At 37.4% G+C, this 72089-nt stretch overlaps 2 protein-coding genes across 5 annotated transcripts; one reads left to right on the top strand and one right to left on the bottom strand.

The window, feature by feature from the left end:
- The first annotated feature begins 15181 nt into the window (after positions 1-15181).
- On the top strand, positions 15182-27064 carry LOC127430601 (SWI/SNF-related matrix-associated actin-dependent regulator of chromatin subfamily B member 1-A-like). 3 transcript variants are annotated; one of them, XR_007895460.1, is made up of 9 exons: positions 15182-15289; positions 15710-15821; positions 16023-16131; positions 16674-16811; positions 18825-18952; positions 20983-21149; positions 21888-22078; positions 23802-24519; positions 26268-26284. XR_007895460.1 is itself a non-coding variant. In XM_051680481.1 (9 exons), the coding sequence occupies exons 1-9, from the start codon at positions 15182-15184 to the stop codon at positions 26305-26307; spliced, it is 1125 nt and encodes a 374-aa protein (XP_051536441.1). In that variant the 3' UTR covers positions 26308-27064. The 3 variants fall into 3 exon arrangements, 2 of the variants coding, with proteins under 2 accessions (XP_051536441.1, XP_051536442.1); XM_051680481.1 differs by having other exon boundaries at positions 24388-24519; positions 26268-27064; XM_051680482.1 differs by having other exon boundaries at positions 15710-15825; positions 15976-16131; positions 24388-24519; positions 26268-27064.
- Positions 27065-30790: 3726 nt separating this feature from the next.
- On the bottom strand, positions 30791-68202 carry LOC127430596 (stromelysin-3-like). Of its 2 annotated transcripts, none has more exons than XM_051680473.1 (8): positions 67927-68202; positions 48516-48814; positions 42602-42745; positions 38598-38731; positions 37521-37756; positions 37163-37367; positions 33646-33906; positions 30791-32633 (listed from the first exon to the last, which is right to left on the bottom strand). In XM_051680473.1, exons 1-8 carry the CDS (start codon positions 68032-68034, stop codon positions 32509-32511), a joined length of 1512 nt encoding a protein of 503 aa, XP_051536433.1. In that variant the 5' UTR covers positions 68035-68202; the 3' UTR covers positions 30791-32508. The 2 variants fall into 2 exon arrangements, with proteins under 2 accessions (XP_051536433.1, XP_051536434.1); XM_051680474.1 differs by having other exon boundaries at positions 67943-68202.
- Between the last annotated feature and the right edge of the window lie 3887 nt (positions 68203-72089).

Below are 72089 nucleotides of genomic sequence, written 5' to 3'. Positions count from 1 at the left end.
TCATTTACTCTAATGTTATCAGGTGTGTAATCACTATTAAATTACACTTTTCTCTTTTCAATGACTGATAATCATTTGCCTTTATTCTTATTCACAATTTTCAATCAAATTACTGTGTAATTTAACAATTTATTTTACAAAAAGGTCGGCTAAATATGCATTACAGTGTTACTCTCATTCCAGCCCACTTAAGAATATTATCCATTCTGTTAAAGAGAATATTTTGTCAAAAAATGCACCATTGATGGCAATCTCCCATATATTCCTATGGAAAGTTCTGCAGAGATTGTCAGAGCGAGTGACCATAAGCAAGGGGGACAGAGCTTAGGGAAGGGTCAATTGCAATAAATGGGAATGCAGTTTGTAAGCTTAAGAAATACAAAAGCACCATTAAAGTATAAAAGTAATACATACAATTTCAACTACATACCGACATACATATAACATATGAAATTAGACTGATCAGGCTCTTCAAAAATGCCTTTCAGTGAATTACATAATATGTAATATTAAAAAATTCTGGCTAGTTATCTTTATATAATCAATAGTCATAAGGGTTTGGAGTGACATTAGAGAGAAATGTTGTAAAGCAGATGGTCATGTATCATGGAATATTATTTATAATTTATGTTTAAGGTTCATTGTGAGGATCAATCCAGACAACAGCAAGTGTTCCAGAAGTGGCAAGATGGTGCAAACGAAGAAACTCTAGCCTGAATCCTCGTGTTGCCTCCTCCGACCATCAGGGAGTTTGTTCGTTTGAGTTTGCAAAATGATTAGTCTACCACAGGAGAGTATGTTGTGCTCAGGAGAGTTTATGTAAGAAAGTTTTTTAAGTGAATGATTGCATTTAATCGGGAGTGTTAAAAATGAAACAATTTTGCACAAGGTTGAAATGTTATTGCAAGAATAAAAATGCTTACATACCTGTGAATGAGGTTCATTAGTACGGACATGCAGAAGTGTTACAATAATTTAAAGCTCTAACTGAAACTGAAAGGAGTGGGAATGTAGTTAATTATGAAACATTGAAATAACTGATGATTTTACTTTGTTTTGAAGACTCATTGCACAATAAAAGTTACTGAAGTTACATTTTATTGTCATTTTTCTTTATTCATAGCCAATTACTGTAAATTTTACAGTGTTACAGTATCTATTAAATTTATTACAGTACAATACTGGTGCTAGAAACCAGTAAAATACTGTATATATTACACTGTAACAGTATATTGCTGTAACTACATTTTACGGTAAGATGGAGGGGACTGTGAATGGTTTTACAGTACAATTACAGTAATGCAATTACAGTAAGTTACTGGCTAAGTACTGCCAGTAAGTTACTGTAATTTATAGAGGAATATGTATTTGAATGCACTGTACTTTGGATAAAAGCATCAACCAAAGCATAAATGTAGCATAAATACCTGGGACCCTTCACAATGGACGGACAGACGGACGGATGGACGGACAGATAGACAGACAGACAGACAGACAGACAAACAGACATATAGATAGATAGATTTCATCTGCCAAGAAACCACATCTGAAGAAGTGGTAAAATAAACACAATTTAGTAACACAGATGACTTATGAATAGCCATGCACCTATGCCACTTCACATGAGCCTTCTAGTATCTTTTGTTCATTGTTGTGTGCGCCATAGAATTTGAGTTTTATGCCACTTGGCATTGAGGCTTTGGGGAAATGAAATGATTTTTCCAATGCAATCACGCTAATGGTCTCCAAGTGGAGTCAGTGTGAACTCTGGCATGGCTTCATGTTTTTAGACGCGGCAGGCTGACGAGAACTGCCTAGATTAACATTTCATTTCCACAGTGCCAATCAACTTGGGTAAATAGAGCAAGTCACTGTTTTAACCCCAGGCAGATCTGTCTGGCCAGGGTGTGAACCACAGGAAGGCTAGGGTATCAGTTAACAGTATAAATGGAGTCAACCTTGGATCCAGCTAGTTCTGACAACTGATAGATAGTTCCCAGAGCACAGGAGAACAGCATTGTTTCCAATGAAATGAAAAGAAGATGGGCAGTTACAGAGCCCATGAAATTCAAATAGCACTTAAGTGGGTTGAATCCATGTCTGTTTGAGGCTGTCTATACCATACCCCTACAGGTTGACAAAAATAGATTTTTAGCAGATATTCACAAATTAAAATTATAGTCTTTCTCTTCCAGGAAAATGGACCAAAATATTGATGACTCATCTTGCCATCAGGGGCATATCCAACCTTTTTTCCAATGAAATGCTCTTTAGCATGAAAAGTCCCTCTTCTAATATAAATTATTAATGACAAGCAATCGCATGCAAGTAGCAAATCATGGTTTGCCTCTTTGATGTAAATCAGTGGTTCTCAACCAGGGGGCCAGGCCCACAAGGGGACCTCAAGATAATTTAAAATAATTCAAAATAAATTACTGAGCTATAATATAATAATCTAACTTGATATAACAAATCTAAAAATTAAGCTGTACATCATGTAAACAGACATAGTTTTATTTTAATTTAATTGTTTTTATTGAAGAATAGACTCTCTTCTCACATCGCAAAATTAATCCTGATTAATAATTTTAATATAGTTTTATATAGTATATATTTAATTATTTTATATTATATTTAATTATTTTATATAGATGTAGCATTCTAAATTTGTACTTGCGGTAGGGTAAGGAACTAAAGAAACTAATTTTTAACTTGTCTTTGCCATCTCTGGTTGGTATTACACTAAATATATCACATAGCTTATATTAACATATATTAATGAGATCAGGTTGAAATGTCTTATGGCGAAAACTCTGTGTATTCTTTATACTAGTTTTTCATTCTAAAATGTCAACGATAGGCTACCACTAAGAACAAGAGCAAACATAATAGGTTAGCCATTTTGCCCAATGCCTGATTGTTTTGTTGAGTGTGTTGATCCTCAGCTGCACTCCCAGAGGAGGAGCAATGCTTTCAACTTCCTTTTTTCACTCACCGGGATATCTATCTGAAATTGAATTGAAGTGTTTAAAGGTGTGATTTGACATTGAGCACACTCTTGTCTATTTAATTTAGTCAGAAATGTCTGATGAAAATCCCTTCCTCATCCTGCGGATTGTGCTCAGTAATGCAGTTGAAAGAGAGAATTGTCAGGAGCATGACAACAGCGCAAGTAGATTTGGCAGCTGAAACATGCACAAGGGTACTGGGTGCATGTGCTTATCAAAATCTACTAAAAGTAGAAAGATTTATTATGTATTTAAGATACATAAACAAAGTAAGTTTAATTCCCTGTCTTATAGGTATAATGTGTAATGTTTTCCAATGTTACCCCATAGCCCAACATAGCAACATTAGATCAATGAATGAACAATGAAATTAGTTTGGGGCAGGATCTGTTTGGTGAGTAGTGGCAGAAAGGGAAGTGTTTGGGAAACCTTTTGAAAACAGTCATTATTTTTGCAATTCCATCTGGTGGCGCTTGTGGCACTGACATGCTTCACCTTTAAGTGTTTGTCAGGGCATGTATTTGTGTAATGTGTGTTTGTTTGTGTGCTAATTTGAGGACAAAAATATTTCAAATATTAATGTAATATCTGTGAGATGAAGCAAAATTAAAGGAATGTTCTGGGTATGTTCAACTGACAGCATTTGTGGCATAATGTTGATTTCCACAAAATATTCTTTCTTGTCCCTTGTTTTGTTTTCTTAAAAAAAGCTAAATTCAGGTTACAGTTAAGTACTTACAATGGAAGTGAAAGTGAGTGGGACCAGTCCAAAAATGTTAAAATACACCCTGTTTCAAAAGTATAGCCACAAGATGTAAACATTATAAGTGTTAACATGATATTAGTGTGACAAATTCACTTACTTACAAATGTATATATATATATATATATATATATATATATATATATGTTTATAATGTACAGTATGTCCAAATAAATATGTTTATTTGTATTGCATGTAGTTCTTTTGGTACAGTACAGTTTATTGTGTGACTGCTAAGACATTATTTCCTACACAAAAACAATAAATTCAGTCTATCAACAGGATCAGTTGTTCAGTCAACACTAAAACATTTAATGTAAGTTATAGCATTTAGATACGGATATTATGTATGTAAACTAACAATTATAAAGCTAGATTGATCTTACTACACATTCATCTCCCGCAAAATAATTTTATTTTATCTGAAAAACGGCAGCATGACAGTCTTATCATCTGAGTCCTGTAATACACGAACATCCTGCTGTCTGGACCTCCCCTGTATCTGCAGTAAGTACATAATCTTGGTACAAAAAACTCTTCAGGTTCTGACTACACTCAATATATGCTTTAAAATAAACATAATTATCTACAGTTCTCAAAACATGTCCGACTTTACAGCTGTGAAGGCTGCTCAGGTTCTTCCATTGATGGATAAAGACTCAACAAAATAACTAAAATGCTTCTATTTGCGATATTTGGCCATCATCCTGATCCATAATCATTAACAGATAGGTGAGGAAGAACAATATCGCCTTGCTATAATTCTGTGATCATTTGTTCAGAAGTTTCTGTCATTTTTAACGCTGCGTTAGTGCATAACATAATGATTATTTACGCTTAACCCGAAGTTCTGCCCACATCGCCCGCAAAGTGTCATGGGACTCATGGTGTCATATTGTGGATAGAAACTGTAATCTCCTCCACCATTTTGAACAGAATGCCCTCTCCAATGTGAAAACTCCGGTAAGAGGTAAGCGCCTTTATGTTGGTGTAATTAATCAGTCTGTTGTGTCTCTCAGCTGTGATGAGCCTTAATGATGAAGTTGTTTGTTTAAGGCCGTTTAAAGCTATTTCCTAGCTTTAGTATTGTAGTAGTAATCCGAGTGATCACGTAGTGCTGATGAATGAAAACACTGACTGACGCTGACTCACTGCATGCCACCTGAAATGGCTAATATTACACACAAAAATTATTTTGCCGCCACCTGCTGGCTAAAATCTGTAATGTCACAAAAATAAATGTAATGAGACACATCTATCTCTTAACATGCTGTGTCTGCACTGCTCTTACACTTTAGTTTAGAGCACCACGAACACAAGCGGAGTGATACACACAGTAAAGCGTCCAAGTGCTGATGTTCTGATACTTATGGAACATCTCTTGTCCAATCAGATTTGAGGGCAAGAACTAACTGTTGTGTGTGTGTGTATATATCTATATATATATACAGCTTTGGAAAAAATTAAGAGACCACTGCAAAATTATCAGTTTCTCTGGATTTACTATTTATAGGTATGTGTTTGAGTAAAATTAACATTTTTGTCTCTGTAAAGTAGTGACAACATTTCTCCCAAATTCCAAATAAAAATATTGTGATTTAGAGCATTTACTTGCAGAAAATGACAACTGGTGAAAATAACAAAAAATATGCCGTGTTCAGACCTCGTATAAAGAAAACAATTCAAATACATTTTTAAACAACACCTAGGAAGAATTCAGAAATAAATATTTGGTGGAATAACACTGATTTTCAATCACAGCATTCATGCATCTTGGCATGGTCTCTACCAGTCTTTCACATTGCTGTTGGGTGACTTTATGCCAATCCTGGGGCAAAAATTCCAGCAGCTCGGCTTTGTTTGATGGCTTGTGGCCATTCATCTTCCTCTTGATCTCACATTCCAGAGGTTTTCAATGGGGTTTAGGTCTGGAGATTTGGCTGGCCATGACAGGGTCTTGATCCAGTGGTCCTCCATCCACACCTTGATTGACTTTGCTGTGTGGCATGGAGCATTGTCCTGCTGGAAAAACCAATCCTCAGAATTGGGGAACATTGTCAGAGCAGAAGGAAGCAAGTTTTCTTCCAGGATAACCTTGTGGCTTGATTAATGCGTCCTTCACAAAGACGAATCTGCCCGATTCCAGCGTTGCTGAAGCACCCCCAGATCATCACCGATCCTCCACCAAATTTCACAGTGGATGTGAGACCAGGTGGAGGATCTGTGATGATCTGGGGGTGCTTCAGCAAGGCTGGGAGCAGGCAGATTAATCTTCGATGGATGGTCACAATCCATCAAACAAAGCCGAGCTGCTTGAATTTTTGCACCAGGAGTGGCATAAAGTCACCCAACAGTAATGTGAAAGACTGGTCGAGAGCATGCCAAAATGCATGAAAACTCTGATTGGAAATCAGGTTTTTTACACCAAATATTGATTTCGGAACTCTTTCTAAGTTAGAACATTAGTATTGTGTTGTTTAAAAATGAATATGAACTTGTTTTCTTTGCATTATTTCAAAGTCTTAAAACAAGGTAGATTTTTTGTTATTTTGAATAGTTATATGTTCAATAAATGCTCTAAATTAAATATTTTTATTTGGAATTTGAGAGAAATGTTGTCAGTACTTTAAAGAATAAAATAAAATTTTTAATTTTACTCAAACACATGCCTATAAATAGTAAATCCAGCAGTGGTCTCTTAATTTTTGCCAGAGCTGTATTTTCCAAACATGTTTGTGATAAGTAGGCCAAGTAATTAGCTTAGGAGAGCATAGAGTTTATAGAGAATTGTTTACTTAAGTGTGTTAACTGAATTTCCATTGCCATGGCCAGATAGCCTTCTTGTGATGGTTTATTGCTTCTGTTGTGCTTTTCACATCGGTAATTATTTTTAGGAACAGAATGGAAGACACTTTAAAACATACATGCTTTCTCCATGCTTAATATTTTAGATTAAAAGCAGAATGTGTGCTGTCAAAGTGTATCAACTAATTTCTTAAATTTACATTTACTGTATGTATTTGACATACTGTTTTATCCAAATAGATTGTTTTCAATCCATTTGATCAATACTGTATGTGTGCTCCTGGGATTCAAACCCATAATCTGTTGCTTGGTAGCATCAAGAGAAATTTTAACACATCTTGACTGTATTTACACTGAGATTTACTGTATGTGAGAGTCCACAGCGGCATCATCAGGAAAGGGCAGAGAATAGCCCGATTGTTACCACTGAAGAGTCAGTCACTTACACTGGAAAGTGGGCCATCCGAAATTACAAATTAAAGAGTCTCCCTTCCCTCTCTCTTTCTTCTTTTTATCGCTCTCTCTCCATCTCCAACTCTCTTTAAATTCATGCTCTGCATACTCAGTTGCACTCATGAAAACAAGGCATCAATCACCAGCAGCCGTAATTAAAAACACATCTTATGAACAGGATCCAGATTCTGCTGCTGTATGTAAATCAGACTCAAACATTCCAATGTTAAGGTACAATAAAAAAACTACCAGTTTTGTAGTAGCCATGGCACATCATTGCTCACGACATAGAGCTGTTGTGCTCTCACAGGAACATGGATTTGGCTGTCCCCCCTCTTTTGTGTCTTTCTACTTCTATATCATTTCGCCACCTTACAATCTAATAAAAGTGAATAAAATAAATTTATTTTACTGATTTACAGGTAAATATGAGAATCTTAATTTTTAATAGAAAATAATATTCCACACTTCACGCTGCAGGCTTGAAATGCACTTGGAAAGAAGCATGCCAACTGTAGTGCAGAAAATCGATTACAGAGATTCAGCAGTGAAAAGGATAGCAGTGCACAGCTGTCTTAAATGTTAAAGAGTTGAACAGAGCAGTGAACAGAATACCAGAATAACAGAAGAGGCCAGAAAAGTGGCAAAATTGAACTAGAAAAGAAAGGAACAGAGGAAAGAGGAGTAAAGAGCTCTGGCGCCTTTCCAGAGCCATCGTTAGTATCAGCAAGATCAGAGATTGGACCATATTCACAGATGCTCTCATGGGAAGGGGGTGCAGAGAACTTATTGATTTCTCTCTTTATGGAAGATTATTAAATTTCTTAGACTAAAAATACATTTAACTTGTAATCCCATCTGATTCACATACAACAGCTCCTGAAGTTTCAGGGGGAAAACAGCAAACAAAAAAACAAAACAAAAAAAAACTTGTGTGCACATATTTAGCTTTAATAACCACATATACATGCATAAAACAACAACATTGTCATTGCTATAATTGATCTTGACATAAACATAGAATCCAGGTATTTAATGAGTGAAACGTGAGCCACAATTGAAATGATGAATGGAACTGACCACTAATTAGTGCACGTATGAAGTTGGTTTCCAGGCAGTTCCACCAATCAAATTCACAGATGCACAAAGCATGAATGTAAAGATTTGAAGAGAGGCAAATAAATAAATATTGTAGAATAAATACAAGTGCTGAAAACAAAATTTTTTATGAATGCTCTCTTTTAGCACAGTGCAACTTTTCATTTAAAATAAGCATTATTTCTATACGAGTTGACCCTTGCCTTAATGTAGGCTATGACAGTGAGCAAGACTGTATTGTGTTCACTTGTTTACCTGAAAGCTAATACAATAATATTATCTTATTGAATTATTAGTTTATAATATGGAATTCACAAAATATGTTATAATTTAATACTGTTTCAAACTATGCTTTAAACCCATATACAATATATATATATATATATATATATATATATATATATATATATATATATATATATATATATTTAATTTTTTTTTTTTTTAGAAAATAAGCTTTAGTGTAATGGAACTTTTAGCCCTGAAAAAGCCCATTCTCCCCTATATTAATAGATATAGAAGGTTCCTGGTCCTATCATTTCTAAAATGAAAGTACTAGCCAACACTCATAATAGCCAGCACTAATACACCTCTCTAATAAAGAATAAAAGCTTTCTGTATAGTCAGAAACAATCACGCCAGCGTGCACTAAATGATTATGTCAGGAATACATCATGATAATTCTTTCCCAGAAGACCGGTTTTTATGCCAGCAATATTGAATGAATTGGAAGTCCTGCTTGCACTGTAAAGTTTATGACTGGTGTGAGTGCTGGATTCTGATCAGACCATATTGAAAAAAAAAACATTTATTTTCAATGTTCTTTTCATTCAGATGAAAATACACTTACACATACACTTACACATGCTCACAGACACACACACATATACAAACACACACACAAGCATATAACATTTTTCAGACTAGAAGATACAGGACATAAGAACATCAATATCAAGAACACAATCGCACACAATAATAACAATAGGTCGCCTGTATGTGAGAAAAAAAAATACTTTTGCAAACATGTACCTGGATTTGATTTCATTGCTTAATTGGCTTTTTTTACCCACTGCCATGAAGACTTTGTCAGGCATTAAATGTTTTTATTTCCATGCTGAATTATGCACAGTTTGCACACAAAGCAAATCATTCAAGCTGAGCACAAGACAAACTCTTTAATCATACAGTTTAACAATTTGAACAGTGGCTGAGAGCTGACAGAAACTGGTAAAAAAAAAACATTTACAGTATGGTCTCACAATTAGAGAGCATGAGTTACAGGTTGAGGAACATTTATACAAGATTGCCATCTTGTGATGAAATCAGAAACAGCAGACAGCAGGATCTACTCAAACTGACAAGACATGCAAATTAAATTTATCAGTAAAGTTTGCGGATCACATTTGCACCTTGGTGGTTATTGTTTCACCCACCTTAATATAGAAAAGCAAACATGTAGGCTATCATTCATAAGCTATGACTGCAGATGAAAGTGCTATTCAAACAGGAAGTAATGAAGTGTAAAAATGCTTGAGATCTATGGGATTATCCCCCACATCAGGGCAAATTGTCTGCAATTCTGAGTAAAGAAACTCATATAATGAGATTACAGCTTCTTATTCCTTCGGGGTCCAACATGGACTTTTGTATTATCTTTCACCATGTTTGAATCTCTAATGCCAACTACAGTATCTAGGAGGAGCACTCTTGTAAAACTATTATTTCCTTTGTTAATTGACTTTACAGATTGACTGTGAAATGGGGTCACAAAACACTAGGGTCCTAATTAATTGCACATTGCAGAAACTCTCAATTATTTAAGTGTGGTGTCCCATATGTACAAGATCATTGTCAAGGTTACTCTGAGTCTTGCAACTCAGTGCATGAACTCTTACATTCTTTACTTGGTTTGACTAAGACAACAAGTTTTCACAAAAGTGCACACTTTTCAATGTTTTTCATTGTTCATTGTAATTATCCCAAGGGAAGTATTTTAGGCAAATCTTCATAATACTCTTTTTAGCATATGTAATAGCTATTAGCTCAGTGGCACATTCACTTTTCCCCCTAAGGACACCCAAGGATGCTATTAAGCTGCCTTGGTGAGAGTTTTTAATTTAGAATATTATTGGTAATGACTGATCATTATAGTTTTAAGCAAAAGGATAATGTGTAGTTTAATGTAGCATGTTTAATGAAAATATGCGTTTGTGTAAATTAAGCGAGTTTAGGCTGTGACCAGTGTTAATGGTTTCTCAGAATATGTCAAACTGTTTATGAGGTGCATGTTTTAGGTGCATGTAAAGTGCTGCAGATGAACAAGTTTTGATATTCACTGCCACCCATTTAGGAAATAGCACCATAAAAATTTAGAATGAGCTTTTTTCTTATTTCTAATGGGCACATCACAGCTGATTACCATTTAAAAAGGTTTGTTTTAAACATTTCTATTCGTCCCCTTTAATTAAAAGCACATTATCTCCCAAAATTTCCAATCTAATCAGAATAGTCAAATAATTGCACATATATTTCACCAATTCATCTTTAGCAGTGGCGGGCCATGCATTTATAGTCTAGGCCTTCAGTGAGATTCATGCCATTAAGAAAACACATTTTCACAATGAATAAGACACCCTATGCCTTTGGGCATCATACATTATGTCGCAGCTAACTAATAATACCAATTGACATTTTTAAACACGTCCACACACGAAAGCCACTTGAAACGACACTTAATGCTCAAGCAAGCCTAATTTTAACTGCAGCAGGACTGTTTTGTGAAATGAACGTCTCACGAACAGACATTCAAAAATCATAATTTTTCATATGAATCTACCAAGGAGGTCTATAATACCTGGAAAAATCTATCTAATAATATTTGAGATATAATGTTTCAAATAAATTTCATTTCGTCAGGGTACACGGTTATGCTGCATTCCATTCAAGCTGGATGTGGGATATTCCTACTTGATATCTCCGACCATAAATGCATTCCATTCTGCGATATTCGGAAGATGACGTTTAAGGAAACAAAACTGCAACTGTCCCATTAGCTTAGCAGGGGTTTGACTCTCATTATAGATGTCTCCTAGCAACCCAACTGATAAACAATGCTGCAGCGCTAGCGTTTGTGCTTCAGGTGTACGATTATCAAAAGAGATTATAATGTTTTATACACCTGTTTCTGCAGGCGTTTGTTAAACAAGCTTTAATATCATGTAATGTGGAAATGAACTCATTTATTGATAATACTTAATAAAGTGAATGTTTATCACTTACTTTGTATATCTCCCTGAGTGTCGACATGTTTGTGTGACATCATGCCCCTGCATCTCAAAGAAATCGGAGTTGAAAATTTTTGCACAAGCCAACAAGTTGTAATTCTGACTTAAAAATGCATACCATTGCACTTTTCCAAGTAGGAAGTTGTAAAATCCGACTTTCCGAGTTGAATGGAATGCAGCACTACTTTTCAAAGCTTGATCCGACACAGAATGCTCAAGCAGCCTAATTTACAGCCTTTCCTGTTTAATTAATCAATCGCACGATCATGCAGAACATCTCAGGTTTGTAAATCCATAAGGATCTCTTTCTCAATGGCGATAGTGGCAGTGATGACAGCCGACTCGTCAGACAGCTTGATCTTGCTTTTCGCTCTTGAATTACGTACTTCACTTAAAGCGTGACTGCATCATTCAAGGCCAGCTAGAAGGCCTTATATGGGACATATCCTAAAGATCACACCCACCAAGAACAAATAAATCAATCTGATTGGCTGACAAATCTGACAATCAGACTTTAGTTGCTCATTCATTTGCACTGTTGAGGGATTCTGCGGAAATTCTGAAGGCATGACGGTATGGAGCTTAAACTCATGCGCTGCTTCGGATTCGGGCATGCGATTTGTGAAACAGTTGTCACACTTTGCTTGTAAGCATCAAGGAATAAATTCTGATTGGATAAACTTTTCGTTTTTCTCTATTTGTTTGTAGATTAATTAAGAGTGGAAAGCGATTAAAAATACATAGGCAAAAAGGTGATTGAAAATGAAAGGATGAAATATGTTTATTTATGTGGCATGTAAGGCCAGCAGAGAAGGCTTTGCTGGCCCTGAGAAATCGCCACTGGTCTTTAGATTATGTAACTCAGAGATTTCAAGCAAGATATCCTGTGCTTTTCCCTGGTGGCTGATGCTGTTTTAAGTGCCTCTTAATAAAGTAAATATTTTTTAGCAGTAATACTCATTAGCCTTCTTTCTTAGTCTTCCATATATGTCTTGTTGATGTCTCTTTTGCATGTACTAAAATATGGTGTTCTAGTAGGCCTACGATTTTCACAAAGCAACAGTGCAACAGTCTGGTTCCAAAAAGAAAAAAATCAATTTGATTTTCAATGATAACTTATAAACTTTTAAAGACAGACCATCCATGAGCTCAGTGGTTTTTCATCAAAGCGCTTCCGCAGAAGCCATCAGACTGCGTTATTTCAACTTCATTATTTAAAAATCATGTTTGATAGTGGTATTCCTGGTAAACATCTACAGTAAACCATGGTCCAGCAGAGAAAGCTTCACCAATCAGGAACCGCGGCCAACAATGCCAGCAAAACGAGCCTAGGAGCGACCACCCACTCCAGTGACACACTGTGAATGATGCAATCGATTCGTCTCCCTTCAGCTCTAAACTACTTATATACTGTACGTATATACAGGGATTAAATTGGGCCAGTACAGTCTGGAACGACGTTTCGGCACGTTCGATTCCAAAAAGAAAAAAAAAATGCTTGTTTGTCAATCCATCCCATTTATTGTATTCTCTGTTGTGGTTTTTGTTTGATCCATTTGACACATTCCATCTCTATTTAGCCAGTGTACTTGTTACAAAAATATTTCAAGTTATTTATGCTTCGCTCTAGTCAGTTGCGGGTTTGTAGATGCAGCATATACGAGAGCAGCACGAGACCGCGAGCCCCCACATATAGATGTGAGTTCCACTTCTGTACCGCGCCATGGTCCGATCTCTGTTTCTAAGAATGGCATCAACTGCTCACCTATTTCTTCTTAGATACACTGATATGCAGTAATGAATTTGCGTAGTTGTTAAAAATGTGTATACTCGAAGTGGTTTTAAATCAGAAATCACTCACATCCAAAGCAACAATAACATTGATCAATATGTCATACAACTTGAGATCAAAAGACCACTAGACCAACACTCTGTCAAAGATTTCACTGTTTTATATATATGACCAAATATGTTTTAAATCTTAGTTTTTATTTTTTTAAACTAAATTCATTTGAAATGGAATTATTTGTAGAAAAAAGAATTGACATTTATTCACTTCATAACTTACATCTTACTGTAATTTTTGTCAACTTCATCAGACACATAATGCTATATTAATTTGATCCATCCAAAAAGTGTCTTTAATTATCTAGTAATAGTGTTCAGTAAAGGAGTTAAGTGATAAAATACATTCTATAATTTTATTTTCATTTTTTTCTGTTTTCACACTATTCTGAAAATTCTGACGTAGTTGACAAAATTGAATATTTTTTCCATCTTAACCATGTCATTGGAGTCATTTTTTTTTTTCTCTCAGTTGAAGCTGCCTCTATAACCTAAACTAAAATGCCCATATTTATCCCACAATTCTTAACAGAAATAATCACAATGGGATGACTGAGTTGACACGTTGAAGCTTTGACCGCAGAGACTTCAACATTGTTTGTTTAAAAATATACATAAAACTTACCAGACCATGTGTCCTACTGTTGCATCCACCATGAGTAGGAAGTGAGAAAGGGGCCCTCAGAATTATAGCTGACCATCACATTGTCTGATTTATTCAGGATTTTAAAAATCTGATGTTGATGCAAAGTGAGGACACAACTTTGATAGGCAGTTTTTTATGGAGCATGTCATTTAAAGTTTATTTTTTATATTGTTTGATTTCTTACAGATCCCTACCTTTCATTTGATATTTATATATGAATTTATTGTATTTGAAAATATTTTGTTTGGCATTTTGACATTGTGACCTCTTGCTGAGGACAGATTAAGTTGCATGTGCTTCCAAGTATAGAGCATGCATTTAAAAAAAACATATATATATCTAATTAAATTATTTTAATAAATAATTTAAAAAGTAATAAATGCCCTGAGTATACACATTTCCTTTAGATTGAACAGAATTTTTAATTATTATGAATTTTACATTTGGCAGATGCTTTTATCCAAAGCAACTTACAGAGCCCTTATTACAGGGACAGTCCCCCTGGAGCAACCTATAGTTAAATGCCTTGCTCAAGGACACAATGGTGGTGGCTGTTGGGATCGAACTGGCAACCTTCTGCTTACCAGGTCTGTGCTTGAGCCCACTACGCCGCCACCACTTGTCTTGATTTTTAACACAAAGATAACTTTTGTATGTTGAACATGTTTTGCCTCTCATTTCATCTCAAGAATCAGTGCTATGCAAAAAATGAATGGGAAAAATACTTCCGGAACCCAGAGAGAAGGATATAGCTGCAGCTATTGCTGCAAAAAGGGGCGGAAGCTTCAGACTGCCATGAAAGACATAGTGAGCCCCTTACCTTACCCTTGGAAGTGATGCCCCCTTTTGGAGTTGGTGCAACCCCCTTTTGGACTAACCACGCCCCTTCTGAAGTTACTCCGCCCTCTTTTAAGATTCCGCCCCGATTTGGAGGTCTCCGGCCTGCAGCTATGCCTACCTGGAAAAAGTGGGCAGGCACTGTTGCGCTTTATGCCCAGTTAATAATGTTTTATGCATTGCTCAGTCAAATCATGAGTTGCAGGCCTAGATCTAGCATATAGAATTTAATATTAAAATATAATGTCTACTTAATTTCTCTTGTATAAGAAGAACTGATTAGCTAACACACCATACGACGTATTTATAGCAACTGTAACTTCACACATTTCTATAACCAAGGCATCCTCCAGCCGTGGGCTGATCTGCAAGCCTGCAGCCGTGCGCCCCAGTGCATGAGCTCTTCCCACCTTTCCTCTTCCTTTAGTGCGCATGCGTTATGCCGCTCATTGTGTTCGCAAAGATGGCGTTGAGTAAAACGTTTGGACAAAAACCAATAAAATTTCAACTTGAGCAAGATGGGGACTTTTACATGATTGGTTCAGAGGTATGTATTCTGTCTCGCGGAGAATTACGCGAATGTTTACATCTCGTTGGCATTAATGTAGCCCTCACGTGAACCCTAAACATCATCATCTTTGACTTCTCTTTGTTGATCCTTGCCTGTTAAAGATGCTGATACCGGTATATAGATTGAATGAATGAATGATTAAATGATTGATACAGTTTATAGACATCATCGATATTATATATAGTAAAGCAAAAGTATATCCAATTTATACAAGTCAGATTTAAATGTTTAATTGTATATTCAGGCCAAACAAGTTGGGAAATGATTACTGTTTTATCAGTTTGCTCTTAAAATGCTCCGAAAACAATTTTAAGTCTCCAGTAACTTTAACGATACTTGATTTCAACATGCAGAAACGTTTTTTTCTGTAAGTTTTTACGTACTTTTGTTGTTTAGGTCGGCAACTACCTGCGTATGTTCAGAGGCTCTCTGTATAAGCGGTACCCGTCACTATGGAGACGCCTCGCATCCGTGGAGGAGAGGAAGAAGATCGTAGCATCATCGCACGGTAAGTGATTCCTTTCCCTTTAAATGATCTCCCCAAACTCTTAGGTCCAGAAAATAGCTGCAAGTATAAGGTTGCAACCACTCCAGAATTGATGCATGCGTTTGACATCAAGATTAGACAGAAATAGTGTCATCGTCCAGCTTCTGGACAGTAGTTTGTGCAGTGTTCTTTTTGTGTTAGATCATGGTTACGCAACTTTAGCCACCAGTGTGACCCTGCTGAAGGCGTCGGAGTGTGAGGAGATCTTCGAGGGGAACGATGAAAAGTACAAGGCTGTGTCCATCAGCACAGAGCCTCCGGCTCATCTCAGGTAAGGAGCCACCTGATGGGCCTTATTTACATTATATACATTATTAACTGTACTTTTTTCTTTTTGTTGACATATGGACACTTCAGAGATTGCCTGAAGTAATAAAAGACGCACTTTAGACTGATGTAGTAATACAAACAGATTTTTCTACATAGGTTTGTCAGGTTTTATTGACATTTAGACACTTCGAGCATTACTGTAATTAATAGAGTTTACTGATGGACTGATATCGGCCAAACTGATTAATCGGTTATTTGGCCATTTTGAGATTGACTTCATTGCCCGACATCCATGCCTGCTTGGCTGATTAACATTAAGTGTTACTCTTCCTTGTGTCAGTAAATTTTGAGTAAATATTGTGTCTTTAAATATAGTGTAAGTACAGTTTTGTGTATATCTAAATTTACTAACATTACATTTATTTTATCATATGAAAATTGGTTAAATTTGGAAGTGACATAATTTTTGATCATTTTTAGCTGATCATATAGCTTAGTTTGTGTAGTTTCTGTTGATGCATCTCATATAAATCTCAAAATTAGGGAGCAGAAGGCGAAAAGGAACAGTCAGTGGGTGCCTACCCTGCCCAACAGCTCCCATCATCTGGACGCAGTGCCATGCTCCACCACTATCAACCGAAATCGAATGGGACGTGATAAGAAGAGAACTTTTCCATTATGGTGTGTGAATTAGAAGTAGTTGTAAATCTTTATTGTCCATTCAAAGGGCCATTGTTGCAACATCTGATGACAAACATTTATCCACATACAAAAACATACTGTACATGCATTGTGCAGAATAAAAAAAAATGTGTGTGTATATATATATATATATATTACAGATAGTAAAACCAACACAACTCTAAATTGCAGATCTGAAGGAAGAACTTCAAATTCTAAGTGAAGAATATGGGTAGAATCATTGAAGATACTCAAAGCATTCTTAAAGGGATAGTTCACCCAAAAAAATGAAAATTCTCTCATCATTTACTCACCATCATGCTATCCCAGATGTGTATGACTTTCTTCTGCTGAACACAAGCAAAGATTTTTAGAATAAATCTCAGCTCTGTAAGTCCATTTAATGCAAGCGAATGGTGCCTAGAACTTTGGAGCTCCAAAAAGCACATAAAGGCAGCATAAAATTAAACCATACAACTCCTGTGGTAAACCCATATCTTCAGAAGTGATATTTATGGTGTGGGAAAAGGATAAATATTTAAATCCTATTTTAACTATAAATGTCCACTTTCACTTCCACATTCTTCTTTTGTTTTTGGCAATTCACATTTTTCGTGCATATCGCCACCTACTAGGCAGGGAGGAGAATTTATAGGAAAAAAAGGACTGAAACATTGATTGGTATCTCACCCACACCTATAGTATTGCCTCTGAAGACATGGATTTAACCACTGAAATAGTAAGGATTACTTTTAAATGCTTTTTAGAGTTTCAAAGTTCTGGCCTCCATTCACTTGCATTGTATGGACCTGCAGAGCTGAGTTTTGTTGTTAAAATCTTTGTTTGTATTCAGCAGAAGAAAGAAAGTCATACACATCTGGGATGGCATAAAGGTAAATAATGTGATAATTTTAATTTTTGAGTGAACTGTTCTTTTAAGAACCCATTTCTCACATAAAGCAGACATCTTGGCTGTACTGCACCTGTAATATTTGACCCCAAGTTTACAAATTTCTGCAGCTTTGATCTACTTTTAACATTCATTCCATAAAACCAAAAGAGCAAAATTATTTTTGCACTTTTCTTAGGTGATGCTAGTGGCACAGAAAGAGTTCTCTCCACCTTTAAACATTTCTTGGGTCATTTAGAACTTCAGCATTTAACTCAATGTAAATGCAGTTAAGAAATGTAAAACTCAGTGCATAATTTTGAGCTCTGGTTTAATATAACAGATGTTGTTATCAGGGCAACATCAAGCCAAATGTTGTTTTATAAAGGATTTAACCAAACCACATCTCTGCTCCATACTTCCCACGACTGAGTTGTTTCAGGTCAGCAGATGAATCAACAGTCCAAAGCACTGGCTTATTTTTGCTCTGAGGTTCATTTGGGTCATGTTGTTTATCACTGACAGAATCTTTTCTGATGATGTTACATAAAGCAAATGTTCCTGATAGACTCAATTTTCTTTGGACGTGCTGAAGTTCCAATTTCCATAGTCCAAATGCTTAAAAAGTCCCCCTTTTTAACACAAATCAGTCAGACTGAGTTGTGGTTTTTGGTCCTCAATTGACCCTACATCTTGTCATGCTAAGAGGCTGTCCTCCTAGGATATTTACCCTAAGTTATGGTCCTAACATTATTATCAACATCCCTTCACAAGGCTGTGGTAAATGTCATAGATTGGCTTTCAGTGAGACAGAGTTCAGACTGGAATGCTGCCAACCAGCTGTTGGTTTCAAGCACTGCTCCAATGTGGCCAAAACAACTTCTAATGATTAATTCGTTTGTCATTACTTACAAGACAAGTGTTCTAAATCATTCACATCATCACATATGTACATTTGTTAAACATGCAGGACACATAAGTTCTCACAGGACATGAAGGATGAATCATGCAGGCTGTTGTTTAGAATTAAAGCTCTGGTGTGGACTTTAACAGCACATGCTGTGCACATGGTGCTCAATGATTGAGTTGGTTGATATGTTATTCTGCTTTCCTTCAATGCATAGTTTTGATGACCACAACCCTGCAGTCATCCATGAAAATGCTTCCCAAGCAGAGGTCCTGGTGCCCATCCGCCTAGATATGGAGATTGATGGGCAGAAACTCAGAGACGCCTTCACCTGGAACATGAATGGTAAGGGAACAGAATTTAAAAATGGCATAGTATTGTCTTTTTACTTAACGTTTTTCAAAATACTGTAGACATTTTAAGAAATTCTTATGAAAAACGTAAGTAGTGTCATCTACTGCCATCCCAGATGTGTATGACTGACTTTCTTGTGCTGAACACAAACAAAGATTTTTAGAAAAATATCTTTGCTCTGTTGGACCATTCAATGCAAGTGAATGGTGACCAGAACTTTGAAGCTCAAAAAAGCACATAAAGGCAGCATAAAAGTAATCCATAAGACTCCATTGGTTAAATCCATGTCTTGAGAAGCGATATGATATGAATTGTGAGAGACAGATCAATATTTAAGTACATTTTTACTATAAATGTCCACTTTCACCAGTCCTGCTAAGTGCTCTATCCTAAGAGTTCTTCTTCTTTTGTTTTTGGTAATTCACATTTTTTGTGCATGTCGCCACCTCTTGGGCAGGGAGGAGAATTTATAGTAAAAAAAAAAAGACTTAAATATTGATCTGTTTCTCACCCACACCTATAATATCACTTCTAAAGATATAGATTTAAAGGATTAGTTCACCCAAAACTGAAAATTCTCTCATGATTTACTTACCTTTAAGCCATCCCAGATGTGTATGACTTTCCTTCTTCAGCAGAATCGAAGTGAAGATTTTTATAAGCAGATTTCAGCTCAGTTTGTCCATACAATGCATGTAAATGGGTGCCATCAGGCCAAAAGACATATTTAGGCAGCATAAAAGTAATCCACACGACTCCAGTTGATCAATTAATCTTCTGTAGCAAACTGATATGTTGGTGTAAGAAATAAATCGATAATTAAAATGTTTTTAACTTTAAATCGTTGCTTCTGCCCAGCACTGAATTTCTGTTTGAAATGAACTAACTCTCGCATGACGTTCGTTCCTCTGTTGTATACAGAGCGCATGCTTCCGACTTCTAGCGTGAATGCACCATTGGGCTTATGTCACTGATGCGTCGACTGCTGGCAAGTGATTTTTTTAAGTTAATAAAGTTATAATTATCAATTCATTTTTACACAAACCTATTGATTTGCTTTAGAAGACATTAATTGATCAACTGGAGTCATGTGGATTACTTTTATGCTGCCTAAATGTACCTTTTGGACCGTCAAACAGCCAGCAGCATAATAGCACCAATTTACATGCATTGTATGGACAAACTGAGCTGAAATCTGCTTATAAATCTGCTTCACTTCGGTTTTGCTGAAGAAGGAAAGTCATACACATCCGGGATGGCTTAAAGGTAAGTAAATCATGAGAGGATTTACATTTTTGGGTGAACTAACCCTTTAACCACTGGAGTCTTCTAGATTACTTTTATGCTGCCTTTTATGTTCTTTTTGGAGCTTCAAAGTTTTTACCACCATTCGCTTGCATTGAATGGACCTTCATTTGTGTTGAGCAGAAGAAAGAAAGACATACACATGTGGGATGGTATGAGGGTAAGTAAATGATGCGAGAATTTTCATTTTTCTTTGAACTAATCCTTTAAGGCTTAATTTTTTTTTCTTCTATTTACAGGCTTCTTTGATATTTTGCCTTGTTCATTATGTTTATGACAATTAAACATGTTACCCTCCTATTCTAATTACTATAATGCAAAAAAAAATCTCATTCTCATTACTGCACTGTGATTGATTTGAACGTATTTATATGTCATGGTAGTATTTTTTTGTACTGCCTTTAATTTATGATTATTTACATAAATCATTGTATTACAGATTTTTTATTTTATTTTCATTTCAGTAATGTAATTATTGAGGGGGAATTTTTGTAATGTAAATAACGTGACAAAGGAAAACAGGCTTCATTGGTTATGCAGTTTATTATTATTATTAATGTTTTATTTTCCACTTTGGTTGTGACCTGGACATGTTTTTGCTAGATTCTACTATCACTATCAGTAAAAGTTGCAAAAAATAATAAAGCAGTATGTTGAAAGAATCCATGCTAAGCACATTAGAACATGTGTCACTTTGTCTGTTTTTGCATCTCCAGAGAAGCTTATGACTCCAGAGATGTTTGCTGAGATCCTTTGTGATGACCTGGACCTCAATCCTCTCACCTTCGTCCCTGCAATCGCCTCTGCCATTAGACAGCAGATCGAGTCCTACCCCACCGACAGCATTCTGGATGAGCAGATGGATCAGAGGGTCATCATCAAGGTGTCCTTACAGTGATATCCAAAAGTGATAAGGGATTTTCTACAGAATTTGTAAAGTTGGTTTTAGAATTACAAAAACATAGTCCTTAATCTTGCACTTCAGGCTAACAGCACACAAGTAGCATTTTTGCAGAATGAAAGGGAGTTTTGTGGCTTAAGTCACTGTTTATCAGCTTTTTACCCATTTATTAGCCATCTATACGTTAGTTTACTCCTAAAAATGAGAAAATTAACTTTTAGCAGATACATTTTTTCTTTTTCTTTTTTTTTATTGTGCAGTCTTTCTCTTTCGAGAAAACAACAAAAATATTCATGACTTATCTTGCCCTTGGGCGTATACATATTTTGTTCAATAAAATGCTCTCTAGAATTTGCGTCCTCCTAATACCATGTGCCACTGACTAGCAGGTTGCAAATCATGGTTCCACGTAAACCAAAGGCAACTGGCGATGAATAAAAGGGCCCTTTGATATGTCCTTCCCCAACTTCCTGTTGCAGCAGGAAATGCATCAACACAGGAAAGGACATGCTTGTAACACATTTTCATGGGGTCTTTAAGGCCAGATAAACAGTCACGACCTGCACTTTGTCTAATTTTCTGATTCCCCGTGTCCTTAATTGACCAAAACTTGATTAATGCTTATTTGTAAACTGTCTCCTGTGTTAAAAAGGAACTAACCATAGCTAATGTGGATGATTCTGTTGCTGACCTGCATTGGATTTTAATTTGTGCTTTCAGCTAAACATTCACGTAGGAAACATCTCTCTGGTGGATCAGTTTGAGTGGGATATGTCAGAGAAGGAGAACTCTCCAGAATCATTTGCTTTGAAGCTCTGCTCTGAGTTGGGCCTCGGAGGAGAGTTTGTCACCACCATTGCCTACAGCATCCGCGGACAGCTCACTTGGCACCAGAGGACGTACGCCTTCAGGTGGGAGACACACACATACGTAAACACCAACAGCTGCTTGCAGACTGGCAAATGGGTTCAGCTGCAAAATTCAGCTGTGTTCAGGTTCATACATTTCAGCCTGTACTATTGACAGATAACCCATGTGCTTCAACCCCTCACTCGGCAGCTTTCAGGTTCAGGGTGCCAGTCCCCACCCCTGGTCTAATGTAATGCTAGTTAAATGGTTTTTGATGCATAAGCCTCTCCAGAACTGGGGGGGGGGGTAACTGGGTAGCTCAGTGGTAAATACGCTGGCTACCACCCCTGGAGTTCACGAGTTCGAATCCCAGGGCGTGCTGAGTGACTCCAGCCAGGTCTCCTATGCAAACAAATTGGCCCAGTTGCTAGGGAGGGTAGAGTCACACGGGGTAACCTCCTCATGATCGCTATAATGTGGTTCGCTCTCGGTGGGGCGCGTGGTGAGTCGTGCGTAGATGCCGCGGTGGATAAGATGTGCGGGTTGACGGTCTCAGACGCGGAGGCAACTGAGATTCGTCCTCCGCCACCCGGATTTAGGCGAGTCACTACGCCACCACAAGGACTTAGAGCAAATTGGGAATTGGACATTCCAAATTGGGAGAAAAAGGGGAGAAAAAAAAGAAAAAAAAAGGTGTTGGTCTCAGAGCACAAAAAGTACATTTAAAAACTCTAAAGCGAGAACAAAAAAGCAGAGCAAAGAGAAGTGAAATAGCAATTGTAGTTGTTGACAAATTGGATATATTTTGAATATACTATCCCTACCTAATACCATATTTATTACAACAACTATTCAATCAATTATGCAATTTAAGAATGCATTTCATACTTGGTGAGAATAGTTTTAATAGTTTAGCAATAGTTGTTTTATTGGATTGCTTCAAGAACATTTTAATAGCCCTTATTTTTTTTTTCTATTTCTCAAGATAAACAAAGAAATTAAACCAAAGCAATACAGAAGCCTTGTCAGGTCAGCATGAAACTTGAGGAATTATTAGGCATTCTTCAACATGCAAGTGCATTTTGTCAAAATGTCTGTTTGTCCTATACTTTGTTTGCCTGTATCCTGTGTGTCTCTAGACACGTCAGGGCCTAATTCCATTTAAAAGAATGATTTGCATCAATTTAATGTCATATCAAGTGGAGTATTCATTCCTGTTTATTACGTGGTCACATAAACAAACACTTTTGTTTATGCCACTCAATTGAGACCATCCTTAATTTGGTCTGGACCATCCACTTAATCTATACAGTCTCATTTACTGTTTGAGCATTCTGTCTTCTCTTCGTAGTGCCATAAATGTTTTTGTTGTGTTCCCTCTTTCCTCAATTTGTAACTTAAATGTTTTACACATTCATAGCATTTGTTTCGTTCTTTTACCCTATTCAAAACAGTCCATGTAGGATGATATTCTTATATAATGTTTCATTGTTCTGTCGCTCTAATCTTGCATGGCTTGCAGCCTTACTTTTGCCCTTTTAGGGGTGGGCATTTGTTGGGGCTTGACCAGTTAGCATTACATTTTCATCATGAGATCTTAAGTTAAGAAATCTCTTAATACACTGCACTATTTTAACTAAAGGTTTCCCTCAATTTAAGGGGTTTCTTGCAGTGTGGCACTGATAGTTTTTGTTTTGTTTTCTTTGTGAATAACTTCATCATTGCTTTTTTGCTTTGCTATATAACCTTCTAATTGTTTGCTTCTCCCACTGTCTGTCCCAATAGGTCTGATTTCAGGTCAATATGCTTCAAAATTACTTGATCTTCTCTCCCTCTTACCCCCCACGTTTCATACCCTGGGAAGCTGAGTACTTTTCATCTCTTATTTTATAATATGTTACTTTTGCAGTGCTCATCCCTGTATATGGACATTATTTTCCTTTGATAATGTCTAAGGCAATTTTCCTCCTAAAAGGTCAAACATATATAGCCAATCGTGTTTTTTTTTCTCTTTGTTTTTTCTCTCTTTTTCTTTTTTAATAACCGTGCAATTATACATCAAAAAAATCTTAAACAGAAACAGTGTAAATCTAGTAACACCAAAATCATTTTAAGTGATATGTTGTTTGAGTTGACTCCTTTCTTATGATTACCCTCTTTGCATGCACTATCATTGCATGTCTTTATTGATTTCTGATTATAATTAAAGCAAGAGGTCATTGTGGATGATAATATAAATGGATTTCATTAGCAAAAGTTCAGCTTTGTGCTTTAAGAAGGGTCATCAGTGAATCATCATTGGTCATCCATGATGTTTAAGAGATTTTGCTGTCCATTCCTGACTCTGTGGTCGTGATGTCATTTCCTGCAGTGAGAACCCTTTACCTACAGTGGAGATTGCCATTCGGAACACAGGTGATGCTGACCAGTGGTGCCCTCTACTGGAGACCCTGACAGACGCCGAGATGGAGAAGAAGATCAGGGATCAAGACAGAAACACAAGGTGAGAAACATGCTTAAATTATGAAACAAAAGGAATAGACTCCTATCACCTACTTGACAAACTGGGGGCTTTTTTTCATTAACTTGCCATTGTTACGTAATAAAATATTATTCATTGCTGTTAACAGACGGGCAGCCTCCAGCCTGTCAGCGTTTATTTTGTGGCCTAAAAATGTCTTGTAATATGTACATATTGTATGTAATGTATAATTTATATAAAATCAATTTATTTAAAAACTATACACATTTATATAACTTTTCTTTATGCAAGCTAGTACTTCTCTAAGGAATTTTGAAACTTCTACATTGCAGCACTTATACAGTATTATTGCCTCTTAAAGGTGCAGTATGCAATATATTTACTGTACTAAAGCATAGAATTATCATAATATGTTATATCAGAGATTTAGGAAACATGCTAAGTTGAAATACTGGCTTCTCCAAAAACAATGCAATAGTCAGTATATTCTACTTTGAAATGTCCATTCCAGGCAGGAATTTCTGTTTGTGTTTTGGCCTGTGTGATCCTGCCCATTGCCCAATTTCCAGAAGTATTTCGACACCCCGGGTTGCCAGATTTGAAACAAGTTAGCGGGCAAACACAGCGCGCTGCAGCCATGAAAGCCAGCAATACATCTAGCTAAATGACGGAGTTATAAAAAATCCACATGAGCTATTTTATAATTTGCAAACAATAAAAACATTGCAAACGTATACATTAACTGATCAACTTACAGTGTAAGGCTCATCGCTTGCCATCGTCAGTTTGCTCATTCCTGTTGTGTGTCCTCAACCTGGCAACCCACGTGAGCTTCCAGTCTGGGGAGGAGGGGGCTGGGGAGACAACTCTCTCCAATATTTTGAATTTGGACTGCAGTGCCCATTTTAAATGCTTGATGTCAATGTTACATATTGCTGCTTTAAGGATGAATCGCCTATGCTACATTTTTCATTTGAATAAATATAAATGGAAATATAATAAATATATATATATATATATATATATATATATATATATATATATATATATATATATATATATATATATATATATATATATTTTGTTATGCTTTGCTCTGAAATGTTTAATCGGCTTAATAGTGCTCTTGTATATTGTAAAACTTCCTTGCAAACCACAGTGATGTTTGTTTGTAAGGGTATCATATATTTTCAGTCCGTTCTTTTGAATGAGTCTGTCAAATCAGTTCACTGTTTGGTCTGAATGATTCATTAGCAAATCGGTCTGAATTTTTTATTATTTTTAAAAATGCAAAAGTCATTGGAACCCTTTATAAATACTGTAATTAACACAAATATCTGTTGAAAATTAGGAAGTGCGCTTACCATTTTAAATGCAATAGCATTCTAACAACGTGAAAGTTAACGGTTTAACCAGCAAAACATAGGAGATCCTAGGAGATCAACAGTTAAAGAAATACTCAAACCAGTCTGTCTGGCACCAAAAATTATGCCATGTTCGAAATCACTGAGATCACATTTCTTTCCTCGATCTGATGGTTGATGTGAACATTAACTCAAGCTACAGACCCATATCTGCATAATTTTATGCATTGCACTGTTGCCACAGGATTGGCTGATTATATAATCTCATGAATAAGTAGGTGTACAGGTGTGCCTAATAAAGTGGTCACTGAGTGTATAGTGGCTTTTTGCATCTTTTTGCTTTTTAAATAAAAGTGGAGTATGTCTGGTTTAGACATTAATAACATGGTTTTCTCATTTTCACAGACGTATGCGACGACTTGCCAACACCGCCCCTGCCTGGTAGAGAATGAACATTATTGGTGCTGCCACTCAATAAGCTTAGTCTCTGAAAGGGCCCTGGGGTTGCTGGAAGCCTTTGCTCAGATACACACAGCACTCTGCATAACATTCCTCCGGCCTTCTGACCTCTTCAATTTACAACAGCATTACACACTTTCTAGAGACACCAGGCCTCTCAACTCTGATCTGGCATCAGCCAGACTTCACAGTGCCTAAAGGGGCAGCTCAGACTTCACTGATCATGAGTCAGATCTTATTAGAATGCCCGCCATTGCCGTTTCTCTGGTCTGCAGATATGGACTGATCAATTACTCTGGTTGTAACAGGACATTGTTGAGAATGTTAAAGGTGCTAATGCATACAATGAACTTGACTTTCTTTTTATAAAATAAAGGAAATAGAGAATTGTTTGCCTATGGTTCTCTGTTTTTCCATTTTAGTTTTCACAAGTAAAAACAAAGTTGTATTTGTTAGCATTAGTAAATGCACAATGAACTAAAAATGAACAATTGTATTTTTATTAACTAACAAAGATTAATGAATGATGTAAAAAAAATATGTATTGTTATTTGTTTGTTCATGATACATAATGCATTAACTAAATTTAACGAATGGAACATTATTGTGAAGAGTTACCCTTTTTTTCTTTTCTTTTTTTTTTTTTATCCTATCACTTTATTTCCAGGTTTAAATCAGAACTTCAAATTCCAGTTTTCCAATTTGGACTTTTGGACCCCATTTATTATATACTTATAAAGGTATTCAGGTTTCTCAATATCACTTTTCATTTAATTTTATTACATTAAAAAAAGAAATGAAGAAGAACACTATTTTCAGTTTTTATCATTTTTGTCTGTGCATTAGCTCATCACCTAAATCACATTCTTTTGAAATGTGAGTCAGTGTGTCTTTATTGTTTATGGAAACTGGAAGCAGTTCAATCAAAACCTTGAAATCCCTCATTAACCGAAGCCTGTGATAGATTATATACTCACAAAATCTTTTGGCAATCTATCACAGCACATGTATTTGGGTTCACTACAGAGAATGGAAATACAGTAGAAATAGAGTAGCTCCAGCCCCATCACGAGTCCTTTTGCGTGCTTATGCCACTCACAAATTTCCTGTAGTTTGCTAAAAGGCGACTTGAGGACATGCTCATAGAGGGGTGTTATAGAAGGATGTCTAACAGGATGCCAAAAGTTTATAAAGCTCTTAAAGCAAGCACTAACAAGCACTGTTCTTTCAGTCATTTAGTATGTTATTATTTGTGTTCACTGAACTGTAAATGGGTTATCTAATATTTATCATCTACAGTGCAGATGCATGGAAATGGCTATCACGATGTCAATGAGACCAGGAGTGCAATTTTACCCGATGATATGTGCCAACTTCCTTACAATCAGTTCAGAAACCACAACTTTGGAAAACTGTGTTGTTTACGCTTGTTTTATTACACGTTTGCTTTCCATTGTAAAGACATTTTTGTTTTTGGACTTAACCACTAAAGCAAAGATACTGAAATCCCTGTGATAAAACTGGTTGTAGTCGAGACTAAAGGATAACAAGAAAAACACCGTTATAATATTAGATTTTAGTCATGACTAAAGCGTAACAAAAAAACACATAACATTATTTTAAAGCAAAAATACATAATGAAGCTCAGTGCAAGTAGTCCATTGGTCACAATTAAATTGTGCAACAGACCTTTAAGTTAATTTTAACAGGATAGTTCTCCCCAAAATTCTATATCTTTTACTTAGCCTCATGTCATTCCAAATATGTATTTTCCATTTTGGGTCAACTATCTCTTTAAGTCATTATTCACTGAAAATCTTCCCCTCCACTGTATTGAATGAATGATAACAGCAATTTCTTCTATTTCTCTTGTATGTTTAATGCACCTTGTTTGGTTCATCTTAGTCAAAGGCCAGTCTTTTTTTTTTTTTTTTTTTGTTTTGTTTGTTTGTAGCAGAGATAAAATGACAATACAGGGAAGTTATCTAACTTCTAAACACACCTGTGGTCCACAGTGGAATCTATAGAATTACCATTTTATGTAAGGTTTTAAGTAGTAAAAACAAACATAGTGAACAATTCAACCACAGTGTTGTTAGTTTAAAAAGAACTCATTGTAGAGCTTTTTTTTGTCCTATTTATCTTGGCTCTGGACTCAGATGACTTTTGACAGATGTGGTTTACATGTTAATAGTTTAGTAGGGCACCTAAAATTACTTTGTGTCTGATCCTTCATCATTTGTATCTAATGTCCTCGCTTAGACAAACAAATTGAGCATTCCACTCTTATGAAGATAATCTACCATAGGGGACATTGTTGTTAAACTGGAATGTTGACTCTTTTTTGACTTCATTTCATTGCTTTTAATCACGTCAGGATTCAAACTGAGTAGGACCAGTCATGATTTTAAAAAATGCCAATGCTTTCATTTAAATGAATTTTAAAAGTCAAATGTTTTTCAGTTGTACTGTGCTCTGTGATTTGTGTGAAAATACAGTATGTGAACATACAAACAATCTCTTTTTTAATTTAATGAGAGAAATACTGCAGGGTCAACTGTTTGTGCATGCGTGTGATTAGACCAGTGCAGACTTGCTTCACCCTAAAGGCAAACGTCCTTCTTCAAGTTCAAAATCTAGACATGTGTTTTACAACATACTCTTGGAAGAGAGACAAGTGTGTGCATAACAGCATTTTAAAAAGTCTTGTACAAAGTCTGGCTTTAGTGAGTAATGATCATCAAAAGAAAACATGCCATGGCTTCTTGAAAACTTTATATCATTCAAAAGCTAGTCAAGAGTGTGTCCTGGGTGGTTCCGAGGGGACTGCTAAGATGTTCTAGGTGATCATTAATGTGTTGCTATGTGGTTGCTATGGTGTTTTGGGTGGTTGCTAAGTGGTTATACTGGCCCAAGTCAACAGAGCGCATAAGTCTCTAGTATATTCTGATACTACCTACTGTAGGTCTTCCTCAGGTTCCTCTGTCAATGCAAGTCAAATTGATGTTTTCATCCATTTTATCATTCACCAAGCAAAACTCGCAAGTCTGATTGCTAAGTAAAGCAATAGCACATTTCTCCTCAACAAGCTGAGCAATTTCACTCCTCATTCACGTCCATAGCATATAAAGTGCAGGATTAGTTATGCGCATAAGTACGTTTAATACTAAGGGTTAGGGTTTTGAAAACAAAGTAGCAATATTATTTTGGTTCTAGATGTCTGATTGATACACTCTAATAGGGATTCCGACTAAACAGGCAAATCATTTACTTCACAGGCAGGTCAAATGTGCATCTGCTTCTGTCACTTCAAAAGGGAGAGTGTTATTTAACATACACTTTGGACAATAAAAGTAAGGACTTTCAATTAATTTCCTGTTCCCATAAACCATGTAAACCTTAAAAATTAACTGATTTACACAGGATGTGTCACTGTCAGCTAAACATATAGGGCCCTATTTTATACCATAGGTCATAAGTGCAAAGTTAATGGGCATGGCTAATAGGTTTTGTTATTTTCACGGAGCTCTCCAAACTGCAAATGTAGGAACAGTGAAAAGACTTTGCACTGAAAACAAACTTGGTATTGAAACGTCTTAGCGCAATTACCTATTTCTCAGGAAAATAGCAAATTACGCTTTGCACCACTTCATTTACACACAATACACCCACAGATGGTGCAAACACTTCTTCCCACGGCCACTTGAGCTTTGCGCTGGCACAAAAATGTCACTTAGAATTAGTGCTCTCACTAAAATTGGATAACACATGGTGCACGATTTTCACTCGCACATAGCGCACTATTTTCACTCCCGAAAATAGAGCCCATATAGAACCAGAAGCCCTTGAATGAACTGCACAGAACACATAAATTACATTAAAATAGTTAAAAATCATTGTTTTGACTCTGAGCATCTTGGTAATCAGATTTGGTTCTTGACTTTGTTAAAAAAAGGTCAACAAAGTGGATTTAGTGAGCCAGTTCAGTGCACATTATTAGGAATATGTTCTTTTTTTTTAAATCCTCTTGATAACACAAGAATCAGGGTTTGTGTTTCCACCAAAGCGACATGACATTTGTAGTTACTCAAGTAAAACCCTTCAAAATGTGGTAACTTGGTGAAGGATGGCACCATCAGATGCTACAAATTATCAGAACTAAAACTATGATGTCATTATGTTACAATGTCATTGTGCTACAAATTTGCTCTGTGTAAGTCAATATGGTTCTGGAGTCGACTCAGCAGGGGGGCCGTGTTCTATTTCCACTCCGAGACCCCTGGAAGAATATAAAAGAACCAGACACATGAAAAAAACTGCTTACTTCTCTCATATGAGACCAGAAACACTGATAATATTAGGAACCAGCTGTGAAGGAAAAGCAATTTAAGAACAAAAGCTTTATACAGAGCTTATGAATATTGAACAAAACCTTTCAACAATAATAGACAGAACACATTAAACAAAGAGACGATTTTATTGGAGCTGAAAATATAATACAATTCTTTTTATAAAGTATTTACACAGTAAATGCATAATTAAAAGCAATAACATGAGAAAGAATTGGTTACATGACATACATTATAATGAATGTGGATGAGAGGTGTACAATTTTCTTGGATCAAAAGCAATAATTGCCAGTGCTTTGTGAAGACTATGACGATTTTACACCTCATTACCTCCATTATACAGAAAGTTGTATTGTAATTATTTAACACATAATCTGAAAAGAGACTGGATCAACAGCATCAGTGGCCTGCACTGGAACATTTACATTATCATTATGTCTTTTTTCCAGACTCGGAGAAATAGTTCACCCCAAGATGAAAATTCCCTCATCATTTACTCATGCCATCCTAGATGAGTTTGACTTTCTTTCTTCTGCAGAACATCAACAAAGATTTTTAGATGAATATCTCAGCTCTGTAGGTCCATACAATGCAAGTGAATGGTAACTAGAACTATGTAGCTCCAAAAAGCACATAAAGGCAGCATAAAAGTAATCCATAAGACTCCATAAGATCCAATCAATTTTGGATGAGAACTGACCAGAATATAACTCCTTTTTCACTGTACATCTTGCAATTGCGGTCTCTAGGCACGATCATGATTTCAAGCTCGATTACACTTCCTATCACTTGACACATGCGCCGAGCGCTAGATGACGCTAGGAAGTGTAATCGGGCTTGAAATCATGATTGCCAAGGAGACTGCTGTCAAGTGTAAAAAATATAATGTAAAAAGGAGTTATATTTTGGTCTGTTCTTAACGAAAGTTGACTGGATCGCTTAAGCAGGCAATGATTAAACCACTGGAGTCTTATGGATTAATTTTATGCTGTCTTTATGTGCTTTTTGGAGCTTCAAAGCTTTGGTCACCGTTCACTTGCATTGTGTGAACATGAGATATTAGAGCTGAGATTTAAGTTAGACCAAAAGGGGCGTTCCCAAGTCGCTTTACTGTTGGTTGCCAGTAGTCATTTGAAAGACTCTAACAGCTAATTATAAATGTTTGGGAGCAAAACTGTAATGTTCGAGGTATATATTTATCTTCTAAAAATGTTTTAGCACCTATATTTGTACCAAACGTGCTTCCATGATAAAACTGCTGACACAAATAAAAATGTTTTAAAAATGATATTTGGAACATGGGCATTAATTATCTAAAATCACTGTTATTTATATTATGGCAAAATGCTACAGTACTTCTCAAGAAGAATGGCTGTTATGTTTTCCTAAACTCTATCAATACTGGCAACAAAATATACACATTATAAATAATCAAGTACACAATATGAAAAAAAAAAAAAAAAAAGAAGTATTTTAAGGTCAAGAGTTTCCTGCTTTTCCTGAGAGAGAGGGGAGTCCTTGTGTATTTATTATGTTGCAGAAGAGAACATCCAGCAACAATTAATTTCAGTTTTCTTTCAAAAATATAGGGGACAGTAAACATGCAATTGCACCTTGAGTTATAGATGGAGCAGTTACACAGTACCTGCTTGAAAGGACAGAAAAGTGATCCAGTGGTCAAATCTGGAAATATTGCAATATCTGACACGCTACCTGAAAAATCTTGCAGCTCACTAATTAGTACCACCTTGATCATGTGTAACTGTGTGGAGGATACTAGGTGGTCAAAAAGACCCCAGTGATGAATTTAGGATTAATTATATCTAGCCCAAAATTTATCAATACAGGGAGGCAGAGCAACCGAAGAAATCCATGCCGATGTAGCGCGGATATCCCTCTAGCACCCGCACTTCCACTGGGTCGAACTTCCAGTACTGATTTCCTTTTAAGAAGTGGGCAAATCCTGTGGAGATATTTGGAATGAAGAGACATTAAACCATATTTTAAATACTTGCCAACTTTTCTGTCAGTGATAACCTATGTAATCTTTATTTCCAGACAGAAGATATTTAAAAACGACATCCTTAAAAAACAGTGTCAAGAATGTAAAAGGTGACAGCTGACGTTGACATATCCTAGCCTAATATGCAGAGTTAGCTACACGATGTTAAAAAAGACATCCTTACGTAATCAATACCTAAACCTAACCATTAGTGTTTCAAAATGCAGAAGCGAAATGAAAAAGCACATATTCTGAAGCAACCACATCATATCGTGCCACTTCTATGATTCTGACGTGTCACTTGTCAGCTTGAGTTCATGGCTGGACTTGACCTGCAGTCTTCTGACTCTAAGTCTAGTGCCCTACCAAGTGACCTACCACACAAGCTATTTATGTTGGAATAAGTGTATATATGTAGGTGGGTCTGTAATACAAGCATTAAAAAATATATATAGTTTTTCAAAAGATGCATTAGAGTAAAAGTGTGTTGATATCATAAAATAGCAGGGTCTGAGTAACAGAGAGAAAAATAAGTATTTATTAAGTCATAATCAGCCATTAAAGTCATGATTTGAGTTAAAGTGAATAAAATGCACAGTTGTTGTTGCGCCTCTAGTGTTAATTTCGCCTGGAAACTGCAGGGAATTGTACCTGGAGACAAATAAAAATGTATATAGAGTCACGTTTACACTATGAGACCAGGTTGCATTTGTATGTTGATTTCACTTAAATGTGTAACAGTGTGGCTCTGTGGCGCTATCAAAACATTCTTCTGTTTGTCTGAGCGACCCATCCGGCTTGACACAGCAGCACTGACTCGACCAATGGCGTGAGTTTGGGGCAGGGCAATCTTTTTGTACAACCAATGAAAGACAGGAGGAATTTTCTAGAATCTGTTTCAAAATAGTGGTTCTTTGTTAGTGACTCTAGAGGCACGGACGTTACACACTTCAGCTTTAAGTGACAGTCGTACCATAACAGTCCTGGAAAGCAGCGTCTATGTCATTCGGTATGCCTCTCCAGTCCCTCATGCTGCGAGCGTTGGTTGTGTCTACGCGGTTTTCCAACGGGTTGAAACGCCAGTAGCTTCCTGACTTGAAGAAGTAGATCTTCTGGGCCTTGTCTTCTCCCCACATAAGGGCTGCCTGAATGTCAGTCACTGTTAGACCCAGCCGCTGTACTGAGTCTGGGCCAGTGATCTGCCGCTCTGCGTCAAACACCCAGTAACTCTGGCCTACAGAGAGAACAGTGGTGAGAGACACTAAGAACATGCACACAAACCAGAAGCGCTTGGTTTGAACTAGATCATATATTGTGAAAGGTATATAATTATATTGATCTTGTCAGTCTGGTAAACAGACACCACTCGTGTGAAAAGCACAAAAGTAAATGGGCCTATATTCTGTATATAGCATATATAAATATATATATATATATATATATATATATATATATATATATATATATATATATATATATATATAGTTTTGTTTAAAATTTCATATGTAGGTACAATTTAAATTTGTCTATATAAATTGAAAACTAATTTCAAGCATTTAAGCAGAAGCCTTTAATTTAAATTAGCTCAAATTAAATTAAATCACAAATGTTTCTGTGATTAATCGTATTAATCACGATTAAATTATGGTACACGATACATTACAACAAACATTTAAAAAATCATCATACATCTATTTACTTTACACTTTGTCTCAAAGAACTTGCAAGAAATAAGTTATTCATCATTTATTTAAATTATTTAGATATGTAAGTTTTTTTTTTTTTTTTTTTTTTTTTTTTTTTTTTTGCAGATAGATTTAATTTGTCCAATTAGACACAATTTTACAGATATTTATCTTTTATACAAGTATATGTATGCATGCCATAAAATCAGTGGACATGTTGTAATTACAATTAGGGCAAAATCTTCTGCCGTTTTCCAGTGGACTTTTTTATATAATAGGATGAAATGGGCAGATTCAATTAATATCAAACTTTTTTAGCAAGAGAAACTTAAGTGTACATTGCCAATGCATTATTAGACACTATACATACAGATATTAAACCTATTAAATGCTGAAGTTTAATTTGCTGAAGTTTAAAATCTTAAAACTATTATTTTCTCTGGCTGCCATTCAGTCTCTATAAGTATACCTGGTAGTGTTGCCAATTTGGGGATTTTGTCACCAAACTTAGAGATTTTCTCGTGGCTGCTGCAAATTTAAAGGAGCTATTTTGGCTAGATTTAAATATATATGGTGATTTTTTTCGATTTTCTATTATTAATTATGAAACACACATCCAAAGTCATTGGTATGTGATAAAAAGTCAGATCTAACAAAACATGCATTGACCACCAAGCACATCGAGAGTGCATAACACTTTTTTGATCAGAGGCAGGTGCATATGGACTCATTTGCATCACCTAGGAATTTGTCAGTTGCTGAACCTTCACCCTTTACATTGCTGAACTTGGACAAATCAATTTACCACTTGGATTTATGTAAAGCCAGTTTTAAAGATGCTGCTGCCATCAAATTACACAGGACCAAATGCACTGCATTGATAAAAAAAAAAAAAAATGTAATTGTCCCACATTTTAGGCTATCTGTGAACTTGTTTTATGCCCCTTTTTTAAATGTTTTTTTTTTATTTTATTTTTTTATGATACACTCATACATAGGTCTGTCTATAGTGTGTTTTCTTATTTGGAAGCTTTTTGTGAAAAATTGAAACTTTTGAGGGTGGTTTTGGAGATTTTCAGAGGAAGTGGTTTGGCAATGGCAGTAGCTTGCTGAACGGCCAGGTCCATCGCAGTCTCTATCACACACACGCTAGGTCTCACTAGAGCGGTTTCGCTTTTGAAACGGGTTCAGATGGAAGTCAGTGAGCATTTTTGCATGATGCAAAGAGATACGGCAGCTTGCGGATGAAAAATCTTCATTCTTCGTACAGTAAATGTGCACTCGTGTTTATTATGCCCGGGACATGCGTCGCGTGCAATGAATAAGCATGCACTGCTTCGCACAATCAGTTTCTGTACAAAAGGGAGTACCTCCTGAAAACGTATATATGCCAGTGTTACCCATAGAAAGTGGGGAAAAACATTGAAGCCACAATCAACCCTGCCCCCATCCTAATTGGAGAATGTAAGGCTGAGTAGACTGCCAGAAAAAACTTGGGGCACCTTTCTCGTATCGCGTGTTATTTCATGAAGTAAAAATAAAGGGATTCTGCATTAATTGCATTAATTTTTTAACGTGTTAAACAAAAACATTAATCGCACAAATTAACGTACATTTTCCCAGCCCTACTTTAAATCAAAAGGTTTTTAGGATTATGAGAAACATAAATAAACTGGTAACACTTTACAATATGGTTCTATTCGTTAACATTAGTAAATGTATTCATAAGGTGTGATGAACTAAAAATTAACAATGTCTTTTTATAGCATTTACAGTATCTTGGTTCATGTTAACCCTCCTATAGTAACTATTTAATAAAAAATGGTTTCCTTTATCTGAGCAGTACAAGACCTGGTGACTTTTCCTCCATTTGCCATCTCAACATACAGAAAAAAATTGTTGAAAAAAAAATTGGCTTGATTCGATAAGTCTAAGTGGTCATAAAAAAAATTAAAAAAAGCAACACCTTTGGTATACACGGTCAAAATTGACCAACCATTGAAAATGAATGGGAAAGACCAAAAAACAATCTGTCAGATCCAATTAATAAAGCCACAATGCAGAAACAAACAAACAAAAAAAAAAAAAAACACACACACAGAAATTACAGGGTGAGTCTCTAAAACATCCCCATGTTTGCAAAACAATTAATAAAAAAATACTATAGAAAGTTTGAAATTGCAAAATGTTTACTCTGATTCCTGTGTTTTATACTCTAACTGACTTGCAGTTCATTTCTGTTGCTTTATGTTAATTTTCTTGACATTATTATGCATTTACTTTGAGTTATTACATACATTTTTATGTTTCAAATAAATTATTGGTAGAAAAATGCTTATTCTGTGTTTTCTCTTTGTAACACCATGGTCAGGTTTGATTGCAAGCATAATGACATAAACTGCAAGAACTGACACTTCAAACCAAATTTAAAATGTTTTCAACAAAACCATCTACTGGCTGTTACTGGCATGTTATATATATTTTTTTCACTAGATGGCAGCAATCTGTCTTAAATTTAATACCATAGGAGGGTTAATTTATAATGATACAACTGTTCATCGTTAGTTCATGTTAGTTCATAATGCATTAACTAATATTAACAAATACATCTTTTAATAAATAATAAATAAATATATATTATTAAATGCTGAAATTAGCATTAACCAAGATTAATGAGTGCTGAAAAAATATTGTTCATTGTTAATTCATGTTAACTAATGTAGTTACCTAATGTAAACAAATATAACCTTATGTAAAGTGTTACCAACTAACCTCTGACTGGCAGTGTATTTTGAGATAACTTACCTTGGAAGAGCCAGATATTTCCAGACTTGTCTTCAAAAGCAGCATCAATGTTGTCTGGGATTCCTCTCCAGTGCCTGGATGCCAGAGCAGGATATCCAGCCTGGAGTTTACCATTACGGATCCGCCATACATAACCCGACTTGAAGAAAAACAGCTCGCCTCGGATCATAGATACTGCATCGAAGTCTGTTTGGCAAACATCAGGCTAGAAAGATGAAAATGAGAGAGAGGAGCAAAAGGTCAATTCCCGAGATCATATTTAACAATATTTTTTTTTTTCTATTTTTGTACTGTAAAATACTATTTTTACAGTACTTTTTATGAGTACTAATCGGACCGTTTCAGTAATATCACACACCATTGTGCTTTCAACCTCATTGGTTTCTGTGACTTTAGGTGGCCTCTCCTTCTCTATTTTCTCATCTGAGTGTTTTGACCCATACAGGGACTGTATGCCCCGCTTGTCATCCTCACTCAGTTGGAGCGGGTAGGAGAAGGTGTAGAAAGGAGACATCACTGCGCCTGGTTCCATGGAGTGCTGCAATCCTAAAACATGACCAAACTCATGAGCAGCCACTTGAAGGAGGTCTGTACCTAGAGAGAATTGAAAAATAAGGGTAATTTATTTTATGGATTTAGAGTTACAAACACTGTAAAATGTATCAATGTGTAGTCCAGAATATGTAGTAAAGGGATTGTTCACCCCTAAAATGAATATTCCGTCATCATTTACTCACACTCATTGCTGTCCCAAACCCATATGACTTTCTTTCTTCAGTGTAACACCAAAGGATGTTAGGGACTGATAGCCTCAGTTGCCATCTTTGATTCCATACAATGAAAGTGAATCACGGCTGAACATCTTCCCCAGGGGTGGCGTTTGCGTATGGCAGAGTATGGCAGTTGCCATACCCTAGCATGTAGGCAAAAATATATACCTCATTAAGATGCAGTTTGCTCATCACTTCAATCTGTGTCTGCCTTGTATCCACCCAAAGCATTATCATCTTAGAATTATGGGCTGTTTCCCAAAGGCATCATAATTTAAGTATTTGAAAATGGTCATAGATCTAGCATTCTGAAGTAATGACGTATCTGACATATGCAGACACCAGCAGGACAATCGTGAAAATTGCACCTCATATAATTTAATACAGATAATATCTTACATTTTATGCACTTTATGCAGATGTATACAATGTGACCATGATACTTAAAAAAATAAAATAATCAAAATGTTAAAATCCAAGGGTTTTTTTCCATATCCTAGGCTTTTGTGAAATGCCGCCGCTGATCTTCCCTGTGTACCATCGAAGAAAGTCAAATGGGTTTGGAACAACAAAGGTGAGTAAATTATGTCATTTATGAGTGAACTATCCCTTTCAATAAAAGACTGTTCCCAGAATTTACAGTTCACTCAAACTCCCTTACTCACCCATACTGTTGCCCACCGTCCAAGACTCATCATAGTCAAAGTGAATATCTCCCTCCCTATACGTTCGGGGGAAAAAGGCATGGGCAAGAATTCCTCCTGGGCCATCGAAAGGAAGATTGTCTCCATGCCAGTACCTAAATATCAAAGACAGTATCTTAGGCAAAGGACATTCTCTTTCCCTTATTCCCATTTCAATAAAGACCACACTTCATTACATGTCATGATTAATGTAAATGAGGGTAAGGATATGACCTGGATTGAGCCAATGCCGCGACTAATATTCAAACATGCTGTTCTTTAGTATTATAGTGTAACAAACACACCTCAGCAACTTTCTTGATTCCCAGAATCCATTATCCAGATTTATTTTTTTGGGAATTAATGTAAAATTCCACTCTGGCTGAATGGAATAGAATAAGCCAAACCCCACATTCTCCATTGCGAAAAGTCGAGAGGTTGAATTAAAGTTGGAGTAAAGAAGGCCACTATTCTGACAAAAACTGACCTACAAACAGATTTCACAACATTTACAAGAAATGTAAAGCTTTGATGGATGCTTGGTCCATTGCTATCCCATTGATTGAATCTGAGACTAACGGAACAGATATGCTTCATGGCATGGCATCTGACCTCCACATTTTCCTTTATGCTTGATGGATATAGATATTTTCCTTTCCTTTGAAGAAAATCGTTATCCCTCATTTGAGCTTCATGTGTGTGTATATGACAGACACAATGACTTTGAACAAATCCATTAGTGTTTTAATAGGAGGCCAACTTTTTATGTAAGGAATCCAGGCACTAATTTTCAAACAGAAAAAAATCTCTACAACTGTGCAGGGAAAGAGCCACTGGCTTGAATAATGTCTCCACAGAAGGAAACAAAATATACTCTCAAAAGAGCCATAACGTTTATATAGGTCTGGTGTGTAGTGTAGGTGCATACTGTATTGTATAACAAGCACTTGAAGGCATTTAAGGGTCTTGTCCGCATGCCAAATTGGTGTATATGTTCAACAGAAGGAATAAAAACATACCTCAAAGGCACTTTGTAGTCATGCTTTTAGGGTCCAAAATTAACACTGGCTAAGCATCAAATGCAAGCAAAAGTTGGCTTTGAAGAGTAAATAGAAGAGTAAGCTACTCGCTAGTCGGCTACTAACTTAATTAAGAACTGCAACATTTCATGGTTTATATCAAATTTTAAGAATGTTTGGCTGACTCTGAGAGAACCAAATACCAAAAAAAAGCACCAAAAAAAGCATCTACTTAAAGGGATAGTTCACCCAAAAATGAAAATTCTGTCATCATTTACTCAACCTCATGTTGCTCCAAACCCTAATGACTTCTTTCTTCCATGGAACACAAAAAATGATGTTAGGCAGAATGGTACCCTCAGGCACCATTCACGCTCATTGTATGGACAAAAGATGCAATGAAAGTGAGAGGTGACTGAGGCTAGCATTCTGGCTAGTATCTCATTTTGTGTTTAAAGGAAAAAAAGAGAGTTCTATGAGTTTGGAACAACATGATGGTGAGTAAATGATGACAGGATTTTTGGATAAAGTATCTCTTCAAGTTTGTGGTTTTTATATAAGCAAATGTCAGACTCTCGTTCCAACCATTCAAAAACCCTGTAATGCTGATATGCATGGAACAAGCAAAATAAAACCATTGTAATAGGGACAGTAAATTTGTAATAAAATAATGCAAAATACAGTTTATGGCTAGTACATTTTCTCAATTCAATTGTCATTTGCAGGTGTAGCAAACAGCTCATTTTGGACCCTGAATGCTTTGCTTCATTCAGGTTTTCAAAAGAAAAAAAAACAACCTTCTACAGTAACTGCAGGATTTAGAGTAGCAGTGTTGCATGTCCACATGCTAAACATAACAGAAACCTGTGATCTAAACCCGACAGGTGTGCTTAGTTATGACACATCTCTCCTCTCTTCTTCTCTTCTCTTCTCTTCTCTATCTCTCTCCTCTTACCATGGGAATGCATAATGCAATGTACCTGCATGAATGGACGTGCACTGTATATTTTTTAGCTATAATCCTAAACCGACACCTCCGGCTTAATCTCCTGCTTCTAGAAGACATGAAAAGTATCTGTGTTTGTCTAGTGAAGTGGAAACTTTTCCTCTTTGTGTCAATTAATGTGTCTCTTAACTAACAATGTAGTGTCACAAGTTCTGTGAGTTAAGAGACCTCAGAAACAGCATTTCATCAATACTGAAGATTAAAGACCAGGACTAGATAAATAATAATACATTTAAAAAAAAACTAAATGGTAAAAGGTTGTCATAGATGATTATTTTTCAGTGTCTTGAGATTTTTCTGAATCTTGCAAACTTTAAATCTATTTTTTCATGGTTTTTCGAAATAGTAAGTAATTTTTATTTCTATAGCACCTTTCTAGAGCAGACGTCACAAAGTGCTTAACATCCACAATATAAAAACAAGGAAGCATACATTTTTTTTTTTTTTTTTTAAAACCAGAAAACAAAGACAAAACAAACAAATTAGACAAAAGCAATTTTAAACAAGTGGGTTTTTAGCTGCTTTTTAAAAATGACCACAGAGTCCACAGATCTTAAATCCAAAGGGAGAGCATTCCACAATTTGGGAGCAACAACCTCAAAGGCACAGTCACCTTTAGTCTTTAGTCTAGAGCGAGGAACAGCTAACAAGACCTGTTCTGAAGATTCCTGCTGAAGTTATAAGGTTGCAACAATTCTGTTATATAAGCAGGAGCTTGACCATGCAATGCTCTAAACACCATCACAAGAATTTTAAATGAATTCTAAATTTTACTTGGGAGCCAATGTAAAGAAATAAAAATTGGTGTTACATGTGATCTCTTTGATGACTTAGTTAAAAGTTTGGCAGCAGCATTTTGAACCACTTGTAATCGTTTTAAGGATGCATTATTAAGACAAGTAAAAAGAGAATTGCGATAATCAAGGCGAGAGGAAATGAACGCATGTATAATCATCTCCATTTCTACTCAAATAGAAGATTGAAAGAGTCTTTTATTCCAGTCTAAAAAGACGATTTATAGAAATTAAGCTGCAAGAACGACTTAAAATTTATTTTTAACAAAGTCGCTGGTCATCTGTGTTCTACCTTTGTTTGCTCAACACATTTCAGCACGGAATGCTTTGTGATCCTGTCACAATATAATGCAGGCTTTGCGAAGAGGCTGGTATTGAAGAATGAAGCACTGACAACTATACTGGACCCAACAGCAAGCCTGTAACATGTAAGTAATCTTTGTTACTCCTTTTAATGTGAAAATGTTAGGCATTTAAAACAGAGTACATTTACATAAAAGTCTTAAGGTCAGAAAGATGACAGAAAAATGGTGGACCACTAAAATGCTCTTTCACTCAGTAGATTCTTGTGATGGACACAAGTTTTTCCATCACACTGCGTGGGATGATGGTAAAGCATTCAACTCACATTTGTAAGGTGCTGTCTTTACAGAATTCAGCTTACAATTTTCAGGCCAGCATCGTGGCCAGGTAACTCCGCCTCTTCCGCTACATAGTGGAAACCGTGACAGTTGAGTGAATGAAGTGTCAAACATTCTACACTCCATTTTTTGGATTGAAAAAGTACATTATCCGTGTACTTGTAGGACTCATCTTTTTGTTGCATTTTTCAGTGCAAATATCCAACTCGCACTACTTATACTACAAAAAGGCATAGAATAGTGCAGAAGTCTGCATTTAGGGACCGCACCAAACGTTTCAACAAATCAATAAAAATGTCCACCAGCAGCCAATCAAATTTCAGCACCACATAAATTAAACTGTGACTAGCCAATGGTAATGAAACTTTGTCTACACATGCATGGTGTCTAGCAGAAAAAAATAAAATCATAAAATAATCATGACATGGCACCTTTAAAAACATAAACACAGATCACAAATGATGAGGTCACAATTGATTCCTGACACCTTCTGAGTATTCAGCAGACAGAGAGAGTGCTTTTTTACCTGTTGAAATCGATCATGATATCCGCCCGGCTGCTGGTGACCTCAGTAAAGGTGAGAGGGGTGACGTCACTCCAGACCTGCAGCGCCTCTCGCAGCACATGTCTGACTTTCTCTAAACTCATCTGCCAAGGGGTGCGCATGATCCTGTTACACAAGCACAAACACTCATAAACGCTCATTACAGACCACCCATGTGACTTTCATTTGCTCTCTGGTGAAATACCTAATAATCCCCCTTTTTTTGCTACTCTCCATGGTGGTTTCCTTATGAACTGAGGAACCCCTGTCTTTGGGACTGGATCTGGAACTGAATCTGGCTGTTGTGAAAAGACAAACACAGTCTGAATGTTTGCCCAGTTGAGGATTAGACACGGTGGCCAATACTATTACACTCTCTGACCGCAATCATAAAACTAATCTGAAACATGATATTGTGACGGTGATGGCACCTCTATGTGGGTTAATTTAAGTACATAAGCCATACAGAACTACATAGTATTATATTTCAAGACTCTTTGTTACTTTGGCATTTAACAGACACCTTTAATCCAGTAGAACTCGCAATACATTGCACAAGTGACATTTTTTAGAGACATTAACAAATCTCCACTTCTCAGGTTGCCTTTATCAGGAATCAGATCTTTGATGTTTCTATTACGTACCACTAGTCTACTGTACCACCACTCCACCTTTGTTCCTCCTTGTTAGAAGACATAAAAATAGAAACAAATGGCATATACGTAGTAAGAGTAAGAGCTATAAAATGTTGTTAATTGCATACCCCACATAATTTAAAACTGGAAGAAATTGATGGGAAATGTTTCAGTTCATATTGAACTCTCTGACTTATTATTGCAAACTTTGGTATTTCAGAAAATCTGAGCACAGTTTGTAACACTGAGACCATTTCAGAAATGTTAGAAAAGACAAATGAGATTACTAGGGTGCTTTTTTAAGGAGAAAAATCTGATAAGCAGGAGACTTCATTAGCTTGGAATGCACTCTGAATATGACTATGTTATATTCAACCACCATGGAGTAGGCCCAGAGGTGTTTGCTACTAACAGATGAAAGAGTCACTATATTATAAAACTTGTTGAGTGATGAAGGCATGTATGCTTATTTTCACAAGCAGAATCCCCACTGAGCACATTTAAACTAGTGGACTGCAAGCGTGTATCAAGTTCCACAAAGCTTCCCTCTGGTGCATTTCTTTAAATAATGGAATATCTTTAACCACCACATCTGAAGTATTGTGGAGCTCCCAACCTGTAGCTATAATGACTGGTACCACTGTGTTGTTGTCATGCATGGACACCTCCATGGTCATTATTAACTCTGTGGGATAGGGATCGCTCTAGGACTACAGGTTGATCAGGGGCCTTCTGCAGTCTGCAAGCCCAGACAGGAGCTATGACAGCAGGAGAGAGCCCAGTGTGGTAGAATGTGGCTTTAAACACTGTCTGTACCATATTTGCAGATCCAATTAGAGAATTCCTCCCTATCTGCTCATCTAGTACCAGGGTCAAGTTAGTAACTCTTGACTTTAACTGTCTACTGCCACAAAAGAAAAGATAAAGCTAAGAACAGGTTTAGATTTTTTTCTAAACCTGTAAAACAGTGGTTCTGCACTGGTGGATTTTGTCTGATAGGGTTGCAGACTGTAGGGGGAAAAAACAATGCTAAACGCAAAACAAATGCAACTAAATATTTGTGCATAGTTAGGATAGTAAAATAAATAGGCTATCAAATTTTAAAGGGAGGAGAATACATAAAAAGACATCAAAGACCATCCAATCAAACTCTACATTATTCATGAGGAATTGAGTCCCACCTGAAATTCTGTCCCCCTAAAATGATTTCACTGGCCGAAAGAAGTTGTTTTGGGTATTCTATTTGCTGCCTGATAAAAACATCAATTAATGTTGTGTAAGCTACATATGACATATCACATGACATAATCAAAGCAACAAATTGTGAAATTAAACATTTCTATTTATGTTGCCAATTAGCACAGGGGCGTTTCTAGGGATAGGTGAACTAGGCAGTCACCTATGGCGCCACCTGCTGGTTGTGGGGGGGGGGGGGGGGGGGGGGGATGCACGGCAGCAGTAGGGATCTCGTCTAGGGCGCCAGAATGGTCTGACATGCAAACAACCATGAATTAGCATGCCCAGAGATTAGCCTGCTATGCTAACATTTCATCATGCATTTCCTACGGTTCAATTATCCTACTAAGCTAATATAATTAGTGCAAGTGCGTCACGTAATTTTATCAAAACGTTGAATTTAGTACTATATGGTAAATTGATATGATAATACTGTATGTGATCAGCTACAACAGGAATTAGTAACAGAAACTAAACAACTACACAAGGGGGACATGATTTATTGGGGGGACTCTATTCTTCATGACACCGTTAGATGGTTGCTAGCCAAATTAGGCAGATGCCAACATGGACATGCCCTCATCCTCAAAAACCATGAGCAAAACTATTGCAAGACAATACTACATTAAATACATGTTCACTTGAAATGAGAATCAACTTGATTTGTGCCGACCACATGTTTGGTGAGTTTTTGGCTGTGGAAAGTATACATAAAAATTAAACTGACATTTAGAAACAAAACACTTGAGCAATAAACACTCTAATTCACACTTTGCTGTTGTTTAAAATACATTTTCCGATTCATTGTCATGTTAATAATTGTTCATAGTGATGGGCCAATGCTGTTAATGGTAATCCAAACAAATTTCAATGTTTGATTTTAAGGGCATTTTTGCTTACTTTTTACTTTGGTACAATGTCTGGGCGCTACTTGATGTCCAATGTAAAATCTGGGTGCTGAAGCCAAACCAGCTGAGAACCACTGCTCTAAATTAGTGTGCAAGTGACCTGTGACACCGATCTACCCTGGGATCTACTAAAGGCTGGGTAGACTCATTAAAGAAAGAGACCTCAATTGACAGCTGAGGAGTGGGGGTGGGATGGTGTGTTTAGTATCTTTGAGTTCATTGTTCACGTTCAGTCCATCATTAAGTGAGGAGAGAAATTACAGAGGACAGCGAGGTGCTACAACCCATAAACAACCTTCAGAGACGTGAGTCATGACAGCTCATTGAGGAACAGCATTAGAATGGTGCTGACTTGGGGATAAAATTTGTGCAATGTGTTGCTTTCTCAGCATTAGATTCTGATGATGCAGCACGCAGTGTGCAAATTATATAATAACTTTCAGGGAGTTGATTTCTTTATGGAATTTCTATGGATAATTCTGCAATCTGGTTGTCTTATTCAACCCTATTGCGCCCTTCTCACAATTAGCAAAACGTCAAATAATACTTTTTAAATGTAACACTTTTTTTGTGATTTATTGATATGTACATCTATGGTAAGCAAGTAGAGTGATATAAATAGTTAAGTGTCCCACTGCTGTTATTCTAAATATCAGCACACTTGTCAAATTTTGTCAATGTTTTTTCCGATACTTATCCTAATGGAAGGAATTAAGCAGCCTATACTGTTGCTATGGTTACCTCATTTACCCTGCTTCACCCTGTTGAAATGTAGTTTCTTATATGCAAAAAGAATATGTACTTTTAAGACCCATTTTGACTTCACTTGAAAGGGGTTAAAGCCATATTTAGGGGGTTAGACCCCACCAAACCCCCCATAATTTACAACCATGTTCTACTATTTCTCTTTTTGACTTCTGGCTTTACAGTATGCAGACTACAGCAATGCAGCTTGATTTGGATGGAGAACCATAGGAGATTTATGAGCAGTGATATATTATGGGAAGGGCCATAAATTGGGGGCAGTTTTAATCAGTTCAGGCTGGTTTTCCAAAGATTTAAGTCTTTGTCTGGGCCCTCATCTCACCCCCCGCCATGTGGCGAAGGGAAAACTAAAACCATTTGAGCTCCACTGCCGTAACTTGAGTGCTCTGAATTGTAACTTCTGCTTCTAGTAAGGTCACGACCCCACCGACTCGAGATTACAGAGGAGATGGACGCACCATGTCCGGTGGAGACCTCCTTTGACAAAGATGTAGGACGCAAATCATTCAAAACTTGAAGTGGTGACCAGACAACCACAACAGACAGGTCATCATGTCAATCAAAATGGGTTCTTAAGAACCATTGTAAATCAAGTCAACTTGAAGCACATTTTCTTAGCAGTATTTTTGAGAAGCAAAAGTCCTTAATCTTGTTTTCGGAGAATATATCTTGAATTAAGTTTATTTTTTTGACCCCATTTGGCATTTTTTCCCCGATTTTAAGCATAAATCTAACTAAATTGATTGAGGTTAATGCTTAAAATAAGAATAAGAAAAACAATTGCCAAAGGGGTAAGAAATATAAATTTCTCTGAAAACAAATATTATTACTTTACAATAACATATTATTACACATTTTATTTTAAATAAATGTATCTAGTTTTAAGGATGTAAATATAATATAGTGAAAAATGAACCAAAAGCATGCACATCCAAAGGCACAAAGCTTAATTTTTGGAGCTGTGGTGTGCTGACTTTAATATAATTTAGTGGAAAATAAGTTAAAACTACTTAAGAATTTTTAATTTTTTTTTTTAATTTTTTTTTTTTAATTTTTTTTTTTTTGCAGTGTAGTGCCTGTTTGTGTTTGTGTGTGAGTGATTTTAGAAAAAGATTTACTGTTTGAAATCAAAGGGGCTAAGAGGAGCATATACATATTTCAAGCTGGGTTCTGGAGCCATGCAGTCCTGAGTCTGAGACAGTTTACAGCTTCTACTTAAATGAGTACAAAGTTGGAAAGTGTTTGTGGTGTTCTTTAGAACTGAAAAAGATATAAAAAAAATGTGAGAAGATAAAGAGAGAAACATCCAGATTAACCAATTAAAACAGGTCTTTCCTGAGAGGGAAGGAAAATATTTCCTCCTTAAAAGAAGAGGAAGAAATGCAAATGTTGAAATTAAAAAGACAGTGTCTTTAATAAGAAAAAGCCTTTGGATTGGGTCAAATGTGTGTTGGGAGTGGTTGCTATGGTACAAGAGATACTCAAAACAGTACCTAGGCAATACATCAAAGTTGTTCCATCCAGGTATCATTTATGCTTTTATCTTAAACATTTGTTTATCATCTCAATATATGTTGAGAGTGCAACTTGATTCAACTGCAACCACTATGAACCTGCGAAAATGACTTGAGGTGCTTGACATAAAATATCTATAAACTGTTGTTTTTATTCAGCATCATTTTTTTATTTTATTTTTTTGGTGCAATTTGTGTGTGTATATATATATATATATATATATATATATATATATATATATATATATATATATTAGGGAAGTGTAAATCTTATAGGGATGACTCACCCAAAAATAAAAATCCTGTAATCATTAATGCATCCTCATGTTGTTCCAAACACATATGATTTTCTTTCTTCTGTGGACCACAAAAGGAGATATTAGGCAATATGTCTCACTTACCATTTCTTGAAAGAAAGCAAGTCATATGGGTTTGTAACAATATGAGGGTGAGTACATGATGACAAAATTTTCATTTTTAAGTGAACTACCCCTTTAAATATAGCAGCTGGCCACTATTTCTCCTAGTTTATATATGTATATATATATATATATATATATATATATATATATACAATATCTATATATATATATATATATAATGTATGTATATATATATATATATATATATATATATATATATATATATATATATATATATATTTCAAATAAGATGAGGACATAAAACTGCATGAATAATAATGTCAATATAAGAATAGAAAAAGAAATGCTTTTTAAAATAGCTTTAGAGAGAGTATATCATGTCACACTAGAGGATACTGGTGAAATTGCTTGAAATCCCTTCACACTTTTCACACTGCAAATCTAGTAAACCTTACTTGTAGGTGAGGTCTGTTTTGTCCCAGCGTCCTCCAAACAAAACAAAGCGTTTTTGTCGATGATGGCCCCCAAGCAAGCCTTCTTTGTGGGAAGAGTAATGAAAGGCGCTCCCCCCCTTCTGTAGTGGGTAGTCTGGGACTCCACAGCGAGGTCTGTTCCAGAGCTCAGTGCCATTCTTGGGAACAGACAAGTGTGACTGCACTCTCTTACTGCCAAAGTCTTCACTCAGAGTATCCTGAACATGATGAAGTCTCCCCCTTTTCTTCAGGCCATGGTGATGGGTCTTTTGAGACCAGTCCTATAAATTTACACATACAATAAGCTGTGTATCAAATGTACATTTGAGAAGAAACATCTTAATTCATAGAGGCTACACATGATAACACATTCAAATGTGTAGGCAGTAGGCAGTTTAGCCAGGGTGTTGATATGTGGTTGCTAGGGTGGTTACTGGCCCAAAATAGCACAATCCCAGGTTTCTATGAAATTCTAGTGCCTATAGATATTTCTTAGGCCCTCATTCAGTGTAAGTCTATGGGATCTGTCAGGCAAAAACGGTCAAAGTCTGATCATTTTTAAAAGTTGCCAGGGCAAGAGCAAGTGATCAAGTATTACTGTTTCTTATACTTGGAGTTAGGGATTTTGAACAAAACCCCTAATCCTAAGAACTAACTTTAGAGCATAACTCTTCACGCACCATTTGTGCTACGAACATGTTTTGGAGAGGTGAGCTATTACTTTTCTACTTTTCATCGCAAAAGTCAAAGACATCCATTTAGTGCATGTTTTCGTAGAAAAACTATTAAAAAACTATGCAGCTGGAACGGCCCCTTAAGTCTAAATCGGGAGTGGCAAATTGCTGCCCAATGGAATAGTTATGTAACAGTTGGTTTAACGTCACTGATAATTTCAGGAAGCATTATCACAGTCAATTTCCTCAACCAAATTTTAAGGAAATGGTTCTGTTAAATGACTGGGAGGTGAGCTGCCTGGAGGGAAAAGTCAGATTGCCCCAATTTCTCTCCTTTCCCAAACCCCATTTGCCCCCTGTGTTTCTTTGTTGCAATACTTTGCTCCAGCTGTGCTGGTTTAGAGACCTTTCTCTGTCTTCTCTCCATCTCTCTCTCTTTCTTTCTAATTTGGGTTTGGTTATGAGGCTAAGGGTGGTATGGGGTGAACGATTTTTTTTAAATGCTTTTAAAAATCCTTCCGCCTCTCATAGCCAAAGGGAGTCTTTTAAATGCTGTAATTTAAGTACAAGCTATATTTGGACAACCATAAAACAGTTAGAAATATAAAGCAGGATGTCTGAAAAGAACAAAAAACACCTACTTATTTAAGAGTTTCTTCATCATAAAGAGCATAAGGACCAACTACCAAATGAAGAAAGCTTTAGCTTTATTAAGTTTCATTATAAAGCAGAACCTTGTTTCTCAATAACGATGTATCTTAGCTCTTATGAGCGTTATATGTGCAAAGTTACGAACGTTCTTTCCTTTTTCACGTGCGTTTCCCAAAACTGCACTTAACACGGCTGTGTAACAATGCACTTAAAGTGCTTCTCAAAAGTTTCTGTCCATGTTTGAAGTACTGAAATGTGACTATATGGTGTCACTCATCACTGAAATTTCATTATAGCTTTGCGTGTAACTTTATAAAACTTGCAATTTACCTTGCTGGGAAAAGTTTAAAGCTATTGTCTTAAATAATCAAAGTAATAACATAATAACATGTATAGTTTTGTAATTATTTTGCGTAGTATGATCTGTTATTTTTACACAAACACTGCTTTGTTCATCATATGTGTGTTTGTAATGTTTCTTTTCATATGAATTCAGTGAAGGGTCAGTAAATAATATATAATAATATATTGGCAGTAGGCCTATTGAAATGCACAATAGGATGATCAAAGCACTATACATAGGGTACATGTACATACTGATCAAGCAGAGATCTGATTCCAAAATGATACTGTGACATCAGTGCAGCACAACAACACTGCAGTGCTAGCCACAGTGCCCTTAGGTGTCAAAGATGATGAGGTTGTAGAAGAGGAGGAAAGTGTGAAGACGAGCCAAGATAGAAAACTTTCCCCTTAAATATAACATCTATATTCCCTTTGAATTTACATAAAGTAACTTATTACTTTATGCCTAATTATTTTAACATTATACTTTTTTTTTTTTTGCATTTACATTTGATCTATTTTATGCCTTTATTTAAAGTTATATAATTATATTTTATTACATTAGATAATAAAAATAGGCCTATAAAGGCTAATTGATACCATAAGTTGACCTTTATCATTATATTATATTTAAATATAAGGTGTAAGAATCTCAACATTAACTGTATTGTATAAAGTGTAATTCCACAATTGTTTAGCAGGTGTCTGCATAAGACTATGTCCTTACGATGCTCTTAAGTGCTCTATGATTACACAGAGCACTCATAGATCTACAACAATTTTCAAATATTACTTAAGTTACGATGTTTCTGGGAAACAGCCCGTAATTCTAAGATGATTCGTACAATAGTTTCTATGATCTACTTAGGCTTACAATGTTTCTTGGAAATGAGGCCCAGGGTTTTATTTAAAAATTTTAATCCAGACAGCCATCAATTTCCTTATTTTTTTTTTTTATTGAATATTAAGTGACTCCTTGATAGATGGCCAATCAACTTTTCTCCAAAGAGTTAAAAATGTCATTACCATCACACATCATTACCATTACACACAATATTAAAAATCCACACAATCACACCAATGGTCTAGTAGTGTCTGAAGAGGTGGGCATACTGTGAGTTTATGAATGGTCCAAGGTCCTCAGACCCCTCAATTGTCTGGACCTCTGCCCGTGGCTGGGTACAGTGCTAAGCACTCCCTATGCAGCACCACTGTCCAGTGCCACCGAGGCCCCATACAAACACTAAAATGATTATCCAATTTGGGAGAGTGCACCTTTTTAGATGATATGGCAGTAAACCCAAACCTCCAGTGCCAAAGTCCTGGCTGTTTGTCCGTACGTCGTAAGCACGCTTCTGTTTGCCAGCAGCCGCCTCTTGTCACTCTCTAGCCGGGGCATGAACTACCCGCAACTAGGCAGAGGTAATCCATACTGGAGCAACCAGGAATTTCTGGCTCCGGAGGTGCCCCAAAAGTTAAATCCATGGGCATTTGGGCTCGTGGTCTTTGGGATGGCCCTTTTTGGGCAGCGCATACATCACAGCAATGCACATACAGTTCCACATCACGTCGGCAACCCGCCCAGTGGAAACGATTACGCAACAGTTTCAGGGTCTTTGTTATGCCAAAATGGCCCGCCCCCACCACGAAATGCACCACCTTTAGTACTTGTGGCCGGAGGGACATCCACTGGCGACTGCCAGCACCGATACACCAAGTCATCCCGCAGAGATAGAGTGTCCCATTGCAAGTGGTAGGCTTTTACCTCAGGGTCCAGCCAAGCTATTACCTCCCACCCCGGTCATTGCCCATCCTCCAGCCTAGCCCGCATTCGTGCCAGTACGGGGACCCCACCTGGTGCTGCCGCAGTTGTTGGTGGTCAAAGGTGGGTTGGTCCTCCTCAGCATCAGGGCTAGCTGATGCCACGGTCATCCTCAGTGCTGCCGTCCACTCCTCCAGACACTGAGAGTAGCGCCATTCTCCAGCCTCGCAGGGGTGACGGGAAAGAGTGTCAACATTGCCATGCTGCCAACCAGGCCAACTTTGCTGCCAACTTTCAAAGTTGTAATCCTGCAATGCCTTCAGCCACCTGGCCCTCCGGATCCTTAAAATTGAGGAGCCAAGTCAACGATGCATGGTCCGTCCGCAAAAGAAATTTCTGTCTGCACAAGTATGGCCGGAAGTGGCATAGAGTCTGTACCTCCGCAAGTAGCTCCCTGTGCATTACACAGTAATTCCTTTCAGAACGGTGAAGTGTCCGACTGTAGTAAGCAATGACTCTCTCTCCATCCTTCCTGACCTGGGAGAGCACAGCCCCGATACCTTTGTTGCTGGCATCAGTGTCCACAATGAAGAGCTGATCTTTATGTGGGTATGTCAGCACTGGAGCTTGGTCCATTGCTTGCCGAATCTTATGGAAAGCCGTGGTGCAAACCTCATTCCAGCAAAAAGCCCTCCCTTTGTCCATCAGCTGATGCAGTCGGATGGCGATGGTAGCAAAGTCCTTGAGGAATCGCAGGTAATAGGAAGCTAGTCCCAGGAAACTCCGCACCCTAGCCACGTCGTTGGGCATGGGCCAATCTCTTATGGCAGCCACCTTTGCGGGATCAGTGGCCACACCCTCAGCACTCACCATGTGACTCAGGTACGCTGTTTCCCTTCTCAACAGCGTACATTTCTTGGGGCTCAATCGCAAACTGACTCAGTGGATCGCTTCAAAAACCTCCCACAAATTACACAGTGCCCCTTCAAAGTCAACTAAGAGGTCATCCAAATAGATCAGACAGCAACTGCGAGGAATTTCCTGGAGCACCCGTTCCATCAGTCGCTCAAACGTGGCTGGGACATTGCACAGCCCAAATGGCATAACACGAAACTGACACAGCCCCTGCCTGATTGAAAATGCTGTTTTTGGTCTAGCATCTAGGGATAGCTCTACCTGCCAGTAGCCACAACGGAGGTCAAGGGAGCTAAACGGACTGGACCCAGCAATATAGTCCAAGGTGTCATCTATCCAGGGCAACAGGTCAAGTCAAGTCATTTTTATTTGTATAGCGCCTTTCACAACACACATCGTTTCAAAGCAGCTTTACAGAAGAACATGCATTAAAAGAAAATGAAACTGTAATATCTATAATGTCTTATAGTCATCATTGTGTAGTTTGATAATATACGATTGTGAATTGTGTTTTTAAAAAAATAAGTAATTAAATAATAATTGTATTTATAACCCCAGTGAGCAAGCCGAAGGCAACTGTGGCAAGGAACACAAAACTCCATAAGATGTTGGTTAATGGAGAAAAATAACCTTGGGAGAAACCAGGCTCACTGTGGGGGCCAGTTCCCCTCTGGCTAACATCATGAATATAATGCCAATATTACTTATGTATAGTGCAAGTCATGGTTTAAAATGATTAAACTAAGTAAGTGTTAAGGGTCAGTGTTTAAACAAAGATTTTGTATGAACTGTAAGATTAATGACTAATGTCTTTGAAGTCCATCCTGAATTAACTGCAGAAGTTCACATAGATGCAACTGTCATTGTTAGCTGGCTGATGAAGGGTTTTGTTGGCAATTAATTGATAGTCTATGTATTCCATTTCAATAGTGTAGTCCATCATTAGACTGAGGTGATGTAGGCAGAGACCAGTTAGGTGCATCGTAGTTCAACCTGGCCGGTAATTTCAGTGAGGTCTATCCTAAGTCCAAGGTTCAGGCAATGGCATATGAAGTATCCCATGTCTTATGGTTGGAGTTGGCATCAGTTCATCCTCTGAAGTCCATCGTAATAGACTGAAGTGATGTTTGGCTGGCACCAGCTGCTATTAGTCATCATCACTCAGTGACACGTAGCAGTGGAGTCCAACACGAAGCAGGAATGGAGCTGGATCCAGGCAGTTCTGGTGACCTCAGGATAAGAGTCCCGAGGTTGAGACAGGGAAACAAATAGAATAAAATTATCATAGATGCCATTCAATTTATTGCAGAGTTATAGACCACGATCAGTGTTTCTGGTTTCTGGTTCCAGCAGACCTAACTAAAGCAGCCTAATTGTGAGTTGAAGGATAAATATACGAGTCTTTAGTCTAGACTTAAACTGAGTGAGTGTGTCTGCACCTCGAACAGTGTTAGGGAGACTATTCCATAGTTTAGGAGCCAAATATGAAAAGGATCTACCTCCTTTTGTGGATTTTGATATTCTAGAAACTATTAACAGACCAGAATTTTGCGATCGTAATGAACGTGATGGAATATAGCGTGGTAGAAGGTCACTTAATTACTTCAGAGCTAGACCATTCAAAGCTTTGTACGTAGTTAACAGATTTTTAAAATTAATACAAAATTTAACAGGTAGCCAATGTAATGACGATAAAATGGGGCTAATATGATCATATTTCTTGGTTCTAGTCAGCACTCTGGCTGTTGCATTTTGAACCAATTGAGGTTTATTTGTTGATCTTGCTGGACATCCTCCCAGTAATGCATTACAATAATCTAGTCTTGAGGTCATGAATACATTAATTAGTTTTTCAGCATCAGCAACAGAGAGCATGTGTCGTAATTTAGCAATATTTCTTATGTGGAAGAATGTTGTTCTACAAACATTGCTAATTTGATTTTCAAAGGACAGATTGATATAAAATATAACACTTAAGTTCTTTGCTGTTGAAGACAATGTAACAATACATTCATCGAGTGTCAAATTATATTTTAGCGGCTTGTTTTTAGAGGTTTTTGGTCCAATAATTAGTACCTCTGTTTTGTCGGAATTGAGTAGAAGGAAATTTCTGCCCATCCAATCTTTTATTTCATTGACACACTCTGCTAATTTGGAGAATTGTGAAATCTCATCAGGTTTTGAAGAAATATAAAGTTGGGTATTGACGGCATAACAGTCGAAATTTATTCCACGATTCCTGATAATATCTCCCAGGGGAAGCATATACAAGGAGAAAAGCAGAGGCCCTAAACATGATCCCTGTGGCACTCTATACTTTACTTTTGTTTGGTTTAACAATTCCTCATTTACATAGACAGAGTGGTAGCGGTCTGCTAAATAGGACCTAAACCATGCTAATGCAGCTCCACAAATGCCAACATAATTCTCTAGCCTATTCAAGAGAATGTCATGATCTATTGTGTCGAATGCAGCACTAAGATCTAAAAGCACTAGAAGTGAAATGCAGCCGCGATCAGATAATAAGAGCAAGTCATATGTAACTCTGATAAGTGCAGTCTCTGTACTGAAATTGTTCATATATACTATTTCTCTGTAGAAATGAACATATTTGGGAGGATACTACCTTTTCAGTATTTTCGACATAAATGGGAGATTTGAAATCAGTCTATAATTAGCCAGTTCTCCAGGATCAAGTTGTGGCTTCTTAATAAGCGGTCTGATAACTGCCATTTTAAAGTTTCTTGGGACATGTCCTAAGGATAGCGAGGAGTTAATAATATTAAGAAGAGGTTCTGAGATTACTGGGAATGCCTCTTTTAAGAGCTTGGTTGATATTGAATCTAACATACATGTTGTGGCTTTTGATGTTTCAATAAGTTTTGTTAGCTCTTCATAACCTATGACAGCGAAGGATTGAAGCTGCACGTGAGGAAAATTACGAGACACTGTTTTCTGAGGTACTGTGACAGATGATTGCATAATTCCGATTTTATTTCTGATTATTTCAATTTTATCAGTAAAGAAATTCATGAAGTCATTACTCTAGTGCTGCGACGGAATATCTGGTTCAGTCGATGCTTTATTCCTAACCAATTTAGCCACAGTACTGAATAAACACCTAGGATTGTTATTTTCTATGAGTTTGCTAAAACATGCTGACCTGGCAGCTTTTAGTACCTGTAGCTAGTAGCTGCAGACACTATCCTTCCACCACGAAATACTTCTAATTTCGTATTCTTCCACTTGTGCTCCACTTTCTGAGCTGCTCTCTTGAAAGCATGAGTGTGATTATTGTACCATGGTGCAGGGCTTTTTTCTTTAATTTTCTTTAATCGAAAGGGGGCAACACTATCAAGCGTGCTAGAGATGACTGTATTTATATTTTCTGTTATTTCATCAAGTTCTTCTAGGCTTTGGGGTTTACTGAGTGTATGAGATAGATCTGGAAGATTATTAGTGAAGCTATCTTTAGTGGTCAAAAAATGTGTTCTACTTGAATGATAGCATGGTGTAGAATTAAGTAACATTGAGGTGAGTAACATTAGCTGATCGCAGCATACAAGAGACGAGGTAATGATCTGAGATGTCATTGCTCTGTGGCAGAATTTCTATAGAATCAACATCAACTCCATATGACAGAATTATATCTAGCATATGATTATGGTGAGTTGGTCCTGTTACATTTTGTCTGACTCCAAGAGAGTTGAGAATATCGAATCCCAACGTGTCATTTTCATTATCTATGTGAATGTTGAAGTCACCAACAATTAAAGCTCTATCTACAGTAACTACAAGATCTGATAAAAAATTAGAAAATTCACCAAGGAAATCAGAATAAGGCCCGGGTGATCTATATAATGTAGCAAGGGTAAAAGATGACTGAGTTTTTTTATTTATATCTGACAGTGTCACATTAAGCATTTTTAGTTCAAAAGACTTACATTTATATCCTGTCCTCTGAGTAACACCAAAAACTTCACTGTAAATTGTAGCAACACTCCTCGACCCTTCAGACAAGGCTCATGTTTATAATAATAACATGGGGGAGTAGATTCATTTAAATTAATATATTCATTATGTTTAAGCCAGGTTTCAGTCAAACAGAGCACATCCAAAATATGATCTGTAATAATGTCATTTACAATTAGTGCTTTGGTAGAAAGAGATCTAATGTTTAGTAGCCCTACCTTTATATGATGTTTATCTTTAATTTATTTGTTTTGTTCAAGTTTGACCGTAATCAAATTTTTTCTAAATGATTTAGTGAGAGTTTTGTTTTTGGTAGTTCGGGTAACAGACACAGTCTCTATGTGATATCTAGGTAATACAGTCTCTTTGTGTTGTAGTTTATGTGACCTGTGTAACGTCTCAAGGCAGCTAGCAGATGTTTGGATTAACCAGTTTGACTGCTTCCTGACCTGCGCCCCAGTTAGTCAAATACTATCATTATTAAGACTATGAGCCAATTACTAGAGAGGAGAGCGCCACCTTCCCTGGAGGGATGGAGTCCATCTCTCTTTAGCAGGTCAGGTCTACCCCAAAAACTCTGGGTAGTCTGTCAATGGCAAATGGTGTGGTCACAGGCGGATGGGCTATGCAGCGCCTGGTCGATGCCATGCTGTACTAACCCCGTATGCACACACTTCTTGTCCGGGGGAGTGAAAATGTCCAAATATGCCTCCAATAATCCCTTAAACTGCTCCCGTTGACACGTTGTCAACCCCTCACCACTGTGTTGCAATAACTCCTGCACAGCCTGGCTGGTTTCCGTTGATGGAGACTCAGTGGAGATGGGCCATGCTGGGGAACAAGTTTTGGCTAGCTCGGGCTGGCGTGCCGCAGTGGACATGCTCCGATGCAACCTCGGACTCCATCGCTCAGCCAATTGCCACCACCCCCCACCCCCCCTCCAGCAGTACAACCACCAAGCGTAACTGGAGTGCAGTACCCAGCACATCAATACACGCTCCAAGGCGGTGCAAGAGATCCAGCCCCATTATGCAATCGCCCTCAATGTCAGCCAGCCAAACATCGTGCTCGACATTTTCGGTGCCTATCACAGCCTTTTTCCCTTAGAGCATGGCCCTCGCACCAGTCATTGTCTGCATGCACTTCGGCATGGAAGCCCAGTCAGCAGGCTGCGGGCCAGGACACCAGTGCGGACAAGAGAGATGGTAGAGCCGGTATCCACGAGTGCTCGGCAGAGGTAACTGTCCATAGTGCATGAAACGTAGGCCATAATCCTGACCTGCCATTGTGCATTTCCCATGGAGGTGGGTAATAGGTGAGCAGCTGTCCCTCCTCCCAGCCGCTCTCCTCTAGTCTCCCAACAACAATGGAGGGTGAGCCGTTGGCACCGGGCAGTTCCATGCCATGTGTCCCAACTCACCACAATGATAGCAGGGCTCCCGCCGGGTGTCTCGCCTCCTCGGCCCAAAGGTAGATCGTGGAAGTTCTGTAGGTGTAGCCGCTGGGGGGGGGGGGGGCGGGTGAGCCATGGCTGGCTGCCGTGATGGGTGGCCAACTTATCCCGCCATTGCTCCAAGGTACACCGCTAATGCCACTGCTCATTAGGCGCAAGATCGAAGAACAATCTGCAGGGCCAGAACCTTGAGCGTCAATGCCAGGTGGGCCACCGCGTTTTCTTGGCTCCACTCACCACGCTAGGCTGCCAGCTGGACCTATGTGAGGTATGACTCAGGTGGCGCCGATAGGAAACCATCCTCTTCCCACTCCTGGCCACGGGGACCTTGGGCTCACGCCTCGAAAGAGGCAATCAAACCGTCTCGGGGACAGGCATCGTCCTCCTGGAAACTGAGGAGTCTTGGTGTGGTGGTGGTATAGTGGGCTAAAGCACATAACTGGTAATCAGAAGGTTGTTGGTTTGATCATCACAGCCACCACCATTGTGTCCTTGAGCAAGGCACTTAACTCCAGGGGGATTGTCCCTGTAATAAGTGCACTGTAAGTCACTCTGGATAAAAGCGTCTTCTAAATGCATAAAATGTCTTGCGTTAGCTTAGGCCACCTCTCTCTGATCCAGTGCCTCAATATCCTCTTCCAGGGTTCACAACCCGTCAGCAACAGTGCCACCTTCAGCCCGGGACTGAAATCCTTTGCACAGTTCTGCAATGAGGATCCCACAGGATCGGAGTTAAATAATGGTCTGCCACTCCACTTCTGACACCAGAGTAACACAGATTTTGGGGATCAACAAAATCTCCTCCATTTACGTCTCTAAGATGGGATACAGACAGACATGATAAAAACACAGGAGCTTATGCTTTTGTAATATAACTCAGATCAATCTTAGCATTCACAACTCACAAAAGCACCTAACAAAAAGCACTACACATCTACTAGATGGTGAGAGAAAAATAGTAAGTAACCATAATCCTTTGCAACGTGAACAGCCAATCAGGACTAAGAACAAAGTTATGCTGGGATGCTACACTTAAGTTGTTCCAAACCTGTATGACTTTCGTTCTTCATTGGAGTCACTATTCACTCTCATTGCATCTTTTTTCATACAATGAAAATGAGTGGTGCCTATTATCTCCTTTTGGGGTTCACAGAAGAGAGTAAGTCAAACGGGTTTGGAACAACATGATGATAGAATTTTCATTTTGGGTTACTATTACTTTAAGTTAAAGTCTGAAAAAAAAAAAACAGTAACCCATGACCTTCAAACTAATTCCTGCAGCCCAAGTAAAACAGAATACAAATTCTAACAAATAAAAGAAAAAACAACCAAAAATTTGTGGGCAAGTCGAGACAGATAGTACTTTGGTAAAAATGTACTGACATGTGAACTTGATAGCATTGCTAAACCATGACCCCACACCCCCGGCAATGAGGAACCACACAAATTCCACAGATACGAGTGAAGAATTCATTGCACTTTATCTACTCTCCATTTGTTTCTCTCAAATCTGCTGAGTGAGCATGGACTTTCCATGGGCTGAGCCATCATTAGATGGTCATACATGTTGAAAGCATGTAATTTGATAACCTGGAGGAGAACATGTGTTTTGTACAACAGTCAAAATTGTTTATTGTAGAGTAGTCTAACCTCTCAGTGATGACAAACTGGCCTGAAGTCTACTTAGGAAGCAACAGAGATGGAAGAAAAAAAAACACCCGTGTGTCTCAGGTTCAACAGGAGTCAAGGGTTAAAGGTTAAAGTCTAAATCAACAAAACAGACCCCTTGGGCCAAGGTAAATACACCGACTCTCATTTCAAACCAAAACTGAGATTCAGAAGATGAAGATAGGCTGCTTGTTTTATATATACTTTTTTTTATTTTTTATTTTTTTGTGCTCTCACAAAATAATGTTAATGTACCTAAAAAGGTTAAGGTGGTAAGTGCAAACAAGATGGTTCAGGTTTGCTAATGTAGGCTAATGGCATATAAGTGTATATTAGTGCCTGAAATTACTATGCATAGAGCCAAAGCCAGGACTCAAGAAAGAGAATCAGCATGCAATGCAAACAGAGCATCATTATTTTCTCAACAAACAACCCAAGAATCAATCTGTCTTTAGCACTCACAAAATACTGCTCCATATAACTGTGGTGATTCCAGGACCTGTTTCTTTTCGTATTAAAGGAATGATCAGGTTCAATACAAGGGTTAGTTCACCCAAAAATGAAAATTATCTCATCATTTACTCACCTTCATGCCATCCCAGCTGTGTATGACTTTCTTTCTTCAGCAGAACACATTTAAGAAAAAAAAAGAAAGAAAGAATAATATCTGAGCTCATTAGGTCCTTAAAATTCAAGTGGATTGTGGTCGACATTTGAAGCTCCATAAAGCACAGACAGTCAGCATAAACATCATCCATACGACTCCAGTGGTTAAATTAATGTCTTCTAAAGCGATACAGTCATTTTTGGTGCAAAACAATTAATACAGTATTTAAGTACTTATTAACTATAAATCATCACTTCCTGTCAGCAGCAGTATACACATTCACAAGAGTGCCGAGTTCACGTGGTGTCTTGTGTGATGTATTCATGATGGCATGTTACAGGCGTAATCTAACGTTTTTCTCTCGGTTGAGACATCCAGAATAAGCATACAAACGCACCACTGTAAAAAGCATACAGGTGCAAATATAGATCTAAACCAAACCAACGAAGCTTCTGTACAGCGTTCCTCCTACTCTGTTGTAAACAGCATGTGTCGCACATGCTTCAGTTCTCACATGAACTTGCCAGTGTGATTACGGCACACACGCATACTGTTGCTGACTGGAAGCGATGCTTTATAGTTAAAAAGTACTTAAATATTGATCTTTTTCGCACCAGAAGCGATCGTATCGCTTTAGAAGACATTCACTTAACAGCTGGAGTCGTATGGATGACGTTTATGCTGACTGTCTGTGCTATATGGAGCTTTAAAGGTCTGATCACCATCCACTTGCATTTTAAAGACCTACTGATCTGAGATATTTTTCTATTTTTCTTCAAATTTGTTCTGCTGAAGAAAAAAAAATCAAACAGATCTGGGATGGCATGGGGGTGAGTAAATAATGATAGAATTTTCAGTTTTGGGTGAACTATTCCTTTAAGCTCAATCGACAGTATTTTAGGCATCATTTTGATTGCACCAAAAAATAATTTCAACTTGTCCCTGTTAATTTAAAAAAAAGCAAAAATATTGGTTACAGTAAAGCACTTACAATGGAAGTGAATGGGGCCAGTCCAGTCCATAAACATTAAAATACACTCATTTTCAAAACTATAGCAAGATGTAAACATCATACATGTTAACATGATTTTACTGTGATAAAATCACTTACTAACCTGTATCTGTGTATCTGTAAATTTATATGCAATATGATATGCAATATATTGCAACTTTGTAAATCATATAATCTGGTAAATGCTGGTAAATCCTTGAATTTATCACATTCAAATAATTTTAACACATCATTTGTGTTTTGTGGCTATACTTTTAAAACACTATATATTTAAACATTTATGGACTGACCCTATTCAATTCCACTGCCGATATCTGACTGTATTGCTACAATATATTTGCTTCATTTATAATATAAATCAGGAAAGAGTAGGAATTATTTTGTGGTAATCAATATTATTCCACAAATGCTATTGATTGAGCTTAACTTCTATTGAACCTGGAATATTCCTTGAATGACATGTTTAAGGCACAATCAGTACCAGACTGTTTGCCAATAATGAAACGTCTGTAAACACAAGACTATATTCAACCCAACACTTACAGGTCTAATTTTCACAAATGGCAAAATCAAAGAACCTTTTTTCAACCAGACATTCCTCAAGTCTGGGCATATTTTACAGCATCCACCTGCATGTAGTCAAAAATGTAAAGATGGGAATGTACATCCAGAGACACATAGGAACTTCTTCAGAATTACCATTGTGGCTACACGTGTACTAAATAAAACAAAGGTCCCTCTTTCCAAAACGTATCATGTGGAAGTGTTGGGCAATTTTTTTTTTCTCTGTTGACGTTTTTATGATAGCTCCCTGACAGATATATGCCTCTCATCAGCTGAGAAACAAAAACAATTGGGAATTATTTTACCTTAAGCGGTATTCACACCTTGACACATCCAAAGATCTGGCATTTGTGCCGGCAGGAAGATCTGCTGCCATGTGGTTCCAGACAATACAGAAGACATATCCATTTTATTGAGCCCATTGTACCCACTAAATATAAGACATCCAGTTATTTTACCACCAGCTATCCAGATATCCATGCTAATTGTAATATACTGCTTATGTGTACAACTATAAACATGAATAAACTGGAAACCATTTTCAAAACACATGCATCTGTAGGTCAATAGGTCAATAATTCTAACATGATACACTGTTACACCGAAACAAACACAGACACCCTGAGCCGATGTTTCAGTGAGGAGCCTTTGGGGAAATCCCAATAAAAACTGTTGACATGTCAGAGCAAGAAGACAGTCTGGAGAGGTTTCTGAACTACAACATAAAGATGAGTGTGTATGCAAGTGTGTGTGTGGGGGGGGGGGGATACAGGTTTAAGTGGTTTACGAGGACTTTTTTTTTAGGTTACAAACTGGTAATTACAAGGGTATTATGCTATAAATGTGGTTTATGAGGATATTTCTAGTGTCCCCATAATTTAAATTGCTTAAAAAACATACTAAACTATGTTTTATTGAAAATGTAAAAATGCAGAAAGTTTTTTGTGAGGGTTAGGTTTAGGGGTGGGGTTAGGGGATAGAATCTATAGTTTGTACAGTACAAAAATCATTATGTCTATGGAGAGTCCTCATAATGATAGCTGCACCAACATATGTGTGTGTGTGTGTGTGTGTGTGTGTGTGTGTGTGTGTGTGTGTGTGTGTGTGTGTGTGTGTGTGTGTGTGTTGGAGATCATGGCATTGTGCCAGCTCCATGGGGTTCCTGAGGATAACCTCATTGTTAGCAACCAAATCATTCTCTTGGGGTATCCGGCTGATGTCATCGTCTCCTGATACATCCCATACATTCATCAGCAGAAATGGCATCAGGATTGGCAGAGACGCATTTTACATTTGCAAAACACACACAAACAGACCCAAGCTCAGCTGGTAGAGCATGGTGCTGGCAACACCAAGGTCATGGGTTCCAGGGAACACACATAATAATAAACTGTATACTTAATGAACTGGAATTTTTTGTTTGTTTTTGTTTTACAGACATACTTCTTATCATCCTATCCTTCTGGCTTGGCTTTATCTTTTTAAGTGCAACTCTGATCCAAACATCCTGGCTGGGCTGCCTCTATCTCATTGTCTCTCTCTCCCCCCCTCTCTTTGCTATTGTCAAGTGAGCATGCAGTGAAAAATTACAAACAAAAGCTTCCAAGAGCATCTTTTGGCACAAAGTAGGCCATGTCTGAAATAAAGAATGAACATGCCAGAGGAAATCAGACTAGCATAAATATTTAGCCACAAAAAACCTCCAGAGATCTTTATGTCTTGGGATTTTTATACACAAGTGAAGTGATTACACCACAGGAGAAGAATGTTTTGTGGGAACAGGATAGGGACTTTGTTGATGGAAGATGAAAGATATAATCATTCAGTAGGACAGTCTGTAAATTTACACTCACCTTTTGTGAATGAGTTCATGCAGAAATAGCAAACAGGCTATTGCTATAGAAATCTAAATAGTGGACCGAGTGTATTGGGTACTACACCTCTATGATAGCAAAATGTTTTTTTACGTGGCTCGTTGTAAATATCGTGGCAGTTTCCGGGTGAAATTAACACTAGGTTGCTTAAACAATTACTTATATTCCCTTTCGCACAAATCATGAGTAAAATGGTAGATTATCAGTTAATAAGCACTTACTTTGCCCTATTCCTCGCACAATGCTATTTAATGACATCTAAACAATTTTACTTTACAGATGATGCATTTTTACTTTTGTATTACATAACCAACTACATTTGCAAGTTTGTTCGTGCATAATCAAATTGCTCAGTAGCTAAATTGATAGAGTAATGCACTTACGAAGCAAAGGATCAGGGTACAAGTCCTGAAGAACACGAGTCAAATCATCAGGCAAAAGTTACATAGAAGCACCAGAAAATGGCATGGTTGCCTCAGCAACCGCGTTTTTCATCTCACATTTGCTTTTTATGACACTATCAGTTATGTTTAGGTTTAAGGTTTAGAGTTGAATTTGACACGCAGTCTTAAAAACATGGCACTCATGATGCAGGACTCTGAAACAGTGGGTCTGTTCCAAAACCTAGTGAGAGTCCTCCAGAGGCAGCATTTGAAGACATCATAAGCACACTCCCAACGCGAAGGCTGTTCCAAAATCTAGGTATCTTAATTATGCTGCCTCTTAAGATATCTCGTTTTGGCCAAATTCTAAGGTAGCATCTTATGTATGTTCCCCAGGTGGGCGATCCCAGAATGCACCGTGATGAGCTCGGCAGAAAAATAAATCCAAGATGGTGGACGAAGCGAGAGAAATGTACATTATAAATATACTTATAATCCATTCAATACTGAAAAGTATTGATAAATAGCAGTTTAATATGACACAAAACTGACAATTTTACCCAAAATGTGTGTGTGCCATGCGTATTAAGGCTCATTAGAGGATTGCGTCATTTCTCTTGCGTCACCTGTATTGAAATCAGTTGCGAGCCCGAGTGTCCCATGCGCTGCGCGTGAGGAGATCTATTTGAATGATGCGTGGAGCTGCCGCCTATGTAGAGCGTTCCAAATTGCTCTCTAATGAGGCATCATTTCAGTAAGGATGCTGCCACAGAAGACAGCTGCCTATGTAGGCAGGAGACAGCGAGGCAACTCACTAAGTTTTGGAACAGACCCGGTGTCATACATCACATCGATCAAAGAAGTCCATTTATTGCATGTTTCCATGGAAAAACGATTAAAAACAGCACAGATCGAAGAACAAATTACGTGTGCACGGCCCCTTACTGTTCTTTCAATATTGCACCTAATTCACCTAATTCAAGCCAGGGGAGGCAAAGCGTTATTGCATAACAATGTTTTAATGGTTTCCAGTTGATTTGTCACCTCTTTCGCCTCCAGAGTGGAACAACTTGCCAATGTCATTATGAAAGTCAACTGCGCTGCCGCATTCAGTGATTCTTGATTCATTGCCAGGAAAAGCCATAAACTTATAAATAAAGGTGTTTAAATCCTTTTATCTCACCATGTTTGTAGAGATAGGAAACAGCTGTGGAGAGGTTTTATATCGATGTGTAAAGGTCAGGTGAGTGGAAAGTTGGTGAGTTGAATAAGAACCAGGTATGCCAGTGTTGCTGTTGTCAGTCATGCTCTCATTTGTGCCTGCAAGCAAGAAATCTAAACCTAACTGCTTCACAGAAGGTGCATTGCAGCTGGCCCTGACCTTCTGCTTTACCCTCTATACCCTTGTGCATCTATATGCCTGTGGAACTTAGGTAGAGTTTCAGCTTGGAAACGTATGTCATATGTGTAGGGACTGGGTCAGTAGGACAACCCACATTGAATGACTGGTACCGAAAGGCAAGGTGCCTTAGAATGGGTAAGAAGAGTCTAAGGTTAGGATGGGTTAGGGGCCGTTCACACCAAACGTGTTTTGCATCCGTCTGCACAGTTTTTCAATTGTTTTTCAATGTCAACGTGAGCAAGACAGACATCTTTGACCGTTGCGCAGTGACTCGTTTTTCAAGCTTCTTGTGCTTTTTTAGACGCAATGTCAAGATGAAGAACTTCAACTTTTAAAACGTGTCTCAAAATACTTGCATTCTGTTATATTCCTTTTGCTGGGTCTAGCTTTTTGTTTGGTCTGAACGGTTCTTTAGTTGTCCTTTCCACCTCTTAAATTTAAACAATGGCCACTGAGGCCTTATGCCAGCTACTGTGAGAACACCACTACTTGGAAAAATGCAGAAGAACATAAACTTTAACAATAAATATAGATTATGTTTGTCCTTCGACTTTTCAAGAAGATGTTGCACATTTCCTTCACAAATCCGACTGTCTATTGAAACCTTGCAAATGCAGTGGTAGCTATCTGGATTTTTACTCTGTCAGCAAACACAGGGTTTGTTGTCCTGCTCAGCATGCCAGATGACTTGCCCCTGCCTGCATAATCTCCTGCTCTGGCTTTGTCAACAATCAAGAACAAATTGATTGCACATGCTCTCCATCAGAGCTGCCTCTCTACATTCAAACATGAGCCCAATTGTTCTTTAAAGAGGTCTGGAGCTTGTTTGATTGCAGGTGCCGTTCCTGTTTGATTAGCAAAGTGGGTCATGACAAATACACAGTAAAATTAGGATGCTCGTTATATCCAGATGCTTTGACGGCATGCAATATTTCCTTGTCATTTTGTTTAGGGATTTTGTGGTAATGCTTTATGTGTCTGAGTGTCTGGTTATTCAGCGCTTCTGAAAGAAATCGTTCAGCTGTTTTCTTCCATCATAACTACTTCTTTACACTCCTTTATTCCCACTTTCAAATAGATTCATGTTTTTTAGCCTCCACTTATATTTTCCCAGCCAAAATCTCCTTTTGGATCTTTGCCAGCTGGGTTAAAACAGCCATCTGTAGCTTGTCTTTGTCATTTTCCTCTAAGCCCTAAGAGGGAAACTCTTTTTTTGTGCAGAACAAAGTTTTTATATCCAGATTGTAGTTCTCTGAGGGAAAGCAGGAAGTTTAAACCATAAGACCACATCACTCATTATATTTTGGAATTTCTGCAACCAATTCAACATTAATGAGGTGGATGACACAGAATAACATATAGTAGGATTCAAAGTCAAGACATCACAAAACAAATCAGCACTGAATTAATGTTGCACATAAAGTAGGAAAAGGGAAAACAGAACATAAAGCCTCTCTGACCTGTCATACATTTTCAAACACTCTACCTGAAAGTAAAAAACCAAAAAACATTCCAGTATATGTATCACCCACTTAAATGCAATTGCGCAGCTGCACTCAACGACAGTTTTGCAATAATCACAATACTGTGTCAATGAGATAACTGACATGCATTTTAGTGCTGCCTTGATGATAAGAGTCCTTTCATTGAATTATATTGTTCAATAGCACATTTATTGACTCAAATCTCTGCATATTACAGCTATGCTACGACTTGTGTAGGCAAATGACAAAGAATTAGTCACAATAAATCATGCAAGTTACATGCAAATTTGATTTTCAGCATGTCAACCCTGTTAATTCCATTGTATAATTATTTTCTAACAAACAGAAAAATATTCTTCTATGTCACCATTTGAGTAGACTGCTAATTAGCAATATAAAGTTTAAAAATTGGATTTGAAATCTTTTGTATATGCATCTGTTCTACAACACAAATCTATAACATTTCAAATACTGTTTCGTTCTTGCAGCATCACAGGTTAAAGTTACTTAACTTAGGTTTGGTTATATGTCATTAACTTTTAGATATTGCCTTTTTTTTTATTTTTTTATTATTATTATTATTATTATTATTATTATTATTATTATTATTATTATTAATTCACTCACCACAGCAGCTTTGTACCTGTGGCTGTTTTTTCCTTCTGGCACCGGTAGAGAATGTATGCACACTAAGCAGTATAACAGTGCTGCGAGGAGCTGAGCGCATCGCATCATCCTGAGGTCTGCACCAGAGCTGCAAGCACCACCTGCGCGCGGAGCACTTTCAACTACACGAGCTCTAGGGCGGAGAGAACGCACGCGCTTGTCTGTCGAGCTTTACTGCAACTTAGTGCTTACTAGCCGAGTGATTTTATACTCTCTGATTTCTTTGTTCTCTTTTCTTCAAATTGCACTTTCCTTCAGGGGCTGGAGTGGCAAGTTCACCGTCAATCACGTGGTTTTCGCGACTCGTGATAGGGGCGACGGTGGGATTGTTTTTCAGAGATACGGGTTAGTAGGGGAAGTTTGGGGAGTAATGACATCTGTTTGTCTTCTAAAACAATTAAATGTGGCAATGAAGTACTGATACTATGTATTGATATCATGCCAACCATATACAGTCATTGTTTTATTGAATGTACGAGCCTAGTGTTTTATTATATTTTTTGTATATATGTTATATATGTTTCAAAAGGCATAGAATGAATGTGCAAGTAATGTAGGGAAATGCAAAAGTAAAGTGGGACGCTTAAGCTTAGTCATTTATGATTAGATTTGTATTCTTGTTTTACTAAAAATCAGCATTTAGCATTGATTTAACCATATGGATCCTACTTAAAAAAAACAATGGCAAATGATCAAAGTATGCCACTTTATCTCTATTCACCCTTATTCAACGTGCACCTGTTGCATTTAACCATATTTTTTTTTTATTTTTATTTTTTTTTTTTTTGTTTGTTTTTTGACACCTGTCCTGGTCTCTTTAATGTTTAAAAAAAAACATACATAGAAAACATTTAAAGGGATAGTTCACTCAAAATGTAAAATTCTCATCATTAACTCACCGTCATGATGTTTATGACTTTCTTTCTTCTGCTGAAAACAAAGATTTTTAGAAGAATATTTCCGCTGTATAGGTCCACTGAATGCAAGTGAATGGGTACCAACATTTTGAAGCCCCAAAAATGCACATTAAGACAGCATAAAAGTAATCCATACAACTCCAATGGTCCATGTCTTCAGAAGCGATATGATAATAGTGGGTGAGAAACAGGTTAATATTTAAAGAGTTTGTTCACCCAAAAATGAAAATTCTCTCATGATTTACTTACCTTTAAGCCGTCCCAGATGTGTATGACTTTAATTCTTCAGAAGAACCAAAATAAAGAATTTTTTACGCCCATTTCAGCTCTGTTTGTCCATACAATGCAAGTAAATGGGTGCCATCAGGCTGCTGTCTGTTTGACTTATTTAGGCAGCATAAAAGAAATCCACACGACTCCAGTCAATCAATTAATATGTTCTGAAGCAAATCAATAGGTTTGTGTAAGAAACAAATTGATAATTAAAACGTTTTTAAATTTAAATCATTGCTTCCGGCCAGTGCTGGATTGCTGGTTGAAGTGACCTAACTCTCGTGTGACGTTCGTTCCTCTGTTGTAAACAAAGCGCTGTTCCGACTTCTCGCGCGAACGCGCCATTGCACTTCGTCATGCGACGGTAACGTGATGCGTCAACTGCTGACAGGATTCAGTTCAGAAGACATTAACTGATCGACTAGAGTTGTGTGGATTACTTTTATGCTGCCTAAATACAGTATGCCTTTTGGACCGTCAAATAGCCAGCAGTGGGCCCCCCTCCAGTTAGTTTGGGGGGGGGGGGGGGCTGTTTTCTGGATTTGACTCGGAAAGTGGCATGCTTGATTTATCGACCTGACCTGAAAGCACCTTTCTCAGATGCCTCTGCTTAAAGTGCATGAACGGTATCATTAGCGTTGGGTCCATTGTTGAGGAAATTGTCTGCTCGGAAAGCATCTGTAAATCAAAGTGCTGTTGCTGATCTCTTTTGAACAGCATCAATCCGGCTGGGTGTCATCAAGAAAGTTGTATTTCCTTACGTCCAAGATCTACTGTACATCAACTCATGGAATGCCTGTAACACTGACTTAATGCAGTAATATCATTTTTTATATTAGACACATCCACAATAATAGCTAATAATATAGTTATTTTTTAGCACACTTGTTACAGCATTGTTATGATTTATTGCAACTTTAGTGTCTAGAGAGCACTTGACTGACTCTTTTTGCAACACGCAGTAAACAGCATTCTTCCTCTCCCTTGTGACTTGTCTGTTTTCTACTAACTGCTTAACAACAATAAGTAGGGCCACTGAAAAGGATGAGTGCAGAAGTGGAAGTGGAATTTTTTCTTTTTGTTTTGACATATCACTATATCACAGTTTTGTAGGTGGGGGAACTGCCTACAAAGAGAATGGTCTTTGTCCCTGTCACTGTAACAAATGGCCTTGTTTAATTTTGCTCCACTCATTTGGACCAAAACCAAGAAAAATCTTGCTATACAGAACATTTTTATAAGAGCGGGCTGATGATGGTTTGCAAAAGTTACTCTTGGAAGGACTTGCATCCTGTTTTTGATAGTGGTGTTGAGACAAGTATTACTGCTTGAAAGCCCAGTTTTCACTTTTAAACTTATAAGACTTTTTTATTATTATTTATATTAGTCTGTAGAGTTCTACTTTCCAGAGATAAGCTAAGATGTCACTTTTATTCTCAAATCATTTAACCCTTAGATCTTTTTCTACAATTCTTTTTTCTCAGCAGTCCATGAATCAATCTCAAACCATTTTTTTAAGACAAACATAGCTTCAGCAGTTGGCAGTATGTCAAATTCCATCATTTATAAAATAAGAGCCATCCAATCATTCTGATATATAGTAGCACCATGCTGTGGATACAGAAAGTGTTACCACAGCCTTACTTTGTCCAGATATTAAACCTAACTCCTTATTTTTTGTTTAAGCATGTTTCTAGTTAAAGTAACATCTGGATTTGAAAGTGTTCAATTCCCACCAAGTCACTACTTCTCAAACTAAACTCAAACTTAACCTTTTAACACCACCAGAAGGACCAGCCACAAGAAAGCCAATGAGACCAGCCAACCAAAGCAGTGACTTTACCCCAAGGACACACTTATAATAAATTATGTTTTCAGATAGCTGTTGGAAAACAAAGGAAGACTGTCAGGCTTCAGGCTTAAACACTGGCAGACTTCCTTTAAAAACCATCAACCATCTCCCCCTCACTTTGGTAGAGAGAACCACAATGAGGCTGACACATCTCAAATAACAGGGTGCACTTGTAAACCTCCATAAGAAGGGGGCAGGGGAAGAAATCCCTTTCTCCCCACTTTTTTTTTTTTTTTTTTTTGCCAGGCACCCCAGGTGTGCAATGATGGAAAGATGAGAAAAAGAAAACGACAGATCGTGAACTCACTTCTGTTTACACTGTCAGCTAAAAGTGATCACAATGTGCTTCCTCTGACAGTTCTGTGTGAATATAACATACCACATCAATGAATTCTACCAAATCTACCACCTTAAGAATACCTTATATTTACCTCAAAACTCACACTTTGCTGCAATCGCCCTGCTGTGAGAATAACTGTGATACTCTTTTGTTACTGAGAGCTGTAAAGTTAACAGCCTACTAACTGTACAATCTCTTCCACTGAACATTCAAAGGACATTTACAGCAGGGGTGTATCAAAGTTAGCAAATATAATAAACTCTACAGATGCATTTCAAATTAGTTCTTTTTTCACCATTACTTGATGTTTTGGCCATAAACATGGGTATTATTTTCTCTCTCTCACTCTGTACACACAAAAAAAGCACACCTGCAAAAATCAAAGTCAGCATCTGCAAGGGGTCATTAGGGAGGAGATCCTTAAGTTTCTCATCATTGCATCAAGCTGAGGCTGAATCACATAATCGCTGACACCCAGCCACATTGATCCATTTAAGAGAGCAATTGTCTAATGACACAGATCTTGCTAGTCCTACACACAGGCTCAGCTTTCCCCAAAGCCATATGTTGGAAAACAAGACATTCACGTTTTCATATCAAGGACACTTCCGATATTCACCACTGCTCGTAATGTAATCCAGACTTTAAAGTTTAAATGGAACACAAATGTGACTTTTTATGACATAAACTGGTGAACCAAATTTTACAAAGTGCCTGGCAACACTTTTCTTTGCCCTTTATG

Source organism: Myxocyprinus asiaticus, chromosome 40 (genome assembly GCF_019703515.2).
Source record: "Myxocyprinus asiaticus isolate MX2 ecotype Aquarium Trade chromosome 40, UBuf_Myxa_2, whole genome shotgun sequence".
NCBI classification, from domain to species: domain Eukaryota; kingdom Metazoa; phylum Chordata; class Actinopteri; order Cypriniformes; family Catostomidae; genus Myxocyprinus; species Myxocyprinus asiaticus.
Note: the sequence above shows the minus strand (reverse complement) of the source record. Positions and strands in the feature narration are given on the sequence as shown.

What these genes read in the sequence shown, in the direction of transcription:
- LOC127430596 (XM_051680473.1), bottom strand. Translation starts at nt 68,034, where the DNA reads ATGATGCGATGCGCTCAGCTCCTCGCAGCACTGTTATACTGCTTAGTG. An exon ending in ACAGGTACAAAGCTGCTGTG is followed by an intron (nt 48,815 to 67,926) that starts GTGAGTGAATTA and finishes GTAAATTTATAG; the next exon opens with GACTGGTCTCAAAAGACCCA. An exon ending in ATGAGGTTGAAAGCACAATG is followed by an intron (nt 37,368 to 37,520) that starts GTGTGTGATATT and finishes TCATCTTTCTAG; the next exon opens with CCTGATGTTTGCCAAACAGA.
- LOC127430601 (XM_051680482.1), top strand. Translation starts at nt 15,182, where the DNA reads ATGCCGCTCATTGTGTTCGCAAAGATGGCGTTGAGTAAAACGTTTGGA. An exon ending in CTTCACCTGGAACATGAATG is followed by an intron (nt 18,953 to 20,982) that starts GTAAGGGAACAG and finishes TTGCATCTCCAG; the next exon opens with AGAAGCTTATGACTCCAGAG. An exon ending in ATCAGAGGGTCATCATCAAG is followed by an intron (nt 21,150 to 21,887) that starts GTGTCCTTACAG and finishes TTGTGCTTTCAG; the next exon opens with CTAAACATTCACGTAGGAAA.